The 72,089-nt window shown below is 38.0% G+C and overlaps 1 protein-coding gene across 1 annotated transcript; it reads left to right on the forward strand.

Annotated features, from left to right (window-relative positions):
• Positions 1-18,315: 18,315 nt before the first annotated feature.
• Positions 18,316-44,926, forward strand: LOC149229755 (uncharacterized). The gene is made up of 2 exons (XM_089375903.1): positions 18,316-18,909; positions 44,345-44,926. Exons 1-2 carry the CDS (start codon positions 18,445-18,447, stop codon positions 44,465-44,467), a joined length of 588 nt encoding a protein of 195 aa, XP_089232029.1. The 5' UTR covers positions 18,316-18,444; the 3' UTR covers positions 44,468-44,926.
• The last annotated feature ends 27,163 nt before the right edge of the window (positions 44,927-72,089 follow it).

Genomic DNA, 72,089 nt, shown 5'->3' on the forward strand with positions numbered 1-72,089 from the left:
AATATAGCCTTTTTTATCCAATCAAAAGCATATCTGGCAAAAATTTTCCATTTCACTTCATTGTTCTTTTTTAACATATCAGTTATATCTTTGACTATTTTTGCATAATTATGGATAAACCTTATGAGAAAATTAATTTTCCCAAGGAAGGTTTGTATCTCCTTCTTGTTTCTAGGTAGAGATAGAGTTTGAATAGCTGAAACTCTCTTTGGGTCAATGATAACTCCCTCTTTAGAGATAATATGCCCTAGTAATTTGCCTTCCTTTACAACAAATAGAGACTTCTTTGGATTTATGGATATGCCATATTTTCTGCACCTGTCAAAAACCTTACTCAAGTGTTTTAAATGATTTTCATCAAAATCAGAGAAAACAGTTAAATCATCTAGATAAATGACAGTAAATTCAGATGTCTTACCAACAAATGCTAGATCCATGGCTCTCTGAAAAGTGGCTCCAGCGTTTGTCAATCCAAATGGCATCCTAGCATACATGAATGTACCCTAGGGAGTAGTAAAAGCAGTTTTATCTTGGTCAGCTTGACTTACCATAATCTAGTTATAACTAGAAAATCCATCTAGCATAGAAATCCTATTTGCACCTGAAACTTTCTGAAGTAGATGGTCCATTTTGGGCAATGGGTAGTTATCCTTTAAAGATGATTTGTTCATATTTCAGAAGTCTACACATAACCTAATTTCACCATTTTTCTTCCTGACAGGAACTAGGTTAGCCACCCAGTTAGAATACCTCAAAGGTACTATGATATGAGCATCAAGCAGCTTTTTAAGTTCTTTCTCAATGGTTGGAAGAAGTATTGGATTGATTCTTCTTAATTTTTGTTGGAAGGGTTTTGCTTCTGTTTTCAAAGGAATCTTATGCTCAATTAAAGATGTATCATAAGTTTTTAATTCATTATAAGACTAGGCAAAAATATCTTTGTAATTTTAAAGAAGATTCAAGTATTTGTTTTTAACATCCAAAGGCAAAGATGATGACAATTTAACATTTTTCACTTCATCTAAAGTCCTAATATTGCACTCTTTGATTTCTTCTTCAGGTGAATTAGACAAGGGGTTTTTGGAGACATCATTATTATCAAATAGCTTTTCCAATGGAACTAATTCTTTGGGAATAAAATTATTAGATAATTGAATGATATCATGATCAAGAATTTTATGACTGAATGAAGTTTCCGGGCTCCGTGGATTTGATTCTTGGACATCTTTTTAATCTTCTTCAATTTTCATATTTGAGAATTCATTAATGACTTGAAGAAAATATTTTCATTGCTCATCATCCTCAAAAATCTGCCAATGTTTAAGGTTACTAGGAATTGATGGTATGTACTTGACTTGAACCTGATATTCTAACAATATTGGCTCAGGGATTTTGAAAGAGATGCTGAAACAACAAGTGAATCAACATGCATATTCTCATCTCTGGGTATAGCAGTTATGTTAAATCCTTGGAAGAAATTTTCAATTGTATCCCAAACTTCATTTCTATAGGATCTGAGTCTTGGGTGCTTTGTTTGACACAAGTACCTAACCTTCTTCACTATTAGCTCAGAATCAGAAAAGGCACTCAAGTTTTGAACCTTTGAACTCTTACCTAGTTCAAGACCAAGAATAAAAGCTTCATACTCAGCCACATTATTGGTGACTTCAAATTCAAGTTTACATGACTGAGTAATATTTTCTTTATCTGGTGAGATTAAAACAATGCCTTCTCCTACTCTTTCCTTTGAGTAAGAGCCACCAAAATAAATTTTCCAGATGTCTGATTTTACAATTTTAGGTTTTAAAACTGTATTTTCGATAGCAAGTTGATTGTTTGATGAATTTTGCAATGATAACTGAAAGCAACCAAAATCCTGATCTACTGCATAGATGGGGTGACTTTTTGCTTGATCAGACCTGCAAACAGTATGGAGGAATCCAACTTCCCTATATAATCTTAGATGTTCACCTCCATAAACTGGAATAGTGGCAAAAGACATGTCCATCTGAAGTGATCCTCCAAGTTTAGCACAACATGATCTAGATAGAAGCATGCCAAACTTGGCAAGAATATCAATGACAACTATGTCTAAAACTATACTCTTAACAGGTATTTAGGCTAGGGTGACAACTAGGTCTTTGATTAATCCTAGTCATGGTACTTTCTCTGAATCAAAGGTATAGAGGTCGTGATAGGAATGAGTAACTTCTAACTGAAGCTAGTCCATATGATCCGGATTTAAACAGGAATGCAATAAAGTACAGAAATAACCATAAATACAAAGGTGCAGCAGAAATAATACTTAATTTCATTATTGTAAAATACTGAAATATGCTTACAAATAGAAATGGAAATAAACCAACTAGGGCGATGGTAGCTTATCTCTGAGAAGAGATGTGGCGGCTACATGCCTCTGAACTGTCTTACAATGAGGCTCGAAGACCTATTTATTGTTGAGAAACAATGGAAAACCATAAACATCCAAAAACCTAACCCTACGAGATGAAACACCAAACTATGGGCCTAGTTTGGGTAAATTGGTACATCAACTTCTCGGGGTCATAACTTTGGCATACAATCTCTGTTTGACGCGCACAATACCTCGTTAGAAATATCTATCCGAGAACTACCATTTTTCAGTGAGAAACATTAATTTGTATCCCTTGTTGCTCGCGGTTTTCCCAAAAAATGTCGTTTAGGGCCTCAAAACGGCTCCAGAAGTTCAAGACCTGAAAAACTGCCAAAAATAGTAAATTGTGATACAATTAAGGAAATTGAAAAACTAAAAGAGACAGTTGTGGGGGTCCAAGTGGGATAGGTGGGTGGCCACCAACATCCACTTGGATCACCATAATTACCTTTGGCATAAGGTTATGAGAAGCTCTGAAGTCCAACATGCATTTATACAAGAGAAAATCATGGACCTTTAAAGTTACATAAAAGGGTGTAACAATCTCATCAATCATATCAGAACTGGGGCCAAAAACTACTGAAGGTTTTTCATCTTGTAGACTGATAATATCTCCCTCAACATCTACACTAGAAGATTGTATCCATTTAGACACTTGATTTTTATAACCAGGGTTCTTGGAAAGTTCAACTAAAGGGATAGGAATCTTGACTCTTTCCAATTCTTTCTCAATATTAAAAGTTGTCAAAATGGTTTTATCAGATGAAAAAGTTTTAGTAGATGACTCTGCAGTTTGAGGTGTTGGAGTTTGTGTTTGAATAGATTTTGTTGCAGGTTCAATTATAGTTGTAGATTTAGGAGGTCTACATGGGCCTGGTCTGGGTCTTAGATCATACCTCTTATTTAATTCTACAATAAAAAATTCAGAGAATGCTTGATATTTGGAAAGTTGAGTATCTCCTTGTTCTTGTTCAAAACACTGAGAGGAATATGTAGGTACTATTTCCAGTTGTACTGCTGAAGAATCAATATTATTGATATCTTCAGTAATTAAAGGACCTACATCCTGAGGTTGTTGATCATCAATCAACAATGGTGGTTAAATGTTTTGATTAGAACTTGGTCTCTAGAGGATCTGCATTTGAGGAGCTCTTCGAAATTAAGTTTGAGCTTGTGGCCTAAAAATAGTTTGTTGAGTGGTTCTAGGTTGTGCTTCAATTTTAGAAATTTTATTGGAAAGGTTTCTAAGTAAAGATGTAATTTCATCAATTTTCTGATCTTCAACTTTGGATTTGGAGGAGGATGAGCCATCAATCCTAGCTTTTAATTTTCTTTCTTCTTTCTCTACTTTAGCTTTAAGTTTGCTAGAAGTAGACCTATTAGCTTCAACCTCTATGGAATTTGTTTGCATATCTTCTAATGTATTGAACACTCTTTCTCTTAACATGACTGCAAAGTCATCCTCAAATGCTTTGGAAAATCTAACCTTTGCAGCTATTACCGATGGCTTACAATCAACATGCATTTTATGAAAGAGTTTATTAAATCTCTTAATAAATTCAGTCACTGGTTCACCATTTGTTTCTCTTCAATTCTTCAAATTCAGTGAGAAAGTAGACATGATCCTTCTTTACCCCCCATTGATTCTTAAAGATAGTTATGAGTTCATTCCATGTTCTAATAGAGTCAGGTCTAAGTTGCCTAAACCAGATCCTAACATTTCCTTCTAAGGATTGCATAAATAATCTCATATAAACATTTTCATTTTCTATGTTCATATTATCAGCAAAATCTAGGAAAGTAACTACACGATCTTCTGCTGAAGGACCAGTTTCACCATTGAATCTAGGTAAATTATTTATCCATTAGGAAAATTTGCCAAGTTTTGAGGAAGAACTAAAGCAGCATATCTTGCTTGTACAATAGGTTGAAAAGCCATGATGGTAGGTGGAGTCTGGGGTGACTGAGTGGATGATGAAGAGGAAGAAGAGGATGATGAAGCTGAAGGTGAAGAAGAAGAATTGGTAGGGGTATTAGTATGTGGAGGAGAGAAAGAAGGAGGAGACCTCCTTGAATATTTCAAAGGGGTTTTAATAACCAACTTCTAAACTCCTGATGGAAAGTCTTCCTTATTATCAAACAAAGGATTTGAATAGATAGAGAATGTCTCTTCAAGATTAGTAGAAGTTGATGGAATAAAATAAGGAGTTGGAGAGATGAAATCTGTAGGTTTGAATTCAGGTAAATGTAAACCCAATTCTTCCTTAGATGAAGGTGATTTTATAGGAATGGATGGCACTTGATATGACTCAAGTGATTGGATTAAAAAGGTTGATGGAAGATCTACTCCTTTTGAATGGAGTTCAGAAACCCTAGGAGGTAGTTCAGTCCAATCAGGATTAGATGGAACAAATGAAAAAGGATCTACAGATGATATATCTTCAGAATGTAATGTTGAAGAAGAAGAGGTTTGATGTCTTCTCCTTAAAGAGGCTCCTCTAATAAGTCTCTCTAGATCTGGAAGAGGGTTAACAATCTCAGAATCAGAGCGTGATCTAGTATGCTTAAAAGGAGCCAGCTTGAAACAGTGGAATCACCAGGTGAAAGTTTTTGACCTATATCTAATCCTTTATTCACCTTAAAGGAAAAGGGAAAAATCGTTTCCCCAAGGAAAATAAAACTTTCAATCCTTCGCTCCCCGACAATGACGCCAATCTGATGTTGTCCTTTGAGATAACTCTAGGTCAATTAGTTATGCCAAAGCATCTATAATATTTTGTTGTTTTTAATGATTGGATGACTAGTGAACAATTTTATAAACAGGTGCTTCAAACTTAGATAGATTTCCAAAAAAAATAAAATTTTTTCTTTAACTACACATAGTTAATTTGATTTTAATGGGGTGGAAAAGTAGAGCTTGGAGAAGTATAATTGATTTAATTCAAACTGAATACTTAACCAGTTATAAGAAGAAATTAAGAAAACAATGTTTACTTAATTAACAAAATATAATTAAATTGTTACAGAGATCTGATGTAATTTATTTATAAAGAGGAACTTACAATAACAAACAGTTCTGTAAATTATTCTCTTATTTAAATCACAACTTCACAGAGGATTCAAAATGAGACTGAAACTCAGTTAAATTTTGAATCGGATAACTGCAAAAGACTTAATTTATATGAAGAAAACATAATGAATAAACAAGATGAAACACAACTCACTGAGAAACAAACCATATGAGGTAAATCTAGAATCTTTTATTATTCCAAAAAAATGCTCTAGCTTAGTAAAAATTTGCTTGATAGCTTGTTCAAGGGTTCAACCCATAATAACTCAAAGGAGGAGTTATTTATACAAAATTTTCAAAAGATCTACAATCTGTTTGGAATGGCATACCAAAATAGTACAAAATTACAAAAATAGAACAATATAATAGGAACTGAGAAACTGCTGAAGAGGTGGCTCTATCCTTTGGGAATCTGTTGATGATCTGGCCTGAAAATACTGATGAGTTGTCATGCTGTTAGAATGAGAAATTACTAAATTGTTTCACACAATTGATCCCATATTTCTTCACTTGGGATTTGCACATTCACCATATTTTTAAATGTTTCATCCACCTTTGTGTACCTCTCGAAATTGGGCTTGGTGAGAAATAAATGTTTAATTTCATGCATGATGGTTAAATCAAACTCCAAGGCTTCCAAAAAAGCCTTCCCTGTTATCTGTCCTTTGACTCCTGCAAATTTGGTTCTGTCCACTGCAATAGTATACAATTCCTTGCAATAATCTTCTAATTTAATCAATTTATCATTCAAACCTACCAATCCTGGCAGTCCTTTTTTATTTAAGACATTAAACTTTGAATGAAATATTTTGACAGAAATATCTAGGGTTTGACATTTAGTTTCTAATTGATTGATCAAATTCCTCTTTTGTAATACCTTATTAATTTCTAAGATGGTAGTTGTTCTGTCATAAATGTTTATTTCTTCTAGTTCTTCTCTGCTTTTTGAATTTAATAATTTGATCATATATGTGGTTTCTGTTGGCTTGGTATTCAAGGCTGCTTTCTGTTCTTCTATCACTGCTCTGCATCTAGTGATGAGTTCTTGCTGCTAAAAAATAATCTGTATGGATGGCCATACATCTGTCATGGATTGGCTGATTTGTGTCCAAATATTTTCCTTGGCATGGGCCAAAGTATCTATGATTAGGGACTCACTCTCTAATTTATGAATCTTAAGTTCCAATTGGTGGGAATTCTGCATCTCCTACACATACAAAGTGTAATTCTTGATTTTCTGCAACTCTAGATTTTGGAATTTTTCCAGTAATTTTTTATTTTCATGTTTTTGTATGGCCAATTCCTGTGATAATTTGGATGGATCAGCTGCGGTTGATGTAGACTCAATGGCGGTTGATGATGAACTAGGCTCTATCCCTGCAACTGCTATTGGGATTGTTGTGATTGGAACCATGGAAAGTTGTGTTGCTTCCTTCTCTTCTAATAATTCTTCAATCTGCTCTTCCATTTTCTTCAACTATATATAATGCTCAATGATAAGCTTGAGCATATCCTCCTTTTGTTGTTCATCTCTGGTATATCCTTTGCTAGAGTATCCTCTGTTGAAGGCAACTTCAACTATTTCTTCAATGCAACAATGTCTGCATCTTTCTTTTTGAGGACTAGCTCTGCAGCTTTTACATCTTTGGGATCATATCCCACTTTAATTACAAAATCCTCCAATGATTTTATTATGTTGTCTTTGGCTAAATAAGAAATCTTTTCTAACTTAAGTTGAGACTGAACATTAGATAGGGTAGTCCTAAGTTTAGAAAGAAACATAGTTGTAGTTGTCATAGTAGAAAACAACATCTCACCAGTCTGTCTGTGCATATCCATCTGGTCAATTGGATGAATTTGACTGGTATCAAATGAAAACACAATCTTTTTATAATCTGATGGTGATTTAGGAAATGGAATTTGGGCTTGTAAGAATGCCATTTGCATTCTGCCTTTCTCACTGTCAAAAGCAAAAAGAAGCCTATGCTGGGAAGTTGAAGTTTGTTTCCAGAATTGGCTGTACACATTGGAATTTAAAGTCTCATTTTTCTGTTTGATCTCAAGGAACCTTGAAAATATATTCTAATCATCTGAAGAACTAGTTCCTGTGGACTGAATAATTTCTAGAGGCTCTCTAGAAGGTGAAGTTGTAGGAGGAGTGGTTGAAACACTAGTTGTGGGAGGAGTGGTTGAAGCACTAACTCCTGCTGATGTAGACACTTCTGGATCTCCAAGATCAATTATCACTGGTTGAGATTCTTCTATTGGTGTGACTAGGCCAACCTTTGGCTTCTTTTGTTGAAAAATGAATCCTTTCATAATATCTTCAGTAGATGAAGTCTCCTCTCTTAGCCTTTTCTGTTGCTTGCTCTGAGCAACTGGAGTCTGTTCAGTGGGGGTAGATACAACCTATTCATCTGCCTCTTGAAGTGTCCCATCAACCACTTGTTATTGATTTATTTTTTTCTATTTCTGGTCTTGGAGTATGATTATAAGGAGTCATCTTGAAATTAACTCTCAAAGCATAAATAATGCCAAAAGGATCATAGGACCAGGTGAAGCTGGGCTGGAAATTCATCTTCCTTAACAATGTATCTGCCTCAACACCAGCTGATATGGTGTTGCAAATAAATGATCCAATATGTGCTTTAATATTTAATTGAGACTTCCTTTTGCCTGACACAAAGTGTAGGTCATCCATGTGGATCATCTGCCTAATATATTCCAGAGAAAAGATTCTCATAGGAACATATTTGGGCAGCTTATATGGTGCAAGCTCACAACCATATACTCTTATCTCAGTATAGTTTTGGTATAAATACTAGTCACCAGTTTTGGTCTGCTCACTTAAGTGTAAAATCCTTTTAATTTCATCTCCAATCCTTGGCTCTATCTGACTGTTGAGGAGTTGTGCCACTGGATGTATGAATGTATCTACAAATTCTGAAAATGAGGAGGTGGTAGAAGTTATCCTAACTATTTCTGTCCAGTGAATCATTGATTGATTCAGTCCTTGTTCATCCTGCTTGCTAAGTTTGATAGGAAAAATATCACCCTGCTTAAAAAGAAACACGTGGACAATTATAGAACTATAACTAAACACTCCTTGTACAATAAAGTTCATGAATTGTTCATGTACATTATCAGCCAAGAATTGGTTGTAATTATACATGAATGTTGGTTTCTGATCTTTGTTAAAAATGGAAAGGAAACCAAGGATAGTATCATCAACGGACTGGTCATCTGGATACCCTAATAAGTAGGAAAGCAGAGAAATGCAATGTCTGGAGGCTTCAGGAAACATGGAAGATGAGTAGGGTGGATTTCTTTTGGGAAATTTTGCATCCTCAGGTAAAAATATTTCAAAAATTTGGGCTCTCTGTGGAAAGGTTAACTTATGGTATAGATCCATAAGTGTTGCTGGTGAAAAATGACTGAGAGAGTCAAATTGGGGGATTAGGAGCATCTGGTTTATGGTTTCAACAAAGATGGTTATCAGAATGTCTCCATTCTGAGCCATGACTGCTCTTTTTACAGGGTCATATTTGGCTTGACACCAGGTAATGAGGTCAGGGAACTCATGTGTTTTTGGGAAACTAAAGAAAGGTAATAGGGATTCCCAAAATCTGATTGGGTCTTGCTTGTCTAGGTAATTTTGTTTGAGCCACAAGTGCAGTTCATAGAAATTGAACTCACACTTGGCTTCTGCAATTTTAAACAGTGAGTCTACAAGAGGAACGTGGTCAAGGTCGAGTTGGGTTGGAGTAGCAGTACTTTCCTCTGCACTCTGTTTTTTAGCTTTTCCTTTTGGGGCCATGCTGGTAGATAGGAGGAAGAACGATTCTGGTAACAGATTGAGCGAATAGGAAAAGGTCTTGCGGAAACTGTTTACTTGCAAATAATATAGTTTTATTATAACATGCCGAGAAGGGCTAACAATTTTATTCATGACCGTAGTTGCTTTAATGCACAGGAGCAGAGCTACAACGGGTGAATATAACGAGCATGACAATAGGGCAGCAAGCATGTGAGGTGGCAACGGATAGGATGAATAGGCAATGGGTATGTGAGGTGGCGGCTTGGGATTGGTTGAAGGATAACGGTTAAGGCGCGAGATGGAAGAGCCGTTGGCGGAGGGAAACCATGAGCGGTTTGCGAGGGGGTAGCGAGTGGTTTACGATTTTGAGCAGGGGGGGTGAGGAGTAATAAGGTGGTGCCACGTAGGGTTGGGGTGTCTACCATTAAACCCGCTTTGCGGACCCTCCCAATCACGTTAACAAGAAATAGTCGAGGGGGGCACGAAGTCTCTCCCCGCCAATGATCCGAGTGGGGAGTAGATCAGTTGTTAAATAATGCGCTCCATTTATTGAAAGCCGACAAGATGTTTTTTCGTTTATTTACTCTGGCCTAATCATATGTGCACTTTATAACATAATTTTTAATGTCAAATGTTTATAACCAAAAATTAATCCTGATTAAGGAAATTAATCATTAATTAACAAAATTTAACATTTTCCTAATGTGGCGCATTTAAATGAGTAGCCCTTGCATTTATTTTTATTTGAAAATGAAGCCTTTGTTTTCTTTTTGCTTCCCTAACATTTTATTTTTCTTTTGCCTTCTTTCTTTAGGGCAACTAACTCCTAACATTTTATTGATATGGATGCATATAAAAATATAAAATTGTCCTAACATTTTTATTTTTCTTTATTTTTCATCCATATCCTAGCTTAAAATTTTGGCCGTTAAATGATGCGCTCCATTTATTGAAAGCTGACAAGATGTTTTGTCGTTTAGTGACTTTGGCCTAATCATATATGTGCTTTATAACATAATTTTTAATGCCAAAGGTTCATAATAAAAAATTAATCCCGATTAAGGAAATTAATCATTAATTAACAAAATTTAACATTTTTCTAATTGGCACATTTAAATGAGCAGCCCTTGCATTTATTTTTATTTGAAAATGAAGCCTTTGTTTTCTTTTTGCTTCCCTAACATTTTATTTTTCTTTTGCCTTCTATCTTTAGGGCAATTAACTCCTAACATTTTATTGATATGGATGCATATAAAAATATGAAATTGTCCTAACGTTTCTATTTTTCTTTCTTTTTCATCAATATCCTAACTTAACATTTTGAATTTATTTTTGACTAATACACTAACTTATCAAAACCAAATATTGTTACAACAATTGGAATATTAGTTCATTTGCTTTCTCCCTCCAAAAGTTGTAAATAGAATTTATGAGCTTTTGATTTTGCATGGCCATTTAGACCACTAATTTGAAGAGTGGTACTTCCCTCGTTTGCAAATGGAGTGTCTCTTTTAAATTTAACACCAAGAACATTTTATCCTTTCATTATCATTATAATATTTTACAACATAAGCCCATAAAAATCTTGTCTTCCCTTTAGATTTGAATATTCTTTTGTGTTTCTTTGATGGATTTTCTCTTTCAACAAGCTGTACACTATCTAATTCATCATCTTCATGTAGATGAGCATTAACTTCATTATGAAGATTATATGATTGATTAGAATGTCATGGGAGACCAAATGCATCAACAATTGACAATTTTTTTTTATCCTTCCTAGGGTGATCAATAAGAGACATTTGTCAAGATTTACACTTGTTCAATCAATAAAAACAATATAATAAGTAATTACATAAATTAAAATTCCCTTAGCAAGATTGAGGCAAACAAAATTCAACTTTAGCAAGATGCCATAGGATTTGAATACAATTTGCTTGATAAGTTATCCATTGCTTTGTTGAATTATTTTTTGTAACAATGAAGGAAACTTGTAGCTTTATGAGAGAGAACAAACACTTCATGAAAAGTGATACTTAAACAAGAATATCGTATGGATTTAAGCGGCGAAGGAAAACAAGCAAGAGTTGGAATGAGAGCGGTATAGTTTTGGAGTCCAATACACTTGGTATGAGATAGATATTCTTTTTATAGTTGGTAGATTCATATAATTATGCCGTTAAAAATTTCCACCATTAAAAATTTTAATGCAGAACATGACTCTAACACCCATGTCTGGGATGAAGGGATGACAAGCAGTTGCATTCAAGGTGTTTGGCAAGTGGCGAAGTTGTTGAATGGGTATTCAATGTGCTCTTTTGCCCTGTTCTGAGTGTAATAGTGCCATGACTACTACATGTCTCGTCGTTGCAGGTTACATCATGTTAGCGTAAGGTGGGGGCCTCAGGGAAATGTCCTTGAATTGTGACATAACTATTAATTCGTCTGGGGCTGTTTGGACTTCGACTGATCTCTTCTACGAAACAGTCAGAGTAATTTATCTGCTAGTCCCGACTTTGGACTCTCATAAACTTAAAAAAATATGGACGGGTTATTAAAAATATTGCTCTTCTTTTGAAATATAGAAATTTAATTTAACCTTCACGATTAACAAAGGATTTTGATATTTTAAATTTTTTTCGAAGGGTAATTTTTTTTTAGCCCTTCTAGGATGGGCCAAAAGCCCAAGGAAGAGTTGAGACAAGTTCAATTTTGAACGTTGACACGAAGAGGTGTGAGTTTTGGAATTTAGATTCCAAAATTGCTTCCTATTCTAACTGTATATTATATACATATTTACAATTTGTTCACACAATCCCTAAAAATTAAATGTCTAACAATTATGTTATACCGAGACTTAAGCCTCTCTAATATAACACCATATTCTCAAAGGGGAGACATGCAACAATGCTTTTGTTCGTGACATGTTTCATTACCCTCATGCATAGTATGTTTAATGTTGAAATTCTTATTCCATATACTTTGTCTCCCCTCAATACCCTATCGTTCTGCAATCATCACTCTTGGATTCTGACTTTATACCCCTTTCAATTGCCTCCATCAATGATAAACAACTTAACCATATTTCACAAGAGTGGCATCTCTTTACCTGCGATTGTGAAGGTTAAGGGTGGGAAATATAAGTGCACCAACGTTAAGGTGTGACTTACCTTTTATATATATGTGCATTAACATGTTCTTATTGCCTTCATTACCCTTCTCACGACCTGGTAGAAAGCATCTGTGCTCTAAAAGTGACCTGGTAGAAAGCATCTGTGCTCTAAAAGTGTTGTGTATTGATATGGAAATGATATGAGAATCGATAGCCTTCGAAAGTGATAGCTAATTATTTAATAGATAGACTTTTTTCAATAAAATTGGGGAATTTGTATTAATGAAAAAATTAACTAAAATATGAAATCAAAATAATATAAGAATGGTTTTCTCATAGAAAAGTGTGAATCAATAAGTTAATTATTTATATTTTAAAATTGCTATTTATAGCTAACATCGGATATAATTTTGAATTAAAATTATTTAGATGTGGAAATATAAGAAAAACTTCTAATATCTTAGTTATTAGATATATCATACTTAAGTGCGAATTAGAGAGTAAGAAGGCTAGCTACTACATGTAGTAAAAGTTCACATCAAAATGGTATAAAAATAAACCATTTTTGTTTTAAAATGACTATTTATAAATATTGTCTAATATAATTTTGAACTAAAAATATTTAGATTTGAAAATGTAGGAAATTTTTTCTAATATCTCAGTTACTATATATAACATAATTAAGTGCGATAAGAGGATAGGAAGGATAGCCACTACTTCTTTGTTTCATTTAGTTGCATCTTTGGCGTCTATTGGTGAACACTAAGTGAGGGGACCTTTTTTCTATTGATGACATTGAACTTTTGTCTCAGATATCAATTGAGTTTGATGTGTGACAGTTGGATATGTCATGGAGTGTGATTCCCCCTGATGCTTTGTAGTTGCTTGGTTTGATAGATGGAAAATATCTTGAACTACTGATTTCGATACTATCAATCACGTATTTTGCTGGAGTAGAATTCCCATAATAATATCCACATTAGGTTGTTGTTGTTTTATTGCAGGTCTAACTTATTAATGAGGGACCAAAGGGAAATATCAAAATATGATGGAATCCTCATGCCTCTAAAGGGAAAGTCGCATTTCACGAAGCTCTTTTTCATCCATTTGCTTAGAGCAATGAACTAGAACTTCACGATGGACACCTCTAAGAACACAAAGAAAAGGCTCAAATCACCTAGGTAAGTCAATGTGAAAAATTCCTTAGTTGAACCCACAAAAGCATGCACTTAGAATCACTCTATTGGTCCCAAAGTCTAACGTCTAATCTAAAGTACCCAATTTGAAAACAAATTATAGCATTAATAATGAAATTACCTCCTCATAAATTAGAAATTTAATCCTTAATTCTGTGATTGATTCATATGTCATAATGGGAGGGGGGCTGGATGCAAGTTGCTAGGATTAATGTTTCACCATGCCACAATCTAGGACAAAGACAAACAAACTAAAGTTGTTCCTTCTGAGCCAAGAAACATCCTCATAATTTCACCTTGATAGCAATGTATTGGACATGAGCACTCATTAGAATTCAAGGAGGTTGGAGTAAGTGTGTAATGCTAGTGTAAGGGTCTTATCTTTGATGTCCTTACTACATTAGATGCAACTGACATGCAATTTTCCATATGTCATTAATAAGTTTATTCATAATATTAAGGGATGGGTTGTGAATATACCTTGTCGTTGAAGATTAATGTCCCAAAATTTTCCCTTGTGTCAAGATTCACTTGAAAGTCAACCGCTTAATTGTTTTCCTATATAATGTGAAACCATTTCACCCTATCAAATGTATAACAATAATGTCTTATTCTTTCTAGGATAGAGGTTGGACGAAAATCAGACAAGAGAGAATCCAAGAGCAATGAGTATGATGGAGTCTCCAATCATGATGAGATTTGAAATACACAAACCTTTCGGTAAATTCATCCTTACAATAAAACATAAGCTTTTTCCATATTATTAGTCATGATTTTAAGTCCCCATGTATAGGCATAAATAACCCCTCATGCACTTATCACTCCAAATTAAATATATTATTTAAATAAAAAATATTGTTGGCTTTAATTGTTTTTATTTTATTTTATCTCTCATATACATATATATTTTCATTTGGGTTTGTCTTAATGGTTGGTAGGAATGCTTCTTATCCTCCCCACCGAGGTTCAATTTTGACAAATAGCATGATGAAATTTGTTCTAATGGCTTTTGAGTTTTTTTATTTAATTTAAACCAACATAGATCCATGTTAACCTTGGGCCGATCTCTTGAGGTGCAAAACTCTTTTAGGGTGCAAAACTTGAAAAAGAAAGGTGTACAATTTGAGAGATTTGATCCCTCTTGGAACTTGATAGACCTAAGGTTAAGATGGATGTAGATCTATCTTTGAAGTGAAAAAATTGAGAAAATGTTTGCACTTCGAGAAATTTGATCCCTCATGGCACTTGACAGGTCCAAGGTTAAGAAGGATCTAGATCTATGCTAGTTTATATAAAATGAGCATGGAAGGAATTAAACATCTTTTTTCTTAGCAACACACCAATAACATGTTTTAGCCAAAATAATTTATTATTTTCAATTGCTTTATATCATATATACATAATTAACATTGGAATATTTTACTCAACATGGGCATTAAAATATTTTATTCATAGTTAACATTGTCCATATTAAAATCTTTTATTATTTTTAGTAAATTAAGGGAGGTAGAAAGCGTACATCCATGGAATAGTTCCATAGTAAGAATTGAATAAATTATACATATCTCTTTATAAAATAATTTTATTTAATGTAAATACTAATATATTCTATTTATGATTACAATTAAAGTATTTTTATAACTCTCTCTAAATATATATGAAGTGGATAGTGAAATATATTATTTAAGATGGGATATTCAAATATTTTCTTTAATGTTGCCCATGGGGCGTAGAGTGTACAATGACAAGATGTTTTGTTAAGGCACTTCATGGTGTAAAGGTCACAAATTAGAAGCTCTGTGGGCAACAATATAGTGATGCTAAGGGATGGTGTGGCTTAGGTTGGGTGTGATCTCCGAGTTATTTTGATGGCTTAGATGCCCCTCTGTCGAGGTTACTCAAGCCACAAGTTAGGCGTGTCAGTGATCTCAAGACTCAAATTACCTAGCCAACCAAAGGAAAAAAAAAAATCTTTAAAGTTGGTATTGAAATATTTTAAATAGTAAAGAAATTACACATCTCCCTTATAGTAAAAGGGGAAAATATAAGAATTTTTTACATTTAATTGCTTTGTCTCTCTATATAAAGTTGATATTAAAAATATGTTATTTAACATGAACATGGAAATATTTTATTTATGGGTGAACTTGGAATATTTTTTGGTTTGCCCATGGTTTAGTCTGTGCTAGGTCTCAGGTTGAAATATCATGGGGAGGGGTAGAGGATGGAAGCTACTTTGGGGGAAGTAAACTACCCTAATGGGCATCCAAGCTTGATCGACTTCTGCGCAATCTTGACAATAATATCCTAATGTCGGTTGATCATTCTTCTTCCATCCAATAAGTGAGCTAGCCCCAACCTAGGCTCAACCCATTTAAAAAAAATTAAAAAACATGAAGGAATTACATATCTTCTTTATTGTGACTTGTATTATCAATATTATTTTAAATGCCACATGTCAACTCTATGTATAATGCATTTTTTTATAAAGTTAAGTGAATAACATAGTGAATGATGATTTGTATCATATTTAACAAATTAAAAAATTTTAATAGCAATTTTTTTTTCAATATCTACCCCAAATAAAATACTTCAATTTCCACCCTAATTTTGCATCAACTTTATATAAAAAGATAAATTAATTTAAAGTGAAAATTTTTAATTTAAAATATCTCAACTCAATTGAGCACAAAATGAATTATATATCTCCTTCACGTTGACTATACATCAACTTTATATAAATTATATATCTCCTTCACGTTGACTATACATCAACTTCACATAACGACAAAGTAATTGAAAGTGAAATTTTCTAATTACACATCTATTTCATATTGGATTGTAATATCAATGATATATTTAGATGCAACTTGTTATGCAAAATGTAACTCTGAATAATGAAAAAATTACACATCTTCCCATATTAAAAAATAAAAACAATTTTAAACTAATATTTTTTACTTTCACTTACTATATAAAGTTTATATAAAATTAATGTGAAAATTAAAGTATTTTTTATAATTGATATTGATTTTTTTTAAAATTGTTAATGTCAATATTGCTTTATTATTTTTGAATCTAATATTACGGGACAACATTTCTTCCATATTGAATTGTACAATATTTTTCAACATAAAAAACTAATTCAATGAATGAATGATATTTTAACATCCACGAGACTAAAAATAGTCTATGTGACCACCAATCTCCGTACTAGAAGAGTGACTAAATCTGCAAGGTGGAGATGGTATTCAATTGGGGGAATTTGTGATAAAGCTTCTTTTGTATGCTTACGATCATGTATTGATTGCAAAATCGGCACATGGATTGTAGTTGCACCTATATGCCCTTGAGCATTTTTGCAGAGTAGCGCAGATGCAAGTCAATACCAGCGAGACCAAAATAATGATTTTCTCTAGTAAAAGGAAGCAAAGCCAGCATACATTCTTCTTCGAGGGTAACATTCTTGAAGATGTGAATGAGTACAAGTACCTCAGGATTGATTTCAACAACAAGCTTAATTGGGAGGACTGCAGAAACAAGAGAATTGTAGGAGGGTGGAAAGCATTATATGCTCTTCAAAATAGATGTAGAGAGGCATAGCTATGAAATTGGAAAACGATTAAAGTGCTTTTTGGACTCTTAGTTTGTCCAATGATACTATATGGGAGTGAATTATGGGCTAGCAGTACCCCTGTCTCAAAATGGAAACAAATTGAGAAAATCCAAAAACGCTTGGTCGTGAGCAAGTTCAAAATAAAAAGTTCGGTTCCTTATGAGATAATGTTGAGTGAAATAGGAGCAACTCCCATTGAAGCAATTGCTATGGTGTGTCTTATAAGATATCTAAAAAGAATTGAGCAAATATGAGTAGGTATATAAGACATCTAAAAAGAGTTGAGCAATTATGAGTAGGTAGATGGCTTAAAATTATATTCAATGAAGGCATGAGCGAAAGAAAGAAAACATGGATGGGACAAAACAACAAATCAATGCAAAAGTGGGATATCTACCTCTGTCTATCCCTCAAATAGTAAGAAGTTAAATAATTTTGTTATGGAGAAGTTCCATAAGCGTATATAGGGAAAAGAGGCGGGTAGAAAGAAGAAGTACTATGTTGAGGAATTCAACTCCACTTCTGCTCTCCAACAAAAAGAGTACATTGGAGCTAGCATTTCGTGGAGAGCAAAGATTCTTATCGCTCAATTAAGAATTAATGCGCATCAACTTTGGTGTGAAACGAGACGGTGGAAAAGACCTAAAGAAGCTTGGGAAGAACGAGTGTGTACTTTTTGCACTTCTGGGTAGTGGAACCAGGAAAAATTTCATTTTGGAATGTGATGCTTTTAGAGACATCACAAATATTTATGGCAATATGTCAAAATCGTTCATCGTTCCTTGGACTGTTAGAAGGTTGGACCAACTCATCATCAATTTAAATAAAAAAAACACTGAATTGTAAAAAGCGAAAAACAAAGGCACTAGTAATCCCATAAACTATTTTTAATCTCATAAACGTTAAAATATCATTAATAATATAAAAACTATTTTTTATAATTTAACATTAAAAAATACATTCTAAAACACTACCAGAAATACATATAATAACAATGAATTTATGAACGTTAATAAAAGAAGTGTAGATGTATAAGTTTGGAGGGCATGGAAATTTTGAAACCACGAACCTTTTCTCAAATTGTGGAGAAGACAAATGCCACAGAAACTTGGATTCTAATCTTATCATTTTAAACGGTGGACGCCCAATCACGAGGAGAAAAATAAAGTAGTGGAGATGAATTTTAACGAAGTTCAGGATGTTTTAGTTCAATTTATTCATTCATGGTCACTATTTCCACAGATTTCAGTAGCACAAGGAATGTGTGGCGTATAATCGACAGTGCAGAAATTGGAGCACCTGTGCTAGCAACAATGCATCCCTTTATCTGTTCCCACCACCGTAGTGCTCCAATCCATCTGATTAAACATGGGTGGTTGCCTACAAGGATGATGAAGAAGAAAGAGCAGGTACAGTACCTGAGCCGTAGCAGAAACAATACTGATATGCTATTTCATTCATGTTGTGGAGTCAGGTGGGGATCTCCCCATGCAGGATTTATATTTGGAGGTAGAAGAGCGCCTGTGGGGAATGCTAACAGAAGGAGACGAGCACGTATCAGAGCAACGTCTGCAAAAAACATGGTGACTGTCATCGGTGCCTTTGCTGTCCCTATACTTCTAGTTCTGGTAACAGTGATTGTCTCAATGGTGGTGTCGGAGAAACTTGACCGAGAATTTGAGCAGGAGGTAATTTTATCTACTTTCTGTCCATTTGGGTATTCATGTACTGAATAACTGGCATGTGCTATGGTGTCGTCACCAATGAATTTTGTGGCTACAGTACTCTGTTCCTATAATTCTATCAATGTAAGTCAGCCCTCCCCCACCGAATGGCTTTAATGCACTAGAAAAACAATTGCAGAGTCCTACTTAGTGTGAAACATATCTAGATTACTTCAACTTTTTTCTAATGGTCTAATTTGAAATACCCCGACGATTTTGTTTTCTTGGGAAATTTGCAGAGATGGCAATGCTTGTAATAGCTGGTCAGGCATTGGGTTAAATGATTTCAATTTCATTCCGTTTTTGAAAATTTTACAAAATTTTATTTTCTATTAACTACCTTGTGTAATTAGATTACAGATTTTGGAATATTTAGAAAATATAATAGACATAAGTGAAGTCAAACAGTTGAATCTATCCAATTTCCAAAATATTTTAAAATCTGCAATCAAGTGAATCCATCCAATTTCCAAAATATTTCAAAATTTGCAATCAAGTTAAAGATGACCTTAACTCCCTTGCATATTAGTAATGTACATAATGTAAAAAGTTGATTAGATTAAATTGTCCAACAGTTAACTGGTGGGAGTTTGCAACAATTACTTCAAATTCTACTTTCAATGCATTTTTTTGTATGATTTCTATCGTAGACTCCCAAAGGGGGCATTTCATCTCGCTCAGTAATAAAATGAGTCGTTTTTCAAATGCAATACAAACTAAGTTGTATAAATTGTTAAATGCCTTCAAGCTTGGAATTTGATGTGGTTAAGTTTTCTCTTTATTAAAATCAATCACATTATAGTTCTTTTGCCGGGTGAACAGAAAATAAAGAAAGAAAGAAAATTATTTTAACATCTACGAAGCTAAAGATAGTTTATGTGTTAATTTTAGGTATGTTCTATGCTTAGAGCAATTTATTTCAATTTTCACAATTAGCTCAATATCTTTTCCAGATTAGCAATCACATCAACATTAAAGTAAACTGCAGATAGAACATAAACATAAATCACAGAAGACAAGCCAAGACAAGAGGACACAAGATGTGGTGCTAGTCAGGGACAAACCCCAATGTGGGGAAACCCTTGATCAATTCTTCTTATATGTTCTTCAATAGTTCAGCAGAGAGAGATAGTACATTTACAATAGAAGTCAACACTTTGACTTATCTAAAAAAGAACATAGATCATCTCTAAGAAGATGATACATGAGATAGCTGAACTCAGTTGAAGACATGCTGCATCAACTGATTCTCCAAGGTGACTCCTTCACCTAACACTGTGCTGCACCTCGTCATCATGCTGCACCTCACCGTGTTGCACCCATCATCACTATGCAGGACTTCATGACCATGCTGCACTCATCATACTGCTGCACCTTATGCTGCCACTGCTGTCCCATGTGCCATGGTTGCACCATGCTGCCACAACAGTCCCATGTGCCATTGTTGTACCTTGCTACTGTCCAATGAGTTTGCAGCACCATGCTTTTACTGCTGTCCTATTGTAGCCTTTGCTGCCATGTCATAGCTACTGTTTGATTGTGCCTTTGCTGCCATGTCATAGCTGCTGTCCTATTGTGCCTTTTCTGCCATGTCATAGCTGTTGTCCGGTCATAGCTGCTGCCCTATTGTAGCCTTTGCTGCCATGTCATAGTTGCTGTCCCAATTACTAGCACTGCCGTTCCTTCAACACTGCTCTTTACTGCTGCTTATATTGTGACTGGTTAGGGCATCTGGCAGACCTTACACACCCATCTATCATTCCACAAACAACCCCTTAAGGACTACGGCCCACCTTGGCAAGCTTCTTCCTTGGCAACGTTGCCTCCTTAGGATGTGTATCAGCCCCTAACGCAGTCACAACTGTGTGCTTAGGCCTGCAGCCAAGCACAACATCAATCCTGTAACTACTGCCTCCACAGAATAGTGCCCAAAACAGCAACGTATTGCTCCTATTCTCCTTGGCCTGGCTGCTTTCCTTTCCTGCTCTTAACTGTACCTAGAAACAACCCTAAACTTGCCCTTAACAGATCTGCTGTCAGCTACAACTGTTGTTCCTACCACAACCTTCCACGCTGCTCCTTAAGCTTCCCCATGCTGTCCCTTTGACCCTTCAAACTGCGGCTAAGACTACGTTGTCCATACAGCCCTTTCACACTGTCTAGGGCAGCCTCCTAACCATGGTTCCAAGCCTACGCTGTCCATACCAATGTTTTAAAACTCCGACTCCGACTCCGACTCGGCCGAGGGTTGACTCCGACTCCGACTCCGACTCGGTATCGACTCGGTCGGCTCGATTTCAATGACTCGGTCCTTGTAAAAAATACATTAAATATTTATTTTTTATAAAAACACATAATTTTAAAGATTTTCATTCATGTTTCGAAACACACAGCATTAGAATATAGATAGAAGACAACATATGATCAAAGTAGGCTCATGAATATATCCATTATATCAAAATGGCACCCAGTACATTGTCCAATACATACACGATGATGATATAGAGATCAAAACAAAAACACATAACCAAGGAGGCTATAAATGGCCTCTACAACAAAACTCTGTGACCAGTACTATTGGCTACTGCTAGAGTTGCCAACATCATCTGGCTCAGTGTTACTTGGGAGCAGGAGCGAAAGTGGGGAGCGAGAGCGAAAACGGGAGCGGGAGCGACATTTTGAGAAGTTCTTGGTTTGGGAGCGAATCCCAGAGGAGTTCGACAACCAATGTCACTAACATCAAGGTACATAGAGGGATTGGTGCTCTTGATTAAATACGAGTTCCAGAATCCATACCCTAATACATGACAAAATTCAATGGAAACATTGCAATCCTCCAATCCTGAAACCCTGAAAAACTGATAAGTCTGCTGGATTTTGAATGAAATCTAAAATTCTACTTTCTCCATATGAAATCCAATGAGGCCGAAACCACTCTCAAACATCCTGAGTCATTTCATGGTAATGTTAAAAATTTAAGTAAAATGATGAAAATGAAGATTAAGGAGAATGTCACTTTTACTTTAAGAATTTAACATTACCATGAAAATTTATAACTGCTTGGAGTCCAAACCAACCAAAAAACAATTTAAAAATCCATTAAAATTTTATTAAATCGCAGTTTGACATGATGCTGGGCGTTTTTTTGTGACTCGGCCGAGTCATAACGGGTCATAGAAAAAGGTATTGGCTCGGATCAACCCGGCCGTTTCGGTTTCGAAACGACCGTTTCTTAAAACAATGGTCCATACAACCCTTCCACGCTGTCTAGGGCATAGAGACCAACGTATAGGACTATAGGCTTCCTTCTAGACTGTGTAGAGACTAGCGTATAGGTTAGCGCTCCTTCTTGACTCCGTAGAGACTAGCATATAGGTCTTGTCTTCTTCCTAACTTGATTGCGTCCTCTTGGTTAGGGCAGACTGCGGCTAGGGCATCCTCCTCTTAGACCTCTCTTCCGCTAAAACCCAAAGTGAGTGGAGAGAAATCAAGAGAGGGGTGTGTGTGTAGAAATGACTATCAAGTCACCTCTTTTTATACTAAATCGTGGAGCACATGTGTGGGTTATTTGGTTGCTGGCAGACCTTGACGAATTGTCTTATAACACAATTAAATTCATAACTCCATGAATACATATCGGAATCGGATGATCTTTAGATCAATCCTACACCTCTCGATGAGAGGGATCCAAGAAAAATATCAGCTGCCATAAATAAGATGACCCACATGGAGTTTGGCCTTAGTTGCCAATTTTAACACTCCCTCTCAACTAGGGAGAACTCCATCCACTGATCCATTTGTCCGACTGTACTATCTTTGCCATCAGTGCCCTGCACTTCTCTGCTCTGCTGAACCATGAAGAAGAAGAATTGATTGAGAATGTCTCATACCATTCTCTACTGACCCGAAGTCAGTTCCATATGAAGAGAGTGTGTCATACCACTCTTAGTGATCCCAGATCAGTTCCAAGAGAGTGAGTTATGTCACTCTTACTGACCCGAAGTCAGTTTCATTAATCTTAGATCAATATCTCAAGAGAGTGTCTCAAACCACTCATACTGATCCCAGATCAATGGAGGTCATCCTACGGTAGATACAACGATGCGTCCATCGATAGTACTACTATGGTCCCTAACCCCATTTCCTTGCTCATTGGCCAGATGAGAGGTACTTCACATGAGTCTCAGACTACATAGGTAGGATGCCTCGACAGGAGAACCACTCATCCTGTCCCTAAGTCGCCATGGGGTATCACAAGGGAAGGCTGAGCCATTCACCCTGTACACAACACATCATTAGGGGAGGGTGAGTCGCCCTATGGTCGCTTGTTGCTCCAAGAAGTACCCCAAGCCCCCTGGAGTTCCTAGAGCTCAATGCATGCATTATGCAGGACTCTCTTAAGAAGGTCTCTCAACGGCTCTAGGTCATTCGGGAAAGTTACAAATTTGACCTTTCCCCGGGGCTTCGACAGAATGTCTGCGACCTGTACATCAGTCTCAATGCGATGGAGCCTCCTCGCTCATCGATGTATCATATCCCAGATAAGGTAGTATCTGATGTCTATATGCTGGAGCAATCATAGAATACGAGATTCCTCAACAATTGAATTCCCTTCCTAGTTGACGCAGAAGATCACGATGGTATCCATCATGTGTACAAACATCTCACTGAAGAGCTTCCGCAACCAGGCAGCTTCACACGAGGTCATACTCATAACTATGTATTCGGTCTCAACGGTGCTCAAAGAAACTGTCTTCTGCTTCCTCCTCATCCAGGATATTGAGCAGAACCAAAAGACAATCAACACTTAGAAGTTCTCTTGAGATCCTCCACATTGCCTGCCCAGTCAGCATTCGAATAATCAAGCAACTTCATATTTCCGACAGTGTATCTCAATCTATGAGAGATTGTGCCCCGAAGATATCTTAGAAGATCCTTGGCTTCAATCCAGCGAGGCTCAACCAAATATGAGCCCAACATGCTAACTGCAAAACATATATGCAGACGAGAGTTCACCAAGAACATCAATGCTAGTATGAGTTTGTGAAACGCAGAGGCATTTCCCAAAACAGGTCCAGTATCCTTACCACATAACTTTTGAAAGTTAAGATCCATCGAGGTAGTCGCGGGCTTGCACCATTCCACATCCAGAATTCAACTCCCTCTTACTTCTGCAAATGAGAGGGTCTGCACGTGTCAGAAATAGGTCATTTTCAGAAGGTGCCAGTATGAGAGGTCTATCATCCACAACCTTCGAGCAATGGTTTGGATCGGCTTCACTCCTAGTGAATCTCAACTTCATCAGACAACTATCAATCCTCTCATACTAAGCCCGGGGTGTTTTGCTTCAAGCCATAGAGGGCTTTCTTCCACCTGCATACATGAGATTCCTGATCATGAATCTCAAACCCCTCGGGTTGTTCCAAACCTGTGGACCTGCTACATGAGGGGAATGGTCCCCTTGTAAGATTTTCCTTCGGTACATCTCAGACATGTACCTTCATGCTCTTCTTGAATTTAGGCATCCCTGTCACCATTTGACTCACATTGGGTAGGGCCCCATAAGTAAACCTTCGGTGCTATAGATGAGATATGTCAATTGACATGATCCCCAATGGACCATCCTGCAACTTGATACAAATTGCCAACCCTGAACCCATGAGTAAAAGCATCTTTGAAAATTCTATTTTCAAACACGTACCTTTCCATCGATGAATGCCACCCTGAAACCTTTGACTTCCATTGCCGAAATGGACACCGAGTTCTTCTTGTGATCAGGTACATAAAGAGATTCTTGTAAATGAATCGAGTTACCCTCATTCAATTGAGGGGTAACATTCCCTACACTCTTTCCGGGATAGGTGGCATCAACTCCAAGTATAATCCCATGATTGTTTCCATCTCTACCAAATTAGAGAGAGCTCCCTTCTATCCAATGAAGTGCCTTGAAGCACTACAATCAATAAGCTAGATTCCCAAAGAGTCTGAAGGAGAGGGCCAATACAAGATAATGCTTCTTTATCTTATCAGAAACAACATTTGATTCTTCATACTTGGGGTTCCTTGCTTTCTTGAAGAGTCGACCATTTCCTTTATGACCTGCATTACCTGTCATTCCTCTGATCATTGAAGATGTCCCTGGAATGATTGTTATCGTCATCAAGTGATGTGTCCCTGCCATTCAGACACTCCTTCGCATAATGACCGAACTTATTACAAACAAGGCATTTGCCTTTCCTTCCACCCTTAGATCTGTACTTCCCATTGAAGTGATCTTTAGGTAGGCCATCAGGAGCTTCCGCTGCGCCATTTTGATAATATTCTCTGCTTTGATTTCACCCTCGGTGAATTTGAAGAGGGATGAGGAATCCATTGATCCTTTTGTCCTTTCCCAACAATCTTCGGTGATTGCTCTTTCACTCTTGCTTGGGCTTTGTCTTCACCTCAGCTCTGATACCATGTTAATTTTAGGTATGTTCTATGCTTAGAGCAATTTATTTCAATTTTCACAGTTAGCGCAATATCTTTTCCAAATTAGCAATCACATCAGCATTAAAGTAAACTGCAGATAAAAAATAAACATAAATCACAAAAGACAAGCCAAGAGGACACAAGATGTGGCGTTAGCTAGGGACAAACCCCAATGTGGCGAAACCCTTGATCAATTCTTATTATATGTTCTTCAATAGTTCAACAGAGAGAGAGAGATTTATTACATTTACAACAGAAGTCAACACTTTGACTTATCTAAATAAGAGCATAGATCATCTCTAAGAAGATGATACATGAGATAGCTGAACTCGATTGAAGACATGCTGCTTCAACTGATTCTCCAAGGTGACTCCTTCACCTATCACTATGTTGCACCTCACCGTGCTGCACCCATCATCACTATGCTGGACCTCATGACCATGCAGCACTCATTATATTGCTGCACCTTATGCTGCCACTGCTGTCCCATGTGCCATGGTTGCACCATGCTGCCACAACAGTCCCATGTGCCATTGCTGTACCTTGCTACTGTCCAATGAGTTTGCAACACCATGCTTTTACTGCTGTCCTATTGTAGCCTTTGCTGCCATGTCATAGCTGTTGTCCCAATTGTGCCTTTGCTGCCATGTCATAATTGTTGTCCTATTGTGCCTTTGCTACCATGTCATAGTTGCTGTCCTATTGTAGCCTTTGCTGCCATGTCATAGTTGTTGTCCCAATTACTAGCACTGTTGTCCCTTCAACACTGCTCTTTACTGTTGCTTATATTGTGACTGGTTAGGGCATCTGGCAAACCTTACACACCTATCTATCAGTCCACAAACAACCCCTTAAGGACTACGACCCACCTTGGCAAGCTTCTTCCCTGGCAACGTTTCCTCCTTAGGATGTGTATCAGCCCCTAAAGCAGTCACGACTGTGTGCTTAGGCTTGTAGCCAAGCATAACATCAATCTTGTAGTTGCTGCCTCCACAGAATGGTGCCCAAAACAACGGCGTATTGCTCCTATTCTCCTCGGCTTGGCTGCTTGCCTTTCTTGCTCTTAACCGTACCTAGAAACAACCCTAAACTTTCCCTTAACAAATCCGCTGTCACCTACAGTTGTTGTTCCTACCATAGCCCTCCACGCTGCTCCTTAAGCTTCCCCACGCTGTCCCTTTGACCCTTCAAACTGCGGCTAAGACTACGCTGTCCGTACAACCCTTTCACATTGTCTAGGGCAGCCTCCTAACCACAGTTCCAAGCCTACGATGTCCATACAACACTTCCACGCTATCTAGGGCATAGATTCCAGCGTATAGGACTATAGGCTTCCTTCTAGATTGCATACAGACCAACGTATAGGTTAGGGCTCCTTGATTGCGTAGAGACCAACGTATAGGTCTTCTCTTCTTCCTAACTTGACTGCGTCCTCTTGGTTAGGGCAGACTACGGCTAGGGCATCCTCCTCCTAGATCTCTCTTCCACTAAAACCCAAGGCGAGTGGAGAGAAATCAAGAGAGAGGTGTGTGTAGAAATGACTATCAAGTCACCTCTTTTTATACTAAATCGTGGAGCACATGTGTGGGTTATTTGGTTGTTGGCCGACCTTGACGAATTGTCTTATAACACAATTAAATTCATAACTCCATGAATACTTATCGGAATCGGATGATATTTAGATCAATCCTACACCTGTTGATGAGAGGGATCCAAGAAAAATATCAGCTGCCCTAAATAAGATGACCCACATGGAATTTGGCCCTAGTGTCCAATTTTAACACTATGGGACAGATTGCTTCTTCCTCTGGTTGATGTATTCGGCCCTTTTTCTGTGAAGCCTTACAAAGTTACAATAAACTCTCCCAGCTTTTCGACAAACCCTTCGCTAAATAGATTATCCCAAGAGCTAGCTGCAATAATATCTGCATAACTTTCTCTGTTGTCTTTGAAGACCTCACAATCTAAAATAAAAATTCATATTGACACAATTGATTAAACAAAGGCATATGGAAATTCATGTCTTGAATTGATTCATACTAGAGAAGGAAAACAATATAAACTTCTTGAATTGACTCATACCAAAGAAGAAAAACCATAAACTTCTTGAATTAACTCATACCAAAGAAGAAAAACCATAAACTTTTAAGATTCAAAAGATATGACTGACTATTCCTACAATTATGAACAATCTCAAGATCCAATTAAACAAAAGTTACTACAGAACAAAACAAACTTTGAAAGTGTGACCAAGACTGAATGGGGCAATTCAATCATCTGATGCAGAGTTCAAACTGTGAATGCAATGAGGAATTCCCAAGACTATTCCTTTGCTTCGAAGATAGCCTCACCTTTAGCAATTATGATCTATTTTGAGAGCTTCTTTAACATATCAATCCGTCAAATTTTATCATCAAAAGATATCCCCAGCATAACGGTTAAAACTTTCTTTGTGCCACTTCATAATATCTTCTCCCTTTGACTATATGACATTGCAACACTACATTGGGCTTTCCTTTGCTGCAAAATGCTTTAACTGTCTAACCTTGTGACATTTTAATTTTTATTGGTTCATTAATTATTAGTGTTCAGTCTTGATCTCTGCAATCAATTACATGTCCGATGCCTTCACATTCAAATTTCCCACCTAAAATGATGCATCTCTACCCCTTTTATAATTTAAGATTTTTGCTTCTCAAATTCTTGAAATCTTTATTTAATGGTAACCATGATTTCACTTTAGATTTTCACTACTTTTATAATACCAACAATTGTATTCTCATTACATTTTGTTTACAAAGGCATGGAATGTATCTCAATATTTCAAAAATTTTCAAGCCCAAGCTTCCTTTGGAACTTTGTTTCCTTTAGGGTTTTGGGTACATTGCCGCTCCTTGTCGGGTTTTTAAAAATGCTAGCTCACTGTTGGTAGATTGTTGTCTGTTTTCTGTGTAGATTCAATTGCTCTAGTCAGATTATGCCACAATTGTGCAGTTGGATATATTTTAGCGAACTATTTGCTATTGGCTATGCAGACAGTCCTAATCAAATTGGGTGTACCTTTGAAATTTGGTAGAATGAGGTAGAATATGAAAGATATTGACTTTTTAATGAAGCACCATACGAGGAGAAAATTATAAAATCAGCCATGATTTCGCTATTCCCGTTCTAAATTCAACTTCAATATATGGTGGGTATGGATTTACACTACATGAGGCTTATCGAGGACTTAACTAAGAACGGTGGGCATCTAACATATCTCCTACATGGACTTATTTTATTGGACATCAATCTGAGATAGCTTTTAGCAGGTAAAAGCATTGTGTCTCCACCATTCCTTGCTTTTGGATTTGAATATGCCTTTTACTGTTCCAACTGATGAATTGTGGAATGAACGTTTATACTCAAGTAGAGAGGGAGAACCATTGCATCTGAGGGAAAAATAGTTGATGAGCCTCAAAAAGAAAAAGAAGTATTGCTGGTGTTCGTGTTACAGAAATTTGGGAAGATTATTCACCTGGATGTTAACATAGATGGTTGCTTGGAACATCTTAAACTATAAAACAACAAATTAAAAGTCCTTAGATGGCTGGCAACAGAGATGGGAGGAGGCAGATCAAGTGGAAGGGTTGGCTTGGTTTCGGAATAATAATGTGAAATTTGATAAATTCACAAGGATCTAGGAAATGACTACGTGTGGGATGCATTATCATTTGTCGTGATCTGCCTGTATTATAGAACCATAATTAATAATGTATTGAAAGATAAAAAAATTGGGAGAGCCCTGCCCTCTATAAGGGCCGTTGTACATTTATTGTAACCTTTCTTAATTTTCAAAGAATTAATACTATTGCGGTCTGCACTTTCACTTCATGGCCTTTTCCTTTCGTTTTCATGTGGTTGTCTGTTATCGATATGCGTTTCAACAAGGAGTAGTACTGTTACTGCATATATTGCACTGGGGCTTGTATAGTAGGATTTGAGGATCATATGGCAGTTTCAGAGCATGATACATGAGCCTATTTCAAAGCGTGACCATTAGTAGTCATATACTAGTAATACTCACCAGGTTCTTGCAAGTAGCTTCCAAGTGGCATACTATGGACGCACAGACCTTCCCATGCACAACCCTTATGTTGATTGAGAAATCCCAAGATTTTCTAGTAACTCACTACTATGGCGGGTCTTGGGGTGTTCTTGAGGTGCAAAGTGTTCGATTCATGCCCCTGTCAACATTTGTGATGGTGTATTTCAGTATTTTCAGCATGTGGATGACCCCCATGGTGGTGTTTTGGTTAGGAGGTTGTGTCACATCACCCTAGTCACATTTTTGTACTCTAGTGACATATTACTTTGGTGATGGAGACTTATTTGATTCATATTTGAACATTTTAGTAGAAATGGCATGCATTTTTGATTATTGAGATCAATGGCCATGGTCTACTAAGGTTTTACTATGGTTTTTAGGACTAATTATTTAGATAATCTTATGATCTACTCCTAACTTGGGTGCTCAAGTGTTTGTGGTCATGTTTTCACTAGGATAACAACTTGTTATCATGACCTTGTTGGTATAAGTGGGACACACCTCTTTTGGCACACATGTCGAGCTGTTAGAGAGTTTGACCAGCAAGTTTGACTTGGAAATTGAGCCACATTGCAAAATAGCAAATTGACTAGTTGTTACAGCCATGATGGGATAACAAATAACACATGGCAGCCTCTACTATGCTCCTTCTGGGATCCATGACACTTGGATGCTCACATATGCCAAAGAGATTGTAATTAGCTATTTGTGGAAGAATTCGACCTCTAGAGAGAGACTAAGATCTCTCATGAACTGTTTAACCCACTCATTTACCTGTTAGAAACTAGATCTTATGTCTATGTGGCACCAACATCAATATTTTAATCATTTCTCTCTAGTTCGTTGGAAAATGTTGCTATTTTATTTCAAGATGTCTTGGCTCTTCTCCTATATGAAGCAACCCCCTCTCATTTGTAATGGCTGTTGAAGGGATGAGTATTTAAGCTCTTGGTATAGTTTGAATTTGTACTTTTTTCTTGAAGAGCAAATGGATGGTTTGACAAGTTTCCCTAGAGGATGAGGATGCTATCTCTTTCATAAAGCTCATACATGCTGGTTATTTCTTATTCAATGATTATGAGGCAATGAGATTCGGGTAATATTGTTCTATCTACAAGAATTTGTCATTTGAAGTGATTACTGACGATGCATTTATCTGTATGTATGGTGAAAGATACATTTTGTCATTTCATGATAGATTCAAAGCCTCATAATCTATGATCTTGTCTACATTAGCAAGTTTTGTTGTAAGAACTTTATGGTTATCTCAAAGAAATAAGGACGGGTTATTTCAGCTTGTAATCTACAGGTAAAATCACCATTATTCTCTTAGTAGAGTGACGTCCCTCAAGGATTTATTAGACCCCATTTGCCCAAGCGAAATATAAGGCACTGGTGCTGCCTTACAGCCCTATAAAATTCTCATCTAGCTCACTTTTTACCTACTATACAGATTTTGAAATTACACACAGAAACCTCAATCTAGCTCTGTCCTTAAAGTCTTGGTTTACTCACTACATATAAACCAAATCATACCATTTTGCTTGTATAAATCTGCTTCATAATTCATATAGTAACAGCTTTGAAGGGGTAGATTTATACTTTATTGAACAGTACTTTATTCCTGGAAATTACATTGAAGAGAGTACCTTTTACACCAGCTGTAATTTACTTGTTAAATATGGTGAAAAAGGGGCTCTTCTAAGCTGAAAAAACTGCCCTGTTTGTACTTGTTATCAGGTCAACCCTTAGAAATCTACCACAGTAGTAAATTACATTTAAGGGTCAGCACTATAATCACTTGTTTGTTGGCCTAACATAGCCATTAAACACATTCATTTGTTGCTGGTAATCGAATAACAAGATTGCTGTCATAATTCACTTTAGTTTTGCATGAGAAATCAAGTAAAATGTATGCTGTCATACCCTTATGCATTTCATCTTTTGGAAGGGACTGAAACCCAAATCAAACAAGTATTTAAAGCTGAATTGACATCTCTACCAGACCCATCAAAAGCAAGAGATTATTCAAGGAAATGTCAAACTGTTTGTAGGCAGCCAGCTAGTCTTGTTTTGTCATGCTAATCTCAAGCACAGCATATACCCCTTTTTCTCATTCACCACCAACTTATAACTGTTTGTAGCCAGCCAGCTAGTCTTGTTTTGTCATGCTAATCTCAAGTAAAGCCTCTACCCCTTTTTCTCATTCACCACCAACTTATTAGCAAGCCCAAACCATAGAGAATGAAGATCACAGGAAAACCCCCTAGAGGTGGTCCTTGATCATCTTATAGTGTGGAAAGATAAAACCAATATGGCAGTGATGAGTCTTTCAAGGTCCATAAAATTTTCATCAAGTGAAGACCTTGCGCCAATAAGTGAAATTTTGTGGCAGCATTTTGGTGTTGTTGCCTAGGAAAGGTCCATGTCTCAGAAATCTAGAAGGTAGTGTTCCTACAATTGTGATGCCTGTTCATTTAAATCTGATCTGAAGACATTCATCGGTGACTCCACAAGGGGGAACCTCACATCACATATATTCAACAAGAATCCTTCTCATAAATTATTACCAAGATTTGTTGACCTAGAGAAAGTTTATAGGAGGCGACTCAGAAGGGAGTCTCAAGCTTCTTTGAATAAAAGTCTTGAAGTCTTATAAGACATCAAGGTTTTGTTTGAAATTTCAGAATAACCGGTAAACCTTAGAATCATGGCAACCCATCCATGGGTCAAGGATGTTTATAAGGCTTTTGATATAACTAGAATCCAAGGGTCTCCACATGCCATGCCAGACAAATATGATAATATCACAAGTGGCTTCCAAAATTCACTGGCAATAGTGTAATCATAATAGAGGACCATTTGGACATGTTTATGATTCGGTAGGAGAAGCTGGTGTAGCTCAAGCTAATGAAGATGTGGTTATGAAACTTTTCATTTTTGTCTTAAGAAGAGGATGTTAAGATCTGGTTTAGAGGTCTTCTAGACAATGGCATTTGCAATCGGGATGAATTTCATGAAAAGATGGGTTGTGTGCAAGGATTGTGGGATGATTTTAGCCTAACTTATTGAAACGACAAAGAAGGAAAATGAGATGGTTAAGGAGTTTGATGACCGATTCAGAATGTTAGTTGATATGATTCCAAAAAGGATTAGACCCAAAGATGATGTGATTCTCCTTCACTACACTAATGCCTCTGAGGGAGATTTTGGCCTAATGCTAAGAGACAAATTCCCATGCAAAATGTAATTATAATAATATTGGGCGAGTAAGGTAGAAGAATATATGCTCTTGTCCAAGGTTGATCCTATGGGATCTTCTAGAGCTTCCATTTCCAGGGCAGAAGCTAGTCTTGAGTGGTAAATACTTATACAACTGACCTTGCGTACGACCCTATTACAACACTAAACGCGAAATTTGAGAAGTTGTCAACTGATGTCGTCAAATTACAAACACCTATACTAAATAGAATGATTAGTTTAGAGAGGGATAAAGGGAAACAAAATCTATATCAACCATGACAGAAACATAATTAGTTTCATCCCAGAAGAAATGCAGGTTAATCAAAATAGGCCCCCTCAAGAACAAAGATTCATGAATACTTTGGCCCTTGTAAACATGGCAAACCAAGATGGAATTCCATGGTGTTTGCTTTGTGATGAACCTCATAGTGAGCAAGTTTGCCCAAGAAATTTTGGCTCAAGTTAAGCAAAAGGTTTAGGTATATGGATAGTTTAAATTGGGTTGAAGAAGGGGGTTATATTTGCACTCTTCAATAGAAGCCTCATGCAGTAAAAGAGGATTAGATAAGGCAAATCAAAGAGAGAAGCATAGATGCTACAAGAATTGTTAGGTTGAATATGTTACATGCCATGGATGAGAAAGTTAAGGATGATCTTGTATAGAAGAATAATTCAGTATCAAAAACAAAACCAAGCCCCTAGAACTTCACAAGGTTTCAAGTTTGTCAACCATCAAGATCAAGGTGTGTCCATGAGCAAGAAAGCTGGTTATCTTCCTAGTTTGCCACAAGCTGCTTTACTTACAAACTCTACAATGATCAAAGAAGTGGATCTGAATATAGATGTGACTAATGTATTGTCAAAAGTCATAGTGCATGTCCCTTTGTCAGAATTAATTAAGATCCCTTCTCCAGAGGAAAAAGTGAAGAAGTTTTTGAGTTGAAGAATTGAATGAGGATTCTCCGGTTGTGTTACAAGCCATGCATCAAGGGAGGAGGAATGGGAGCCATTCCCCTTTCTATATACATTGATTGTTAATAATGTCCTTTTACATAACTGCATGATTGACTAAGGGGCTTCCGAAAATGTAATGTTATTTTAAGGTTATGAATTAGTTGGGTTTGAAGATGACTAGACCATACTGAAATGTTTGTGCAATGGATTCCTGAAATAAAGGCTTGTGATTTGATTAAGGATTTTAACTTTAATGGTTAGCTTGACTATTTATCCAGATATTTTGATCCTGATGGATGTGAAAGTGATAGACATGCCAGATGCTTGGGGCATGCTATTGTCAATAAAGTGGTCTTTCAATTTGGGAGGTAGCATCTAGATGGTTGTATCTTAAGCTACAATCTCAACTTGTGAAGGAACATTTATAACTCTTCATAGAGAACCTGCACTCACATGTCATGTTGAGAGAACCTGCACTCAAATATCATGTTGAAGACCCAAATGATCCTATGAATGAGTTAGTTTTCTATGATGATGATCTTGGAAACTATGCAATCTTAACAAACTTAATGGCACTTTATGAGGAAATGTTTGAACATGAAAGGTGCAACGAAGTATGTAAAATGAATTTTGATGGAACCTAGACTTCATTAGGTGTAGGAGTGGGGATTGTGTTTGTTAGCCACCAAAGGTGGTAACCCCTAGGAGAAAATATTTCTCCCCATTGGTCAGCCAGCTAGCCAACAACCCTATGATGATGCACAAGATAGCTTTACTTCAGAGCTCTCCAACTATGCTCTGGTTAATGCTCTCTCCCATCTAGCATACTTCTTGAAGGAAGGTGGGTCATTTATCAAAGGCACACTAACAATTTTGTAATCATGTGCTTTCATTTAATGTTTGGGGCATACCAATATGGATCATAGGCCAAGCTAGATGATTGAACACTCTTGATTGTACCCTTGTTCCCATGCTTCACTTGGGAGATTATCCTTTGCCCCTAGTCTAGTGTGACCTCCCCTGAGGTCCTTCCTTTAGGAGGGGCACTAATAGGAGGCATTGATTGATATAGTGTGCCCAAGGTAATCCATACTTGCCACCTTTCATGTTTCCCTTATTGTCCACCTCCATTCTTGGGTTGATTATCATTGGTCATTGGGAGTCAGGACTGACACCCTATATCCTCACCTCTAAGTTAGGGCCTGGAAATTTTCCCTAAGAGGTTGATGCAGTTGAAAGAAAAGATAAAAGCATATGAAACGAAAAATAAAGAAAATGAAAAATGCAAAGGATGGTTGGGACATTATAAGCATGTGGGAAAAAGCCTAGCATGTGCTCTACCCCCCTCATTAGTCATCACCCAATTTCTAAGCATTTTATGCTCTATCTAAAACAAAGGAACTTATGAAAATCCCAACCCTGATGAGCAATAAACTGCTACATCTTGAGGAGTATTTAAAAAGCATAAAGCAAGCTGGGTCTCCTAAGCTATGCAAGAAAGAAAGACAAATCATTAAAGTAAAAGGTGCACTAGAGGGGTGGAAAAAACAGGTTGAGGAAAGGGGTAACTCATGCCTCCACGATATCTCCCTCTTATCATTATACTTAGATATGTTGGACCTCCTTCAGTTGGTACCATGGCTATGGCCATCTTCCTTGAAGTCTTGCCCATTCCATGACCACCTTTATCACATGCATCTATGGATTGATCGGTCTACTTGTGAAATGTCCTTCCCCTTGGGGGATGGAAGCACCTAATAGGGCTTGTTACCCACCAAAAGTGGGTAACCCCATAGGAGAAAATTTTTCTCCTACTTTGGACAACCAATCAGCCAATAACCCTATATTTGCTCATTAATGATATGCCACATTTTTCTGCCATTTGTACCGGTAAGGCATCTCTCACCATATGGCATTCCTCTTAAAGGAAGGTGAGTCACCACTCGGCAAGTTCTTTAACCATTTTGCAATCATGTGCTTTTACTGAATGTTTTGGACATTCTAACATGGATAAAGGGGTGATCTTGATGATTGACTGATCTTGACTATAATCTTGTTCCCTCACCTTACTAGGAGGGTTAGTTTTTGATCCTAGTATAGTGGGACCTCCTCTAAGGCCTTAGGGTTATAGGGGCGACACTACTTGGGAATCTTGGATTGAAGTAGCATGTCCATAACCACTTCATACTTACCACTATTCATCATTCCCATAATTTCATGCCCATTCTTCAGTTTCACTATCATTGGTTCATTGGGATTGGCACCCTCATATCCAAATGTTGCCTCAGAACTGGAGGTTGATGTAGTTATAAGAAAGATAAAAGCATAAAATGGCCAAATGAAAGAAAAAGGAAAGTAAAATGCAAAATATGGTTGGGACATTAATTAACACACGTTGGAAAAATATTAGCATGAACTCTACCCCCCTCATTACCCATCACCTGGTTCCTGAGCACCAAATGTTCCAACATAATAAAACAACCCTTGCCTGTCCCAAATTTGATGAGAAAGAAGCCAACTCATCATTAAAGGGTAAATCAATGCTATATCATCAAAAGAATGCTTGGATTCCTGATTTATGCTTCTCATCAAAGCATTATCAAAAATAAGTAAAAGGCACATTAGAGGGGTGGAAAAGGCAGGCCGAGGAAAGGCGTAACTCATGCCTCCACGATTGCTTCCTCTATACATCTATCCACTTAGAAGATTGTCAATTTTTTTGAGTTCCTTAAGAAATCATTGGAATATGTTAACACAACTTGAGCATTGAGATTAATTTGAAAAAAATAAATGTGTAGGCTTCCACCAAAATACTTCAATAAAACTCAACGTGTTAACCCTACAACAAATTGTTTCTAGAATATATTAGATCAGTGAATGCATGAAACAACCTTTGAAAATTATGAGACATTAGCAGAGTCCAATTCTTTGTCAACCAATTTTACTATCATACCTGCAGACAATTCATATGAACCATTTACTCTGATCACTTGGGATCAATAGACAACCAAACTTTGCAATAATATTTTCATAAATGAATTTTGGAATAGATTGAATTGTACAATCTAGTGCTTGTTCAAGTTATGATTCATGAATACTTAGGTAAGGCATTCTGTACTGGTGATAGCACATCTTGCTTTAGTCCTCTTGTCGACATAGAAACCCAGGGTCCAACAAATATATTATCCATTTTTCAAAAGAACCTTGATGCTATATAGGTTTCAAGGGCATCTCATGTTTTGTAGTTGTTCTCTCTGTTCTTTGGCATTTGTCAAATTTTCTTGCAAATTCATTGTCATCTTCCCATCAAAAACAGACTTGTAAGATTTTCTCAATTATCGTCAACTTTGAAGTGCCCTAATGCAACTCTCTCATGTGCTTCTCTCAAAAAAACTTCTCATGTCAAAGTCCACACCTTCTCAAGATGGAACAAAGCCTATATTGCACCTATGAATCTTGTGTAGTCCAGCCTCCAGGTACCCTAGCTTGATGCTCACCAATCATGCTGTAGGAGATGTGTGGGGACTTAAACATCAAAGAGGAAAGGGGCATCTACTCAAGGGCTGGATCAGACTCCATGCCCAATGGCAGCACTTAGGATTTTCCTATTCTTTTTTTAGCCATCTTGAGCTAATTTCTTTTCCCTCTTCATTTCTGTTTTATTCGGCAACCTACAGTTTTATTGCCATATTTTCTGATCTAGGTTGCATTTCCAAATTTTATTTGAACTAACACTTCCATATTCATGTTATAAACCAGGGTTTTCTGCAGGTCAAATAGCTTGATATTTTAATTGATCTGCATCTGAAGTTGGATGTAATATCTCTCTTCTAGTTTTAACCTATCTCTCAGATCTAACTCTCATATTTTTAATTAAAGTTCATATCTATGCTGGAGAACATATTTGACCATTTGACATCTCTGCTTTTCTAATATAGTGGCAAATGCTTAACAAGCTGGTTTTAGTTCATTAATCTCAACAGCGTCCTGCATCCAATATGATCTAAACATTCCCAGCTATAAAATCGATAATCTGCTTGGAAAAACGACTAGTTTTATTAAACTTAACGATCCATATTGAAATCTGAATTAATTAGGAGTCTCATAGTAGGAAAATTAAAGATATGATTCTCTAAATTCATGATTTTACATCATAAAAATTGACAATATCCAGACAATCAAATGGATTTGTAGAAGCAATCAATAAGATTCTTGTAGATTATCTTTTGAACATTAACTTCGTAGAATAATCTCCTGAATCTTTGAGGCAAGTTAGTGTTTGAATTTTAACTATTCATTCTCTTGGGATATTCTCCACAACCAGAGGATCTGTAAGAACTAATTCTTCAACAGGGTTTTCCTGCACCGTTGCCATTCCTTGTAGCTTCCTTCTACTCATTCTTCAAAATCCTCTTCCTGTCTAGGTGACGGTGGAGGCTAATCATTGGCATCCAAGACTTCAGCTTCAAATACCTGAACCTTTAATTTAGTTGGACATCTGATTTTCAACAAACGTTTAGTTACCTATCAGATTGACACTTTTATGTTTATCTGTTGTTTGCGAGCTTTGGGCTGCCGGGTGCAATTTATTTTGTTTACTAGCATTTTCATATTGGTCAGAAAGCATGACAGAATCATATGCATGTTTGTTGGTATGATATCTACTTTGACTCCTTTTGCAAGCAGCTTTTGCTAGGTGGCACCTAAAGATAACACACAAGGGAACCAACATGGTCTGAAAGTCTTTTGTTGCGTTCCATTTCATACCTCTTGAAGTTGAAGTGCCACCCTTAATGAGCCTACTGGTATTTACCAAATATCCAGATTCCAACAGTATTGTCATATACTAGTTGGGTTTGTACTATGCTAATCTATTGACCAGTCGTTTATGACTTCGCCCCAACACATAGTTCTCAACAGTCTTGTAGTCAGTGCTGTGATGTTGAATGTGTACGATGTCAATTCGATACCATGGAATTCAAGGCCTTACCCCTCCTTGGCATCACTCTCAAAACAAGCATTTAATTTTTGTCATGCCTGTTTTCTTTTTGAATGTGTGGATAACAAGCAAGCATGAATAAATTCATCCACATAAGAGAATGTTGTTCCATTTCAACCCTACTGCAATAGGCAAATTATATTTTCTCAACGAAATTAACCTAAATAGTTATGATTATAAGGCAAACTCTCTTTCGTTTATCCCAACTTCTTGCGAAACTGCCTATAATAGCAGGCCCATTGCGCATTGGATTCACTTGGACGAGCTCAAGGACAAATTACAACTAATTGATGTCAGCAATACGTCATTATTTGCATGAGAAGATTTGTTGGAAAATTGCAGAAATGGTTGTAATGCCCTCATATGATGTCCTTTTGAGGCTTACGGTCATCTGTTTCGAAGTTATTTATCAGCTTCATAAAATGGATGTAGAATTCAGCTAAAGGGCGAATATCAGGATAATGTTAATACAGATGCAATACTGCAGAACTTCAATCCTTAGCGGAAGGGTTTTGGCATGCTATTTTGAGGTGGAGCTACAATGTACGTTTAGCTTGTAATGGCAGGTGCTGCTCAAGTGACATCATCTTTTCGCATGGAATAGATGTTCAGCTTACGTTAAAATTTGCAAGTGTTTCGAATAGTGTCCTGGTTTTAATTTGCTCAACCTTCATGGAAGGATAAAATATCATAATAGCAATTATGGATAATTTTCTATTTTCTAATTGTTCATCCTAATAAGTGGTAACAGGTTCAAATCTAGATGGAGGTTCAAATCCAGACAGGTAGAGTATGTACACCTTTGTAGATTTTAGCAGTGCAATTTCTGTGCGGAGGCTGGTTCCTTGTCCCACAAACAGGGGGTCTCATACACCAATTTGGTGTCTGGCTCAGCCGTGATCTTAAAATTAGATTATAGTATAGCTTGAGTCAGCCTAATAGTTAAGAAACCATGCTTTTTTATAAGAAGTTGTAGCTTCACAGTTTCAAATTCAGAGGGGTAGAGTATATCACTGTTGATAATATCGGCGATATCGCGATATTTTCGGCAAAACGATATATCGCCGAGAAAATATCGCGATATTTTCTGTTTTGATAATATTGCGATATTTTCAAAATATCGGCAAATATCGGCAAAATATCGCGATATTTTGAAAATATCGGCAAAATATCGGCTATATTTAAAAATTTGAAAAAAATATTTTTTATGCTTGCCGATATTTGCCGATATTTTGCCGATATTTTCGCCGATATTGCCGATAAGATATTTTCTGGACCCTCGCCGATATTTTCCCGATACTGATATTATCAACACTGGAGTATATACACCTCCATAGACTTTAGCAGTCAAATCACTGTGCAAAAGTGGATTCTTTGTCCCACAAACAAGAGGGTCTCATACACCAATTTGATGTCTACTGTAGATTTGGGGTTAATATTAATATACAAATATATGAAGCAGTCTAGTGAGACTATTTTTTGGCTCTTTTTGCTGGAATCCGGCCACTCGATTTTGGATGAGATCACAATATTTCATCATTTAAATCACATTTTGAATGTAGAAATGGATTTGGCACCCTAAAATTCCCCTGGGCATTCAGATGGTGCCGACACAACAACTTAAAACTACAATTTTCCTAATTTTTGGTCAGGCAAAATCAACAAAATCAACAAAAACATTTGCCCAAAAAAATGCCAAAAAGTTGCCTCTGTACACTTGCCAAATATATATGTAAATCTATGAAACCGGATTCATTGGATTTTCCTCAAGTGTCCAAATCCTACGAATTGGACACGATTCGACCTCATTTGAATCCTAAATTCGGGACATGTCGTGTCCTAATGGGACACGCTCGAATCTGGGTCAAGCGTGTCCCATTAGGACACAACGTGTCCCAAAAACCAGATTCGAATCCGGCGAAAAAGAACCTATAAATTCAAGTTGGGTGTGACACCGGTGATTACAAACATCCTGGTTCTGTGTCCTTGCCTATCACATCATAGAGATCAACGCTTACACCATTAAAGTTTATAACTTTTGTCAACATAACAAGTCCTGTTATATCATCTGATGAAGGCCAGCAGTTTCACAAGCATCTCCAGACACATCTGTTCAATATTCTGTTTGGAGCACTCGAAGGACAAGAATGCTTTGAGACTGACAACTGCTTTCAACCCCCAAGTTTGTACTACAAGTCTCTGTTGCCTGCCCAAATGCAACAATAAGATTTTTTTATTTTAACATGGAGACCAAGCAGCAGCCTTTCCACCATCTTGGCAATCATCTTAACCCCATCTTGAACACCAAGATAGGTGGAACCCCCATTTACATGGATACCACAGCCCTCTACCTGCTCTGAATTCCGCTGAGAAGGAGAACATTCTTCAGAAATACTGGATGTTTTGAACTCAGTTCGTGGAACAAGAATCAGCTCAAAGTCCTCCACGTTAATCTCACACTTTTCAGCTGCCAATGCTTTCCAAGGTATTTTGATTGATATGCTGGTAATAAATCCTTCTTTGATAATCACCGGTGTCACACCCAACTGGCATAAATCAATGAATCATAAATTCTAAATTCTAAAACCAGATTTGAATCCGGTGAAAAGGAACCTATAAATTAATGGATGCTATAATGTTACTAACTTACTTTGTAAACAGTAAAACTAACATCTAGATGAAGATCTATGTTTGAAATCAATGAATTTGTATCATTAATAAGAATTTGTGTAAGAAATATCTAATTTTTAATATATATATATATATTTAATAAAATAATATGTAATGAATCCTACGTGTACTATTCCGGAGGGTCAACATGTCTGAATTCGACACTCGAATCCCGATATCTTACGAATCCCAAATCCTCGTGTCAGGTTACTTAGATGTAAATAAATAAATGTAATGGTAGAACACGTGTGTGAGAGAAAAAAAATTGACACATCGGTATGCAATGTGTCCCCAGAATAGGAAATGATATCTTTATACACCCCTTTGTGGAATTTGGATAACTAAATTTAATGCAAATTTATATTTTTGATTTTCTCAGCTTGCTCCTATTTTTTTACATTAAAACGTGTCCTTTTAGAGGAAACATGCTGTCTGCCTATATGCGAGTGCTTTTAGGTTATCTTTGTAACTACCTATCACCCTAAATGTTAATGTCAATACTGCTGTTTCATATAAGAATCCCAATCAACTCATACATATTTGTTTCAGTGCTCAAATGGGAGTGTTTCATACCCCACATCATTTCTTACAGATGCAAAGCTTTAGAGTGTTACTTTTCTGCTCTTCTAAATCAAGTTTTCCTACAGCTAATGGTTAATATCAAGTTTGATAAACTTGGTTCTAACTTATAAGCCATTTCAGCTATGGTCCATGAGTTTTGGTGCTCGTGTCTGTGTAATTCCTGGTCCTTGCATGTAGAACCTGAATGAGAACAAACAAATAGTCGTCTGTGTAATTCCTGGTCCTTGCATGTGGAACCTGAATGATAACAAACAAATAGTCATAAGATGGATGCTTATTAGAAGTCTAAAGGGAGTCAGTGACTAGTTTGGTTTATGGTGCAAAGCACGCACGGATTCACAGCGCGCCTGGACTTAGCTTAACTCAGCTGGTGTTAATGTGGGTGATAATTCTCCCATAGTTTGCTTAGCGCTACCATGTTTAGATAGGATATGGGCTCCACCTAACAATATCATCAAGTAAATTAATTAGCAGGCAATGAGGCAGATACATGAGAGCATTGAGGCAGTCACTTCCATTTACGGTCTCTAGTCAAAGCCTAAAGTACTTTTTGCTTGAAGAAGGACCTCGCAAATTGTGATGTTGGGCATTTCAATATTGGTTAAAGAAACCATTTTTGAGATTGATCAGTTGCCAGAGTTATTTAGTCTCATTCTGTTTGGTTATCTATAATATAAAATAATTTATGAGGAAGTATTTCTACTGTCTTGGTAAGAGAGTTTGAGAAGTCTTGAGGGTTAGTTCAATTGGTCGAGTCCCCGTCGTCAAAACACCTTTATTATTGAGAGGTCATGGGTTCAATTTTTTGGAAACTATTGGGGTCAGACTCCGTCTGTGGTTGAGCCAGCAGGAAGTGATTCAAAGTGATCCCTTAGGTGGATTTATTTGGCACAAATATTCTATGGACTCAAAGTGATCCATTCAGGTGGATTTATCTAGTACAAATATTTCGTGGACGTAGCATTTACGATCTCTGTGTTGAGAAATCTATAGGGCGGTGGTTAGGATGATTTCTTTTTCTATGATAATGCTTGTGATATCTTTTACTTTTTCTTACTTATTAGCTTCTTCTCTTATTATTATGTTCGTTCTTATCATCAAACAATTACCAAAACAAGAATAGCAATAGTACACAAGAACACAGGATATAGGCTACAAGCCGGGCCAAAACCTCTCCACTTGAGAGGAAAACCCGTAAATCTCTTCTCTTCTTATAGATTCTTCAATTGATGAATTCCAAGACCTCTAGACCAAAACCAATACCCTTCCAAGACCAAGTCCGACCTCTCCTGATGATGTGCTTCCTTTGTCCAAGTCAAACCCAGTGAAATCTTTTTCAGAAGCACAACTTCGATCTCCAGTGTCAAAATTTCGGCCTCTACTACAGGTCTGAAATTTTCAGCCCCCTGCAACTGCCACTACATCCACACGTGTGAGCGAATTTGTGTCTTCCAAGGCCTCCCAACAATTTCGTTTGACTTGCTTCTTTGTCTAAAGTTAGAAGGTGACCTATTACGCCTGTCTTCCGGCAACGTTGATCCTCTTCTAGCAAATAGAGAATTTCGACCTTGAAGCAACAAACCCTAGCCTTCCTTCTTCGCACGTGTGAGAGAGAATTAACCCATAAACCTCTTTCTTTGTCCTCCTTCTTCGCACGTCTTGTTGTGCTTCTCCTTTGCTTTTATGAGTGAGAAGTGAATTTGTCCCATGGAGGTTGAGTTCCCTCATTTATATAAGCTTCTTAAGGTGGGTGAGACTCCTCAAAATAGGCTGACTTCTTAGCTTCCAGGCTGACTTGGTCTTGAAGGGTATTGACTCTTTTAAATAAAAAAATAATTATCTTTACAAATTACAATGTGCTCGATGGGGTCTTCAACTTATGACGTCTCTTTTGAATTGACCTAGGACAAACCCTAAAAGCATTCAATGGGTGTTTGACCTCTAAAATAAAAGACTTTTAGCATGAAATCCATATTCCAAAAATAACAATAATAATTTTTCTTTGATTTTACAAAATACAAGAATCAAAAGCACATTTCACATTGATGAACACTGAACCTAGTTACACATTTTTTAACACTCGGGAGGGTCTGTTAACCACATAAAAAAAATGAAGAGAAATTTGAGAAAATATCACAAGGAGTGGTCTTTCTATGTTTTATGGGGGCCATAATTTGATGGAAAACCATGAGCTTTCTGTTTTACTACCATATTAGTTAAATATCATTGCCGATCATCATATTGTGCTGCATTTGCAAACAATCTTCCTATAGTGTCATATGCAAGAAAAATAGCCAGTTCAATTGCTGTGCTGGATTATTAAGTAATATAGCTCTTTATGTCACTACCTGTCTGACTTCACGCAATTGGTCTGTTGGATTGACAATTATCAGGTTGCTAGAAAACGTGCACTAATGAAAAGGCTTGGCATACAAGAAGAAAACTTGGATGGCGTGAAGGAAGAAAGAGAGTCTGTTCTTTCACGTCCACGCAACCGGCCTAAGCGTGAAGAATAATATGCAGCAGAATGGATCAAGGTATGCATCCATGGTCAAAATCGTGCTATTGACTGCAGGGGCTTATTCTCTACAGTCACCAGTCCAAAGAATGCTCTTGTTTGTAGCAACCGGTCCCTTTGACCTCCGTGGTCTGTAATGAAAGTTTAAGCAAATAGTCTACATCCAACTCACAATGCTCTAGTTCATATGGCAGTAGGAACAATAATATTACTCAAAATGTTTTTGGTTTCAAATACAAGGTTTTGCAGATCCAAATATGTGTTTTGGATAAGTTTCAGTGTGGGCAAAGGCATTCTTTTGAATAATTGCTCAGTTTGTATTTCCTTTTCAATATGCACTGCTAATTGTCAATCCTAAGTTTGGATGTTGAGAATGTGTTCAGACATATACAAGATTGCTACAATTTTATAGAAAAACTTGAGTGCAACACAGAGGAGATAAATTCCATCTCTATAACCGTGAACAAGCTTCACTTGAAAATTTTCTTGGTGTACTTTATGATAGCCACAGCTATGATATACTGATATATTTGTACTTACTACAAAACAATGGAACTTCAGAAGCATAATCTATTTAGAATATGAAATGTGGATCTAGAAATCATCTGATTCAAATTTCCCAGATCCTAACAAATATTCATATGCGGTCATACTCAACTTAAACAGAAAGGATTACCATAAATTTTTCTTAAATATGAACAGGAAACATCATCTGCTTTGTGTTCGATCAGTAAACACAAATTTTTAAATGGGATAACGCATTAGGCTTATCTTGAAAGCTATGTACATTAATGTATAGTGGAGCATAAAGATGTGAAATAAATTTATGAAAAAGCCAATTGATAGGTATATTATATGTCACAATGTTTCTCAGTTTTACAGAAAGGTGGATTTCAATGTGATGTTGATTTTATTATTATTTTATTCCATGAAAGGAAACATCTAGGTGGCATTGACTTAGTACATTTAATCATGTGGGAATTCAATTAAGGACATGCACAATTTGCTGCATTACCTACAACGTCTTGACAATAGTCATGCCAGCTGATTGAGCTAACCCACCCTTGAGGTTTGATTGTATTATTATTTAGTACAACAAGATATATCTGAAATACTTTATATTCAAGATTTCTCTTTTCATCTTCCCTCCCGTGGAAGACAAGCTACAACTATTAAAGCTTCTTAATCACTCAACCTTTTGTTGCTTTTGATGTCCATAATTATGATTATAATATTAAATATGGTCACACTCAATTGATCCTTTTGAAAACTATTTGCAATCTTGGTTTTGAGGAGAATAAAAACCAAACCCTTGATCTCAAAAGAAACATTTTCAACCTTCATAGGGGTTGTTTATTTCAAAAATTTTTGAACCAATTTTGCTCTTTTTGATCTTAAAAATGTCATCTTTTGATCTATAAACTGTTATCGATATTCCACTAGAATAGTTTGTCACAACATGTTTTGTATTATGTGGAAATATTTTATTATGCAAGTTTATTTCCTTAGATCTTTGATTTGTTATCATTAGCATATTGCTCAAATTTGTGATAATAAACGAAATACAAAAATAAAGAAAAATCAAATGGACGCACCATTACAAGATGTGTCTTGGGAAAGCTGATATGAGATAAAACCTAGGTAGAAGGTGATGCCTATGCTTTACTCTCTTCTCTTCAATTATGGGAATGCAAATATAATAGAAAAGGTTACTCATTGTAGACTTGCTTTTAGCGCTATGGCCTGAATGATTGTTATAGAATCTTCTTCCTCTATTATGCTCTCAAATTCCACTTGATGCTTTTCTCAACTATGGAATAACTACAATGTTAAAGAATGAAACCCCCTCTCCTCCTAGTGACACATTATTTAACATAGTATGATAGCAATCAAGGCTTAGGTTTTTGTATGCCTCAAACCTTCTAGAATCTTCTTTAACACCCACATGTTGCTAGCCCCTCACATTATTGGAGATTGACATGACATCCACTTGGTACCATGGTGGTCAACAAAGTTGGTCAACTTGTGAGAGGCATAACTTTTGCATACAAACTTTGATTGAGGTGATTTCAGATTGTTGGAAAGTTCTCAGTGTATAAAGCAACATTGAGAGGTTGAGGCCTATGCTTAAGAATATTTGACCCCCAAAAGTTTTTGATGCCTCAAAATGCTTTGGAAGGTTCTAGATCCCAAATTTACAAATTGGGACCTGCCACTAAAATGGAATATGCAAGCCAATTCTACCAATTTTTATATCTAGAAAGTACCAAGATTTATGACAAATTATACAATGATCCCTTTTAGATCGCACCTCTCCATTTAGGGAGACTTTTTCTCTCTAAATTTTTTGACTAAATGAAGTGAGGAAAATTTTCCTCTACCTTCTCTTTGGAGTACCATTTTGCCTTGCCTAGAAGTTGTCCTTTCACCCTGATTTTCTAGAGATCATGTTGTCTGTCTTTTAGTTTTGGACTTCTACAAAATAATTTCTTTCTGCCAACTATACTTGAGCTTATGGTGCTAAGTTCTCTATGGTAGGTAAGACCCACTCTTTAAGTTTTTGATCCAAGATGGAAGGCTCATAGAGATTCAAATTTTCCTCATTCACTATTGAGTAAATGCACATATATGGGGGTAGATTGAGTCTATAGGCCATTATCGCCCACCTTCTCAAACATCTCAAAATGACCATACCATAAAGCCTTGATCTTCTGTTACATGTCAATTTGTCGCCATGACACTTGATCAGTTTATAGGCCTTTTTACTGTCCGTTAACATGTTTGAATCAACTCCCTTAGAAGTCAAACAACCCGACATATTTTGAAGTATATGAGAAATTTGGAGAAAATAGCTGTCACACCTTGTTAAGTTCCACATGCGTTGATTTTTCTAGATTTTCTTGCGCATTTTCTGGAATTAACTCTGAGAACAACGCAGATGTTAATTTTAGGCAACAATGGTATGTTCTATGCTTTAGAGCAATTTTACTTCAATTTCTTTATGAGCCCAATATCAATTTCAGTTTAGCAATCACATAAAAATGTAAGTAAAATGCTGATAGAACATAAACATAAACAGTGGAAGACAAACCAAGACAAGAGGACACAAGATGTGGCACCAACAAGGCGCAAACCCCAATGTGGGGAAACCCTTGATCAAATCTTCTTTTGGTCTTCAATAGTTCAACAGAGAGATACTACAATTTACAAATTTTGATAATTTATAAAAGCAACAAAGGAGTCCTAACCAAAAAAGTCAATGTTGGTCAACAAGATAGATTTGACCTCCAAAATAGCTCGGTCAAATCCAGTCAACTCGGCCTCCAACAGTCCTTTGAATTAACCCAAAAACAGTCCTGAAAATCACAGTCAAACTTGGTCAACACAGAAGTCAAACTTGCGGTCAATTCTCTACAGTCAATGCTGGTCAAATAGTACAGAATGCCTCGATTTTTGTGCCCAGAAATGCGGCCTGCCCAAACAGAGATTTCCCTCACAAAAATGTAGTCAAACAAGTCAACGTTGGTCAAAACCCTTCTTGAAATTCTGTCAACGCCCAAAATAGAAAATGACTATCTTCTTCTTCGCACGTGTGGAGAGGTTGCCCAGAAATCCGTACCCAATCATGTGAGGAGAGAGAGATGTGTGAGAAGTGAAGTGTGTCCAAATGAGGATGAGGCATCATGTATTTATATGCAAACGTTGAGGATGAATAGACGTGACTATTGGGCTTCTGAGCCTACATGAGTTTGTTGGCCAACCTTGACAATTTGTCCATAATCAAAATAAATTCATAACTTCATTTGTACATGTCAGAATGGGATGATCTTTAGATCAATCCTACACCCCTCGGAGAGAGGAATCCAAAAAAAATATCAGCTGTCATAAATAAGATGATCCAAGTGGAGTTTGGCTCTATTTGCCAATTTTAACACTCCCTCTCAACTAGGGAGAACTCCACCTGCTAATCCATCTGCCAATCTATACCATCTCTGCCATCCATGCATTGCTCTGCTGAATTATGAAGAAGAAGAAGTGATCGGAAATGTATCATACCATTCTCTACTGACCCAAAGTCAGTCCCAATCAAAAGAGAGTGTATCATACCACTCTTACTAACCCGAAGTCAATTCCCATTGATCCTAGATCAATAAGAGACATCATAGCATAGGCAGTATGGTAGTACACGATGCGTCCATCGGTAGTACCATGGTCCCTATCCTCATTTCCCTACTCATTGGCCAGATGAGAGGTACTTCCCATGAGTCCCAGACTGCATGGGTAGGATGTCTCGACAGGAGAAGGATGAACCACTCGTCCTTCTCACATGTCGCCAAGGGGTATCACAGGGGAAGGATGAACCACTCACCATGTACACAACAAACCACTAGGGGAAGGTTGAACCACTCACCCTATGGTTGCTCACCGCTCCAAGAAGTACCCCAAGCCCCCTAGAGCTCCCAGAGCTCAATGTCCATCTCATATAGGACCCTCATAAGAAGGTCTCTCCATGACTCCAAGTCGTTCTCGGAAAGCCAAGAATTTGACCTTTCCTAGGGGCTTTGTCAGAATATCAGTGACCTACTCATCAGTCCCAATGTGATGGAGCCTTATTGCTCCTCGTTGTACCATATCCCAAATAAAGTGGTACCTGATATCTATATGCTTGGAGCGATCATGAAACACAAATTCTCTGATAATCAGATCCCACTTTGGTTATTGCAGAAGATCACGGTGGTATCCAACACATATCCAAACAGCTCACTGAAGAGCTTCCTCAACCAGACAACTTCACAGGAGGCCGTACTAGCAGCTATGTATTCAACCTTGACGATGCTCAAGGAAACCAATTTCTGCTTCCTGCTCATCCAGGATAACGAAGCAGAACTCAAAGAAAAACAACATCCAGAAGTTCTCTTGTGATCCACCACACTGCCAGCCCAATCAACATCAGAATAACCATGCAGCTTCACATTTCCGGCAATGTTTCTTAGTCCATGAGTGATTGTGCCCTGAAGATATCTCAGAATATTCTTGGCGGAAATCCAATGTACATGATGACGCTCAACCATGTATTGGCTCAATGTGTTAATTGCAAAACATATGTCCGGACGGGATTTCACCAAGAACATTAGTGCTCCTATGAGTTGACAATACTCAGAAGCATTTCCCAATTCAAGTCCAACAACACTACCACATAACTTATTAAAGTTAAGTTCCATCAGAGTAGTCACAGGCTTGCAGTCCACCATCCCAAATCTTTCTAATATCTTCACAACATATTTTCCTTGAGAGAGGAAAATTTCACCTGGCTTTTGCGAGACCTCCAACCCTAGGAAACTGTGCATCGGTCCTAGGTCCTTCATCTCACATTCAAAAGCCAACTCCCTCTTACATTTGTGAATGAGAGGGTCTGCACTTGTTAGAAAGAGGTCGTCCACATAAAGTACCAAAATGACAGGTTTATCATTTTCAACCTTAAAGTAAAGGCTCGGATCGACTTCACTTCTAGTGAATCCCAACTTCATCAGATAGCTATCGATCCTCTCATATTGAGCCGAGGGTGCTTGCCTCAATCCATATGGAGCTTTCTTCAACCTGCGTACATGAGATTCTCGATCATGAACTTCAAACCCCTCAGGTTGTTCCACATAGACTTCCTCTTTGATTGAACCATGCAAGAAGGCAGCCTTGACATCCATCTGATGTAGGTTCCATCCTTGCAAGGCAACAAGGGCTATGATCGAGCGGATGGTGGTGTATAGGGAAATAGGTGCAAATGTCTCATCGTAATCTACACCTTTCTTTTAAGAGAAGCCTCGAGCAACAAAGCGAGCCTTGAACTTTTCTGCACTTCCATCAACTCCATGCTTGATTTTGTAGAGCCACTTAGAAGTGACAACTGATTTGTCCTGGGGTCTAGGGGCCACATCCCAAACATCATTCTTCATAATTGAATCATATTCTTCTTTCATAACATCCTTCCATACTTGTTGCTTCATGACTTCTTCGAATGATGAAGGCTCATTTTGAATAATAGTGCTCATGGTGGTCAAATATCCTTGGTACCTATTCGGCTTCTTGCTTTCACAGAAAGTCCCCCTCGGTGCAATGTGCCTCTCAGCACCTTCGAGAGTCTCCCTAAGCCATGAGGGTCTCCTCTTGGAGGAGGAAGGCTCATGGGGGAGTGGATCAATAGGATCCATAGGTTCATTAACATTAGGCATCGTTTCGTCCTCTTTTTCACCCTAATTTCTTGTGTTAGCTTCTTTGTCCTTCCTTACGATAGGATGGTTGTTGCTCTTCCTGAGGGCCATATCTTCGTCGAAGGTGACATCATGACTTATCTCAACTTCCTTTTGACCAGCCACATAAATTCTACATCCCTTAGAATTTTCACTATAGCTCACAAAGATTCCTTTCTTCCTAGATGCACCAAATTTGCTTCTTTTCTCTTTCGGCACAAGACAATATACGGGGCTTCCAAAAATTCTAAAATGAGAGACATCGGGTTTCTTACCAGTGAACATTTCTTCGGGAGTCTTGGAGTCCAATGCTTGATGAGGGCATCCGTTTTGAACATACACGACGATATTTGTAGCTTCACCCCATAGAAACTTCGGAAGACCTTGATCATGAAGCATGGCACAGATAGCTTCTGCAATAGAGCGGCTCTTCTTTTCAGCCACACCATTCTTCTCGGGAGTGTATGGCGTTGTAGTCTCCTTCTTAGTTTTAGCTTCTCTGCAATAATATTGGAATTCATTGGATTCATACTCGACCGCATCATCAGTCCTCAATATATTGATTTTCTTTCTGGATTGGTTTTCGATTAAGGCTTTGAAATGTCGGAACTAGGTGAACACTTCATCCTTCTTCAAGAAGTAGATCCAGGTATTGCGAGAATAATCATCCACAGAGGTGAGATAATATAAGTATCCTCCCAAGGAGTTTACGAGCATCATACCAGATATGTTAGAGTGGATCAATTGCAATATGTCTGTGGTCTTGCTATTACTTGAGGGGACCAGTCCCCTTGTAAGTTTTCCTTCAACACATCCCAAACATACACCTTCATGCTCTACTTTGAACTAGGGCATACCTGTCACTGTTTGTCTTACATCAGGTAGGGCCTTATAATGAAGATGGGCGAAACTCCGGTGCCATAGTTCATATTGTAGAGATGTGTCGCAAGACATGGCTCCCAATGGACTTCCTCCAACTTGATACAAACTGTCAACCCTGAAACCAAGAGTAAAAGCATCCTTGAAATTTCGTTTCCAAACACGTACCTTTCCATCAATAAAAGCCACCTTGAATCCTTTATCTTCCATTGCTGAAATGGACACCAGGTTCTTCTTTTGATTGGGTACACATAATACTTCTAGCAAATGAATATTGTTACATTAATTCAATTGAAGGGTAGCATTCCCTACTCCCTTCACGGGATAGGTGGCATCGTCTCCAACGATGATCTCCAAGTTTGTCTCATTTTCTATCAGATTAGAGAGGTATTCCTTGTATCTGGTGAAGTGCCTTGAGGCACCACTATTAATTAGCCAATTTCCCAAAGTGTCCGGAGGAGAGGCAGTGGAGAGGGCTGATATAAGATAATACTCTTTTTTCTTATTGTTAACAACATTGGATTCATCATACTTGGAGTTCCTTGATTTCTTGGAGGGTTGACCATTTCCTTCATGTCTCGCATTCCTTTTTCCTTTGCCATTGGATCTGCCATTCCTTTGATCATTGTTGTTGTTGTTGAAGTTTTCACTAGAGTTGTTATGATAGTCATCATCTCGAGGTGTATCCCTTTTATTAGGACACTCCCTTGCATAGTGGACAAACTTATTGCAAACAAAGCACCTGTCCTTCCCTCCTCCCTTAGATCTAGGCTTTCCATGGAAATGATCTTTAGATCCTGCATTATTCCTCCTTTTGGCATGAGCGGAGAATGCAGTGGGGTTGCTTCTATTAGAAGGAATTTCTTGCTCCACCATTCTTGTTTCTTCTTGAATGCATCTCGACATCAATTCTTCAAACCCTAGAATTCGATCATTGTTGAGTATAGTGGTTCTAAATACATACCACTTAGGTGGGAGTCCTCCAAGGGTGGTGAGAGTAAGTTCCCTGTCAGGAATGACTTCTCCAATCGAGAGTAGATCATTCTTGATCTTAGTAATCCTCAAGAAATAGGATTGAATGTCCTTGTCATTTCCCTTCTTAATATCCTTCAACTTATTCTTGAGAAAGATAATTTGATTAGCATTACTAACCTTGAACATGCCGACCAACCTGTGTATATCTCCTTGGAGGTCTTCAATTCAAAGATATAGGCCACCAGATTCTTGTCAATGGAATCCCTAATAATCTTCTTCACTTTGACTTCAGCCTTATTGTACTTGGTCTTCGTAATAACCAATGCATTTGAAGGAGGCTTAGGGATTTTACCCTACACATAATCCATCACTTCCTTCTCTTCCGAGATCAAATCAAGAGACATCTTCCATCCATGATAGTCAGATTTATTATGGAGCTTGTCTTTATACAGGAAGTAGGATGAGGAACCCATTGAGTCTTTTGTCCTAGTCCAACTGTATTTGGTGATTTCTCTTTCACTCTTGCTTGGGTTTTGTCTTCACCTCAGCTCGGATACCATGCTAATTTTAGGCAACAATGGTATGTTCTATGATTTAGAGCAATTTTACTTCAATTTATTTATAAGCCCAATATCAATTTTAGTTTAGCAATCACATAAACATGTAAGTAAAACGCTGATAGAACATAAACATAAACAATAGAAGACAAGCCAAGACAAGAGGATATAAGATGTGGCACCAGCCATGGACAAACCCCAATGTGGGGAAACCCTTGATCAAATCTTCTTTTGGTCTTCAATAGTTCAGGAGAGAGAGAGATAATACAATTTACAAATTCTAATAATTTATAAAAGCAACAAAAGAGTCCTAACCAGAAAATTCAACGCTAGGCAACAGGACTCATTTGACCTCCAAAATAGCTCAGTCAAAGCCGGTCAACTCGGCCTCCAATAGTCCTCTGAATCAACCCAAAAATAGTCCCGAAAATCACAGTTAAACTTGGTCAATGCAGAAGTCAAACCCACGGTCAATTATCTGTAGTCAACGTTGGTCAAATAGTACGGAATGCCTCAATTTATATGCCCACAAATGCAGCCTGCCCAAACAAATATTTCCCTCACTAAAACGCAGTCAAACAAGTAAACGTTGGTCAAAACCCTTCCTGAAATTCTGTCAACGTCCATCACATAAAATGACTATCTTCTTCTTCGCACGTGTGGAGAGGCTGCCCAGAAATCCGTACCCAATCATGTGAGGAGAGAGAGATGTGTGAGAAGTGAAGTGTGTCCAAATGAGGAGGATGCATCATATATTTATAGGCAAACGTTGAGGATGAATAGATGTGACTGTTGGGCTTCTGAGTTTACATGAGTTTGCTCGCCAACCTTGACAATTTGTCCATAATCAAAATAAATTCATAACTTCATTTGTACATGTCAGAATGGAATGATCTTTAGATCAATCCTACACCTCTCGAAGAGAGGAATCCAAGAAAAATATCACCTGTCATAAATAAGATGACCCATGTGGAGGTTGGCCCTAGTTTCCAAATTTAATAGCAGCGCTATGCTCTGTCTGCCACTATAAACTAGCACACGTGAATTTAAGAAAGTAAAAATTAAAAGTACATTCTAGAAACATGATTGAATATTTTCCAACTGAAAGCTTCCAGGTGATGAATACTCGAACTATAACCCTCAGATGATGCATCTTAATCCCCTTTCTCATGGAAACCTAATCCCTCAATTAAGGAGTCTCATCCTCCTCTTTTGGATCTGAAACTTCTTCCTCTTGGCCTATAAAATGACTAGAGGGTAGATGGGTTGAAAGGGCAGAACTCAGAGAAGATAAACTTATGCTGTTAGTTTGAGATTGAAAATCTTGTCATCTAAGGAGACTGAAGGCATTTGGGAGGGACCTCACAACATCAAGGCAAAGGTTGTAAGGCTCCTCTTAATATTTGATTAATACAAATGAACACTTTCTCCCATTGATTTGTTTTATTGGAATGATGAATGGTTTATAATTGTTTATAATGTTTGTTAAGGCAAATTAAATTCCTAATTTCCTTGATCATTAGGTTAAGTTGTTTGGATTATTATATCGCATGTGCTTTTGATCCTTTTATGGTCGATGTTTGCAGGTCTTATCAAGAATTGAGGAGTTGCATCGAATCACAACAAGGGATCTTCATCGAACATTTCATGAAATAGGTAAGAGGCTCATCCATTAGATTTAATTCTTATAATTCAAACAAGTCCAACTTAGGGAAAGAGTGAGTTCAATTGTCTTGTTTGTTTCTAGTTTTCATCAAGGATCTAGGGAGATCGCTCTTGTCTGCAAGAGGGATTTTTCCGGTGTAACAAATTGGCGACCATACTAGGGAATGTCTTTGTTCTCATCTTTTTCCTTAGTTTTGATTTATGATTCCTCTAATCTATCTCGACTTGAGCCTTTATAAATTAAAGACCTTTTAGATATGTGTGGTTGATTCTTTGATTTTTTATTTTTTCTTGAGTTTTTTACCCCTACGCTGTTTTCGATCGCTGACAGAGCGCAGTTCTGTGCCATTTTCGCCTTAGCAACCAAGCACATGTGCTCTATTTTGTACTGTTGACTAGCATAGGTGTTACAAGTCTATTTAGGCACATCACTCTCGACATTCAAATCAGTACCATTAGGGCTCATCAAACCCTAATTCAGTTGTTACATGCCCTGGAGAAGTCAACTCATTGAATGCCTCCTTCTATGAAAGTTTCAATGGCCTGAAGCCTTCCTGAAATGCCTCCTTAGGACACCAGCGTAGCCCAAGCCTTGAGATAGTGCACTGCAGAGCAACCCCTGCCCTAGAGAAAGTGCATTGCAACACACTATCTCCCTCTTTGGCCTGTGTTGATTCCTCTTAGGCTAAAAAACCCACCTTTGGTCTGATTTTTCCAAAGTTGCTTCTCTTGTTGTTTGTTGAAAGATCAATGATTCTTGTGGTTCTGAAATCAAGTTGTATTTTTCCTCCTAGCCCTACTTTGGCCTTGATTGTTTAGTGTTTCTTAAATTATTTCTTTATCATTATCAATTCATTTTCAAAGTTAGCTTATAGTCGATTAATCTTTTTTGAAAAGGAAGTGTCGTAAAGTCTTCATTTCTTTCGAAAAGGAACTATCATAAAGTCTTCGTTTCTTGCAAAAAGATTGATTGATTGTATGTGCATTAGTTTCCTTTTGTTCATCTCAACATTAAGGGAATTGAAAAGAAAAACTTGCATTATGCAATTAGAGGTTTGTGTGTGCTCATAGGAATAGTATAGGGAAATTGCATTAGATGTGCTCTTTTCTCTTTGATTAAATATTCTAATATCTCCATACCTTGTCGTTAAGGTTTTCATTGTTCAAAATAAAATGAAAATAGTTTTTCTCATCATAGTTGCATTCCAGGAATTTCAAAGACATCACACGGTGAACCTGAGAGACAAACTGTTAATCAAGATCAACTTAAAAGTTATTTCAATTAACCTAATGGAGAATTGTCACTTAACGAATAACATTTAGAGGTCTAGGCTAGAGACATGTTCCGGCGTCGTAAAACATATCAGCTGTCGTTAATTGTCTGCAACACATTTCAAGTGTGATACCTCATTCCACGTATGTAAGTATATCGTAACTCGTTCACGTACCTTCGGGTATATAGGGTGGTGTTATAATATGAAAAGTATAAAGGAATAATCTCACTGTGCGGTTTCACATTAGACAACACTAACACGGATTGGGCCTCCAGGTAATTTTGGGTATATATGGGAGGACTGCATTAGGTTGCTATCCATCCTTAGGTAACCAAGTTAGCCACCTTGTACACTGTGATACACCGAACACAACATTTGGGGAGATTGCCTGCACGTATGTTAAGTCCTTGGTTTACTGAGGCAGTATATTGCAGTTCACAGTTGCTTGGTAATCCTTTTGCCTAGATTACCCTCTTTTTGTTTATTTCTTTTTGTAATAAAATCAATCAACAATCATGGAGGAACATCAACCCTTACCCCATCGTTCGCGAAGGACAACGAGTAAACCACCTTTACCCCTAAAGCTACACCTAGCTGACAAAAGCGGTCTCGTTTAACTGAATCTAGTACATCACAAACTTCTGGTTCTTCATCTGAATTACCAGAGTCACCTATATCGGTAAGTATTATGACTCCAGTTACTCCTACAATTACTGGTACATCTATTACTGAAGTGGAATATCCACAATTACCTGAGGATACTAGAAGTGAATCTAGTGAAACGGTAACCTAAGTTGTCCAACAAGAAGTTGATTCTCAACCCAAAGTTGTTCAATAAGAAATTATTTCTGAACCTCAATCTGTTCAACCAGAAGTTGATCCTGAACCTATCACATTTAATTAGAAGTTACTTCTGAACCAAAAGTTGTTCAAGAAACCCAACCTAAACCTATTGTTCTTTTACCAGAACACTTGGATCTTGAAGTTGAACATTCAGAAGTTGTTACCATACTGGAAGATGATCGACTGGTTTATCCTCAGACATCTGTGACTGTTGAGATTTCCCCTCTACTGCATGAAAAAATACCAGAAATCCATTAAGGACTTGAAAGTGAAATCCTTCCACCTAGTTTGATTTTGATTGAAGAGGAACTTGAGGAAGAAACACCTAGAACTCCAATTTGCTTTGGACTTGGACTTTATCTTTATCCTCATACTCCTCATTTTACTGCTCCTTTTGATCCTGATTACTTTCTGACTCCTGTTGATTCGTTAGGAAATTTATTAGGACATTTGACTATGGTAGAATCAACATCCTAGATTGTACTATCTATTACAGCTGTGGCAGAATCTTCTATCGCTACTTCTTTGATGTTTACCATGACTCCTGAGTCACATTTGTATGGTGTTCCGTCCGTCCCACCAGGTTACCAATCTTTATCTAGAACCCACTCAGGTGTTGCTTCTAGTCCATGGTCTTCACCCATGTCCTCAACAAGAATTTTACCTGGTTCTTAGCTTACAGATACTGAACAGCTTGATCCATCAAGTCAATATCAAGCTGGTTCATCTGGTTACCGTCTAATGTATCTGCTTTACACTAGACTACCCCCATATGGAGAACAATATGCACAATATCCTTATCCTCCATTTTCTAGGGGGCAACCATATGGCAATATGCCATCATCTTTAGGTGAGCCTGGAATGACTGTTTGTCAGTGGCATCCAACAATGCTCGTTCAACCAACGCTTGTGTATCCATCACTGTAGGAATTTACAGGGTAAGTTCCACAGAAAGAATACCAAAATGACACCGCTCACAACCAGATCTCAAATCAATACACCAGTATTTTTTGACGTGGTTAAAACCCTCAAAGTGCAAGGAGGGAAACAGTCCACGGCCTGTCCCAACGTGGGTACTACAGGCAATTTATTAATCAAAGAATGAAAATTTACATAAGCTTCTCTCATGCACGGATTACCCGAACAATGACCCTCCATGCGCTTTAAATAGAACTCATGGACCAATCGGGTGTCAAGCCACGGATCAAGTGTCGGTAATACCGAGGTGAGAGTGAACCGTCGGATCACTACATATCGTGACCGTCGGATTGTAAGTTACAAAATGTACAACGGTAAAGAAACACACTTTACCTAACTCTAACCTAACTCTATACTAGACCAAGTTGAACTTAACTATATCCTATGTGTCGGAATATCCTAACATCCCCCCTTAAGAACAACTTGGGATAGGATTGAAGGATTTACAAATATGACACAATAGGAGAAGGAAGGAGGCACTAGAGCCTATCCCCCCTTAGTGACAACTTCCTGAACTCCAAGCATATATCGAAGTTTAGTGAACTTCGCCTCTGTGAGAGCCTTTGTGAAGATGTCTGCAACCTGATCATCTGTTGGACAATATTGCACTTCAAGAACATGGTCATGAATGAGCTTTCTGATGAAGTGCATGTGTAGTTCAATGTGTTTGCTGCGCTGATGCTGGACTGGATCTTTGCATAGCTGAATGGCACTTTGATTATCACACCAAAGTGTGGTTGGATGCTGCTGCTCAAAGCCAAACTCTGATAGGATCTGACGAAGCCACAAGGCTTCCTTACTAGCTTCCACGGCACCACGATACTCTGCTTCTGCTGACGAAAGAGAAATGGCAGCCTGTTTCTTACAAGCCCATGTAATAGGTCCTGAACCAAGAGTGAAGACATAACCGGCAGTAGACTTCCGATCATCAGGGTCACCAGCCCAATCAGAATCAGTGAAACCAACTAACAGAGGAGCTGCTTTGGCACTGTAATGAATCCCAAACTGTACTGTACCTCGAACATAACGAAGTATTCTTTTAGCTGCTTTCCAATGACTTTCACGGGGGTTTTGCATAAAACGAGCAACAAGGCCAACAGCAAAGGAAAGATCAGGACGAGTATGGTTTAAATACAAGAGTTTTCCGACAAGTTGACGGTATAAGGTAGCATCAACTTCAGGAGAAGTACAAGAGACTGAAAGTTTGACTCCAGACTGAAAGGGAGAAGGGGCTGGCTTACAGTCTTCCATGTGAAAATGACGAAGAATATCACAAGCATACTTGGACTGGGAAAGGAAAATACCCTCTTGGGATTGCAAGACTTGAAGACCAAGAAAATAGTGTAAGTGTCCTAAGTCTGTCATTTCAAATTTCTTTTTAAGGCTGGACTTCACATGGTTTATAAGGTTGGGATCACTACCAGTAAGAATAAGATCATCAACATAAAGAACAAGGATGATAAGAGAGTTGCCCACTTTCTTGGTGTAGACAGTATTGTCAGAATGACACCTAGAAAAGCCAGATTCTAAAAGAAAGCTATCCATTTTGGCATACCAAGCCCGAGGAGCTTGCTTGAGGCCATAAAGGGATTTCTTAAGTCGACAAACAAGGCTGGAGTCTGTTTGTATGAAGCCAATGGGTTGTTCCATATAGATTTCTTCCTGCAAGTCCCCATGCAAGAAGGCAGATTTAACATCCATCTGATGGACTTCCCATTTTAAAGAGGCAGCAAGGGAAAGAACAAGGCGGATAGAGTTCATTTTGGCAACAGGGGAGAAGGTTTCAGTGTAGTCAATGCCTTCAACCTGTGAAAAGCCCTTAGCAACGAGACGAGCTTTATGTTTATCAACTTTCCCATCTGGTCCATACTTGGTTCTGTAAACCCATTTACATCTAACAAGTTTGCGTCCCTTTGGTAGAGGAACAAGATCCCATGTATCATTTGTCATTAATGAATGATATTCTTCATTCATAGCTGCTTCCCAATGTGGATGGCCTGAAGCTTCTGCAAAAGTGTCAGGATCATGATTTACTGGAGCTTGAGCCAGTAAAGAAGAGGCTCTTTCAAACTGAGAACGTGTACGTCGCTGATCTGTAGGATCACCGGCAAGATCACCTGCTGCATCCCGAGTAGCACGGACCCATCTTGGAAGTTGAGGATCCTGAGAAGGTGGGGGAGGATTATCATCCTCGCTTTCATCATCTGAAGAAGAAATGTTTTCAAAAGTAGAAGAGATAGGAAGAGGTGGCACATCCGCCGGACTAGGCTCGCAGGCCGATTTATTTTCATCAAATTTTACATCTCTTCTAATGATAACATTTTTGGACTTAAATGGAATAAGTCTATAACCTTTTACATCTTCAGAATATCCAACAAAAGTACATTTCTCACTCTTAGGTTCTAAAGCTTTATGCTTTTCATCTGGAATATGGGCCCATGCTTCACTTCCAAACACACGAAAGTGACTTACATCTGGTTTAATGGAACTCCAAGCTTCTTCTGGAGTGATATTCTCTAGAACCTTAGTAGGAGTGCGATTGATTATATAATTTGCACAATTAATTGCTTCGGCCCAAAAACTAAGACTGAGTCCTTTAGATTGCAGCATACAATTAGCCATTTCCTTTAAGGTGCGATTTTTCCTTTCAGCTACACCATTTTGTTGTGGAGTGTATGGAACAGTATGTTGCATTTGAATTCCATTTTCGGTGCAAAAGTTGATGAATGTGTTTTTAACATATTCTCCACCATTATCAGTTCTTAGCTTAAGAATTTGATGTCCAGATTGTTTTTCAACAAAGGCTTTGAAGGCCAAAAAAGTGTTAAATACTTCGCTCTTGAGTTTTAAGAAGTATACCCAAGTGCGTCTGGAGAAATCATCAATGAAAGTTAAGAAGTACTTGCAGCCAGAGAATGAAGCAACAGGAAGAGGACCACATAAATCACTGTGCACAAGCTGTAAAGGGGCTGAGGCGTGCCAAGAGGCACGTTTGTCAAAACTGTCCCGATGATGTTTTCCGAGTACACATCCGGAACAAACACCATCTCTGCAAGATACCATAGGAAGACCTGTCACCATATTTTCTTTACATAGATGCTGAAGGGAGCGATAGTTTAAGTGACCAAATCGCTCATGCCAAAGTTTGCTCACTTCATCATTATGAGCAACAAATACTGAGGGAAGATTGGATGACCCAAAGTTGTGAAACTTATACAACCTTTTGGAATCATCAGCAAGACCAGTAGCTAAAATCTGTTTAGGATCTTTTAGATCCTTGATTACAACATCATGAGGTGAAAATTCAACAATTTTACCTTCACCTGAATGAGTTATCTGATAGACAGATAGAAGGTTGCAGGATAAGGTTGGAACACATAATACATCATTAAACTGACCATTGTCTAGATGAACAGTTCCAGTCCCTACAACATTAAGAGATCTATCATCACCAATATATATATTTTTGGTGTTACAATCATTTAAAGAAGAAAACATGGCTTGGTTTTTGGCCATGTGACAAGAGGCTCCAGAATCAATGAGCCACTCATGAGAATGAGAAGAAGAAGAAGATACATTTAATGCATAACCAGACTGAGATGATTGACAATGACATGCAGAAAGTGCCATTCCGGAAGTTGAAGTTGAAGTAGGCTCCACATGGATGTTATGTTTCTTCATTGCGGCTTCCAAGGCTTCCATCTTCTTAAAGCATTTAGATTCTAAGTGGCCATCTCGATTACAAAAGTTACAATGTCTATCAGTCTTCTTCCATTTGTTTTTATTGGTCTTATCATTTTGCTGAAATGATCTTTCATTTTGAGGCTGAGATGGTTTAGGACCATTCTTTTGAGGATATGACTTCTTAGGATTCTTTGAATTTGGTTGCTGCTGGGCGGCTAACGCTTTCGTGGAAGAGTTTCCAAGATTAAGAAGACCAAGGTGTAAGAGTTTTTCTTGTTCTCTTATTAAGGAATCACAAAAGGAGTCAAAGGAAGGGGCCTTGTAGTCTTGTCCTTGACAAATGAAAGCTTCCCTTGTAGAATGGAAAGTGGAAACAAATACAGAGTAGGCTGGTCCCAACTTAGTAAGGATGGAATAAATAAGGTTACCATCTTCTTTCTTAACTTTAACACCTTCCAAGAGATATCTAAGGGTCTTGAATTTGGACAAGAAATCTTCAATGCAAGAAAAATTATTAGGATCCAAAGTAAGCAGCTCATTTTCAAGTTGATGGGCTCTAATTTCATTTTTAATCCCAAAAACTTTAGCAAGTTTTTCTAATGCTTCATGAGGAGTCTCAAGTCCTGCAATGTGGAATCTAAGATCAGGAGAAATAGACATCCCTATCAAACCACGTGCTTGATCTTGTCTATTTTCCCATTTTGCCGCCTTGTCTTCATCTTTTGGTTTCTTCTCTTGGTCTGTGGCTATTCTGAAGAGACCTTTACTTCTAAGTAAATCTTCCATGTATTCTACCCATTGGAAGTAGTTAGTGCTGTCAAGAATGACTTGGCATGGACTTTCCATTTTTAAAAAAAACTGAAGCTGAAGATGCTGAAAGTAAGTGTACCAATGGATAGATCTCGAAAAAATAGGCGGTTTTAAAAAAAACGGCTCTGAAAAAGGCTTCCGGATGAAGAAGTTATGGCTTTTTGAAAAAAAATTGTTGACGTTGTCGGCAAAGTGCGCGAATGTGCGGGAATGAAAAAAAATCCGCCCCCACAAAATGGAGACTTGAACCCAAGACCTCTACTCTCTTAAAATAGTTTTGAACCAATTGATCTATACAAAAAATTTGAGAGAGAGAGAGAGAGAGAGAGAGAGAGAGAGGGGGGGGGGGGGGGGGCCTTGGTTTGCGTGCTTGCCTTGAGAAAGCTCTTTTTCCCTACAAAACACAAAACACAAAACCCAACACGAATATGCAAAGAAAAACGAACCTTGCGGCTCGAAGTTAGCTTTAGCCAAAAAACTAGAAATTTTTTTAAAAAAATCTCAAAGTTAGCTTTAGCCGAAAAACTAAATATTTTTCTCAATGTTTCTGATTTTCCGAGATCACACTAAGGTGCAGGGAAAAGAGCATACGCATGAGAAAAATCCTTCCTTTCTGTTTCTGATTTGCCCAGATCGCACAGAGTCGCAGGGCAAAGAGCATACGCAGAAATGAAAGGTATAGATCCGGTTAAAAAAAAAGGCTAAATAAACTGAGACCGAAATAAGCAGAGAGAAAATAACAGTAAACTGCAAAAAACACTGTATACCTCCCGATCTAAAAAAAAGACGCAGCTAGGGCTACCGGAAACCTTTTCGCGTGAAACGAAAGGGGTTCCTCACTGGAACAGATGCTCCGAACGCAACAGAGCAGTCCTCTCGGCCCGAAAGCAGTCAGAAATAGCAGATCTAGGAAACGACAGCCGCATGCAGTTCTACCGGCTTCAGATTTGGATCACCAACGGACGCGGCCCTCAAATAGCTCCGATACCATGTAGGAATTTACAGGGTAAGTTCCACAGAAAGAATACCAAAAGGACACCGCTCACAACCAGATCTCAAATCAATACACCAGTATTTTTGACGTGGTTAAAACCCTCAAAGTGCAAGGAGGGAAACAGTCCACGGCCTGTCCCAACATGGGTACTACAGGCAATTTATTAATCAAAGAATGAAAATTTACATAAGCTTCTCTCATGCACAGATTACCCGAACAATGACCCTCCATGCGCTTTAAATAGAACTCATGGACCAATCGGGTGTCAAGCCACGGATCAAGTGTCGGTAATACCGAGGTGAGAGTGAACCGTCGGATCACTACATATCGTGACCGTCGGATTGTAAGTTACAAAATGTACAACGGTAAAGAAACACACTTTACCTAACTCTAACCTAACTCTATACTAGACCAAGTTGAACTTAACTATATCCTATGTGTCGAAATATCCTAACAATCACAACCTATGCAATCTGTCTCATCCATACCTACTACGCATGTTGTTACAACTTTACCACAGTCGCAAGCTCAGTTAGTTGTATCTCAACCTTTGCAAGCTAATCCTTCAACCTCTGACCCCCAAGTTTCAAGTTTACAGATTCAATCTTCTCAGGCCGTTTTACAACAACCATTTGTACCTGGAATCCAACAACCTTAGGCCAGTTTACCATTTACTGGAATGACTCAGACTTACATTGGTTTAGTTTATTCACAACCTGGTCAAACTTACATTAGTGGGCAACAACCGTTAAATCAACAACCATGGCAACCACAGTATCAACAACAACAATTCCAACAATACCAAACTTATCCTAGACTTGGTAAACAAGCCTATGCTAGGTTTGGTCAACAACAAGTTTACCCAGGTCCTAGTCAACAAGCCTATGCTGGGTTTGGACTTGTCAAAGTTATCCTGGTGCTCAACAACCACCTTATACCGGATTTGCTCAACAGCCTTACCCCTATCAAGGTTACCGGCAACAGATGCCTTATGTTGGTATGCAAAGGCCTATTGCCCAGGAAATTCCATCTTACCTTGGTTATGCTCAACCTGATCTCAATAGATAGTTTCCTTTTGTCGCAACACTTGAATTACCAGATTTAAATCAGCTTACCAATGACCCAATTCTTTATTCACCTTGGTGGTCGGTGATTCCTCATAAATTTCCTTCCGATATTTCGAAATTCAATGGAAATCTTGGAGAAGACCCATCCAACCATGTCATGACTTTTCATTTATGGTGTTCATCAAACTCCCTGAATGATGATTCAGTTAGACTACGTCTTTTCCAGTGAACACTTACTGGTCCGGCTGCAAAGTGGTATATTGAGTTACCACGAGCTTCATTTGATAACTTTACATCCTTAGCCACTAAGCTTTTAACCCACTTCAATTTACCCATTTGATATGAAACTGGAACGGAACTATTGACCAACTTTAAACAGACTACTGCTACTCACATCTCTGATCATATTCATGAGTGGCGTCGTCGTCATCAAATGGTCAAAACTTATGTTCTTGATCATCTTTTAGCTGATTGGTTTATAAAATCCTTTTTGCCATCTGTCATCGAGGATGTGGCTAAAGGAGGAGTTGTCACTGAAGAGAAAGTAATTACTCGTGCCCAATACTTAGACTTGATTTACACCCAGTCTGGAACGCTCTATGACAAAATTCCAAATGCACCTAGACCAGTGTTTACTGGTCCTCCACCCCCATCGAGTAAGGACTCTCATGCCGGTGACGGTGTGATTGGTTCTTTGAGCACACAAACAACAGGTAGACAATCTGGTCAAACTCTTGCTATTTCCAATCAAACTTCTACTGCATCTGATAATACTCTTGCTTCCGAAATAAATGATGTGTCATCTGACAAGGGAAAGAAAGAAATGTTGAAATATGGCAACAAGAATATTCCAATTAATTTTTCCTTGTATTAAATTGTGAATTAAAATCGAATTTAGTCTTAACATCTACTTGAAAATAATTAATTAATTCATTTTGAATTAATTAGTTGGAGAAATTCAAGTTAGAAGTCTTTATGAAGTCATGCAAGAGTTATCCCTTAAATTAAGGAGATAAGATTGAGTTATATTTGAGTTGTAATTAGTTAACTCAGTTTACTGAGTTAAGTCCAGTTAAATTAGTTCCAACTGTTTGAGGAACTAATGGTGAGTTAACAGTCAGTTGATGCATGCACACACTCAATTATTGTACTCGAGTTAACTAAAGATTCCCTCATAAAAAACTCATGCATGTCTATTATGAGAAAGACCCAGTTGAGATTAAAGACAAGGATAGTGTACTATTAGTTGCATGTGTTTTCTTATAAAGAAAATTCATGCATGTAGTCAAGGAATCATTCCTTGAGGATTGCGAAGTTCTGGCAGTGTGTGAGAGAGTGTTCCACTTGGTAACAGGAGAATCATCCACAAGGAACAGTGCAAGGAAATAGGAGCTTGGAAGGCAGAGAGAAAGGCTTGAGAGAAGCCAGGATTTCCTGTGAGCATCTGTGAGGATTGTACTGAGAGCTGGTTAGCTGTGAGAGCTAAGGCTTTGTATAATTCCTATGTATTTCCACCTTGTATGATAATACAGATAGTGGGGTTTTTAGCTGAGTCTTTCCCCAAAGTATTCTCATGTGTATTGTGCATTGATTCTTCTTCTTATGGTTATATTGTTCAGCTCAATCTTTAAGCTTCCGCAAATTGATAATAGAAGTAGGTTATAGTATTCTGTTTTGATTTATATTGCATTATCGGGTTAACCTACAATGGATTTTCTACATGGTATCAGAGGTGGATTTGTAGAAAGTTTCTACATGGTATCAGAGCTAGATTTTTAGAAAATTCTACATGGTATCGGCGCTGGATTTGTAGAAAATTTGTACATGGTATCGGAGTTGTGAACAATATACTGAGAAGAGAATTCAAAGTTTGAAGTTCGGGGTTGCAGGTGCAAATTGAATTCATATCATACTTCATTGTTGGCCAATGGCATTCTATGGCTCGAGACTCGAGTATGCCTTGGAAGGTAGCTTGAATTACATAGCATGGAAAGATAGAATGGAGGTTGTATTAGAAGACAATGGCTTGAAGGAATTCATTGATCAAGAAATCCCAAAGCCAACTTCAACTAATGCACAAGAGTTGGCTGAGTGGAAAAAGTGTGTGGCGAAGGCGAGACAGATCATCCTTGAGGGAGTTCGAGACCATATTTTCTCGAGTCTCCATGGGAAGGATACTCCATTTCCAATGTGGAATATATTGAAGGACCTCAAGGATAATATTCGAAGAATCAAGATGGAGAAGGACGATACTATTTCCACATATTTGAACAAGCTCACCACCTGCAGAGATGAGCTTGGCAGTGTGGGAATAACTACTGCCGATGATGATATGGTGAGCCTCACTCTCCTTGGCCTTCCAAAGAGTTGGAATAGCTACCAGGACTCTGTGAATGGAAGGGAAAAACTGCCAAATTGGGAACAACTATGGTCGGATCTTATGCAAGAGGAGATCAGGAGGAGCACACGAGATGGTTATTCATCCAAGAATGATGATGAAGAAAATCTGGCCTTAGCAAGTAAGGGAAGGGGAAGGCTTCCCATTTCAAATCGAATTCTTCTCATGGAGGGAAGAAGGGTGACATGTCTAAAGTGAGATGCTTTAATTGTCACAAGATGGGACATTATGCGACTAATTGCCCATCGAAGAAGTCCAAGAAGGGATCCTCGGAAGGATCGCAAGGTGTGGCATTAGCCTCTCAGTTCGAAATGGACTTTACCCTCATCGCATGCATGGTGTCATCGATGATGGGTTGTGTCTAGTATCTTGATAGTGGAGCCTCATTGCACATGACTAGTGATAAAAATTTATTTAGTGCCTTGGAGGAGAAAGACCTCAAGATGCACATAGATATGGATGACGACGAAAGGTATAGTTTTTTGAATTTTTGACCGGAGAATCCACAGTTGTAGAATCATCTTTCTCTTATCATCTTTCTCTGTTCAAAAATTCAAAAAGCACAAACCACAGATCTCTGAAATCCAATATCTTATCCCGGTACGGAGGGGATACTTGGAGTGAAATCCTTGCACTCGAAAGTTTTAGAGTAAGGATAAAAATAAGAGCTTCAGATCTACATCCCTCATGAGTATTTATTTCCTTCATCTGGCTCTTCTTTTTATCATCTTTCTCTTATCATCTTTCTCTGTTCCCTGATGATGGATCCCATTTGGGATTCGAAACGTTGGTGTATAAATTCTACAACTGTGGATTCTCCGGTCAAAAATTCAAAAAGCACAAACCACTGATCTCTGAAATCCGAAAGGTATAGTGTTTTAGGAGTGGGCACAGTTGCTTTTCAGAGGGAGCATGGAGCTCCTATCACCTTGACAGATGTGAAGTATGTGCCTAGATTGAAGAAGAACTTGGTATCAGTCACGATGTTTGAGGACAAAGGCTATGATGTTGTCTTTAGTAAAGGAAAGGTGTTCCTAAGACACATAGCCATGGGTCAGACCAAGAGGATAGGGATTTGGGTGAAGAATCTATATAAACTAGAGGTAGATGATTGTGCAACATTGAGTACGAAAGCAGAATTGGTGCAAAGCCAAGACATTGGCGAGTTGTGGCACAGGCGGTTGGGCCATTTGCATCATGGGGCTTTGAAGATAATGCAACAAATATCTACAGGACTTCCCAAAGGTAAACTTGAGCAAGTTGACACATGCAAAGGTTGTACCTTGGGAAAGTACACCAAGTCTTCCTTTCATGATCGAGACAGTCGAGTAGAGGCTATCTTAGAGTGAGTTCATACTGATGTGTGTGTGATCCGAATCGGATCCACAAAAGACTGTCAAGAACATTGACTGTATCGAGTTGAACAAATCCTTGAAAATTCCAAAACAACGATAAAAAACGCCTTGAATCAGTGGCAATGGCCGCCAACGTAGAATGACGAGGACCTCGGTCAAAGCGCGCTGACTAAGGCCCATGGAGATTGCGTAGGAGGTCAAAGTAGCCCTTGGGATCCTCGGATCGGGAAAAGGAGGTGATTTTGATGCGTGATTAGCACTTTGGGAAAATAGGGCCAAAATGGAAGAGCCTTAAGCACTCGGTCGTGTTGGGAGCCGGAGAACCGCGAGCGAAGAAACAAAAAGTGCTAAAGGACAAAAGTGGGACCCGCGCTCTGGAAAACCGGCGGTATTGATCGGGGCGCCCTTGAACGGTAAGAGGTTTTGGAGGAGAGCGGAGCGATCCCACTCAGCGATCGATGCATGGCAGCGGAGGTGAGAGAAAAACCACCGTTGATCACGTGCTATCGGTCGAGCAAGTCAACCGCGCTTGACGTGCATATGACGTTGGATCTGGAGGAGCCCAGATCAGACGGCTGAGATTGCACCCGATGGAGGAAGCGGAATCGACAGGGGATTAAGCCGAGTTCTAAAGAGATTTGGAGTCCATTTGACCGCCACGGTGGAGAAAGAACGCATACACGACGTAACGGAAGAAACGAACCAACGGAGCATGCTGGCACCAGTTAGATGGAGACACGTGGCCACTTCCTGAGCGATCGTGCTGACGTCGAACAGGGAATTCCAAGCGCAGTTGCAGAAGGCGAATCGCCGTAGGCGGGAGAGGAACCGAACAGGCATAGGGATCGAATGACTAAAGCCATGAACAAAGACAGTCAGAACGGAGATCAAGTGGTAAGAGACAGAGAGAAGAGAAGAGTTAATTGGAAACCCGAATTGAGAGGAGTCCAAGCAACTAAGAGAGATAGTGAAAAAAGAGAGCAGTAAAGCGAAGCAGAGGAGACAGAGGGCCGAGCTGACCATAGGCAGCATCGAGCACCAGAGAGCTTGAAGATTCAAGCCTTCCTATAGAGGAATCTGTCCAGACTGAGCATCACATTTGGCTCTTTCCACTGTAGACCAAGGGTCATAGAGCTAGTAGGAAGAAAAGAGTCTGTGAACTCTGAGTGGCTTGGGGAATCCAAGAACCACCCTGCCAAGCAAAATCTGCTTCGGGAGAACTCATATTGAGTCCCTTCATTGTAATTTTTCTGCTGTAAGACACAATAAAACAAGGCCACCACTAAAGCTGGACCGGAGACGTAGCCCTAGAGAATAGGGTGAACTCCTTATTAAAAATTGTTTGTGTCTTTGTGTTGCTTACTTTATTTCTCTGCTGTCTTTCCACTTATTTTCTGTGTATTGGCAATCTGATTGATTCGTTGTTTCAATAACACAGAACACACACACACACCAGCACATGGGTCTGTAATACCTTTTTGTTTAATAAATCTTCAACTGAGGTCACTCATTGGGTGATTATTAGATCAAGTGGTATCAGAGCTCTAGTCTGTAAGGTTAGACAAGCTTGTGTTGGTTTAGCTGTGAATGCTCACTAGATCAAGGCTCAAATTAGGAGAAGGAGAGTTGGTGGAAACTAATCTTGAAATTGGGAGAGTCTATTCTCGGAAGACAATGTCAGAAGAAGGTTCTATAGGGCTAGAACCTCAATTCATAGAAAGTTTCCTAGCTATAAAGTCTATGGTAGAAGAAATGTATAGGGACTTTAGAAAGCATAAGGGTGAAGATTCATCAGGCTTTAAGCAAGATAAAGAAGAAGATGAATCTCATTCCCATGACCACTCAAAAGGAAAGGGAAAATAAGAAAGCTTCCCTACACCTCCTAATAACCCTGTGCATAATAAGAAAGCATCTTTGATTAAGTTATATGTTAAATTTGATTTGCCTATATATGATGGAGAGCTAAATGATGAAAAGTTGGATAATTGGATTAGAAAAATTGTTGTGTATTGCAGAGTACAAAACATAGACTCAGACAAGAGTAAGATTCAACTGGCAAGCCTATGCCTAGGAGGCACTGCCTTAGTTTGGTGGGAAGGCATAACCCAAGATGATGTGAAGAAGCATGGTAAGACCATCTCTGTCTGGAGTGAATTTTTTGCTACAATCAAAAAACAGTTCTATCCATTGGCCTACATGCAACAAGCCATGATGAGTTGGAAAACTCTTCGGCAGTTGAAAGGGCAAAGTGTGCAAGGGTATACTCAAGAGTTCAGGAAGAGAGAATTGATGTTGGGTATCTCATTAGACTCACCAGAAACTCTTTTGAAGTACATTGGTGGTATACACAGCTACATGAGGCATACCATCCTCATGTTTAATCCCACTAGTATAGATGAGGTATCTGTGCAAGCTACTCATCTAGAAGCTAGAGGAAATAATGGAAATCCAGAAGTTGGGGGACCATCTCAACCCACTGTAAGCAAGAGCAAGGAGAAAAAAAAGTAGAAGTGGAAAGCAAGGAAGGCTAACACTGCACAAAAAGGCAAAGCTTCATGCACTCACTGTAAAAAGGAGGGGCATGATGATGAGCACTGTTGGATTCTGCATCCAAAGCTGAGACCTAAGAAGTCCAAGGGCAAGAAGAAGAAGGCTGCTGCATCTATTCAGAAAGATTTGGGGTCAGACTCGAGAGATGAAACAATCATTGCAGCCACAGGTATAAAAGGTAAGAATTCTGAAGCATCTACTAGTAATTCTGTTCAATCTGTTATTGATGAAGAACATGAGAGAAAAAGACATGAGCTTTTCCATATTCAAGTTGTTTCCAAAAATCAAAAGATTGATACTTTGTTTGATAGTGGCTCACAAGTAAATCTGATTTCTTAAGCAATTGTAAAGAAATTGGGATTAGCAACTACACCTCATAAGAAGCCATACCCATTAGGATGGTTGAATGATAAAGCACAACTACAAGTGACTAGACAGTGCAAATTCAAGTTTTCTTTTGGGTCAGCATTTGTAGATGAGGTTGAGTTAGATGTAATTCCTTTGGATATATGTGGAATTGTTTTAGGAAGTCCTCACTTGTATGATAGAAATGCTATTTTATATAGAGCTGAGAACAAGTATCTACTTGTTAAAGATGGAATCGAATACTTTGTAAGGGCTCATAAGCTCAAGAATAATTATACTCTCATAAACTCAGGATAGATGAAAAGAATGATAAATTCATGCAAACAATTCTTACTGATGGTTGTAAAGGAAAAGACACCTGAAAAAACCAATGTATTTGAGGGCTGTCATGCTGATCAGCACGCTGATATAGAAAAGATTGTTTCAGAGTATGATGTATTATTTCAAGAACCTAAAGGTCTGCCACCCAAAAAGGGAATAGTACATGATATTGTTTTGCAGCAAGATATTCCTTTGCCTAACATTGGGATGTACAGGTTATCTGCTGTAGAGAATGCTGAAATCAAGAAGCAGGTGCAGGAGTTGCTCGAGAAAGGGTTCATCAGGACTAGCACATCACCATGTGGGTCACCCATCGTCTTGGTGAGAAATAAAGATGGCTCATGGAGAATGTGCATTGACTACCGAGCACTAAATAAGATAACAATAAAAAATTGTTATCCCCTTCCTCGCATAGATGATCTTTTAGATCAATTGAAGGAGGATGTTTATTTCACCAAGCTGGATTTGCACAATGGATACCATCAGGTCAGAGTTGCAGAGCAAGATGCATGGAAGACTGCTTTCAAAACAAAGCAGGGATTGTATGAATGGATGGTTATGCCTTTTGGCCTAACTAATGCTCCTGCTACTTTCATGAGATTAATGAATGATTTACTCAGACATTTTCTTGATGATTTTGTTATTGTGTACCTGGATGA

This window comes from Pinus tabuliformis, chromosome J (genome assembly GCF_031772625.1).
Source record: "Pinus tabuliformis cultivar Carrire ecotype Pingquan chromosome J, CPIR1, whole genome shotgun sequence".
Lineage (NCBI taxonomy): Eukaryota > Viridiplantae > Streptophyta > Pinopsida > Pinales > Pinaceae > Pinus > Pinus tabuliformis.

Bases quoted from the DNA above. Each gene is read 5' to 3' on its own strand.
- LOC149229755 (XM_089375903.1), top strand. From the start codon at position 18,445: ATGGTCACTATTTCCACAGATTTCAGTAGCACAAGGAATGTGTGGCGT. The intron at 18,910-44,344 runs GTAATTTTATCT...GACAATTATCAG, and splicing joins ACCGAGAATTTGAGCAGGAG to GTTGCTAGAAAACGTGCACT.